A 61,031-nucleotide genomic window follows, 5' to 3' on the forward strand; every position below is an offset into this window, starting at 1 on the left:
AATAGAAGAAAACAGCAAAACCACTTTAGAGCTTAGAGTTCTTAGATCTCCTGTCTTTCTAAGGAATTATTTTAAGAATTTGGAGATAGAAGATGTCTTTTTCGAAAGATTCGTGCACATGTCCAGTTTTCCAGATGTTGAAATCCTGAAAATACCAGGCCGTGTTCCTCTGTTTTCTTAAAGTTCATCTTTTAATTGAGCGTATTTTCGATGGATACAAGCCGTGTTTCAGTTGTGACAAGTTTACAGGTTCGAATTACCAAGATATTCACAGGGCGGTCTTTCCTTTATTCAAAATTTGGGATACATCTATTAAAAGTGATACATAAAGCGTACAAAGAGTTCAAATATATACTCATAGTAATGCTATATGCATTTAGCAACATGCCAAATTATTCACGGGACAGTTTTCCGTTTTTTTTAAACAAGCGGGCTAATTCTACTTTTTAAAAAGCCATTACAATTACTGAGAACGCAACCATACATTCATAATATTATATGCACGAATTATATCTCAAATTATGGTGTGGAAAAAAAGAAACGGATCTTCGAGAGACATTAAGGAAATTATAAGTAACAGAAATATAGATAACCCGCTGCAAGTGTATATATTATACCTGCTAAGCTAAGTTAGTATAGAGGGGAATGTATATTTGTAATTTCCACAGTAGTTATTACGATAGCGGGGGATAAACTTGTTTGAACTGAGGCCGAATTGTCAAATACATGAAAGGAGATGAAATTAAGCATTCCCATATTCCAGACAAATTGTACTTTTTTCAAAGGAACACTACTAAAAAAAAAACAACTTTGATGTTACTGCTGGTCAATTTTTTTAAATTCTCATTCGATACGCGTTCCTACCAAAAAGTTTTAACAACAATGACTTCTCTGAAATCTATGGGTTTATCGGGAAATTGGCTAAAAATTGTAAAAAAAAAAGATTTCAAGTAATTATAGGCATCTGGAGTTTTCATAACTGGATCTATATAAAGACTGGATCATGACCAGTTTTGTATGGGTTGGTATTTTCATTTGAGGTTCTGAACGAGCACATGCACACATCTATATTATGAACAAACATAATACACACCCTAGATAAATTCGGTCGGCTTTGGTATAATTTTGGTTCTTCTATAATTCATTTTGAACAAGGACCTCAACCTGGTCTGCCAGATATGCATGAAAAAAGAATTTGGAATCGTTCTGGAATATTTTAGTGACCCAAAAAGCAAAGTTAAGATGAATTATGAACAATGAAACTCGGCCAGCAATTGTTGTTGTTTAGAAATACGAATCAATTTATATTGAAATTTTGCGCGTCCGAAAATCAAAGAACCCAAACACATTTTGACAAACGCTTATTTCGTCAACAGGCTTTAAGGGCTAATGGAATAAAAGTAGAAAGAGAATAGATCTAAAATAAAAAAAAAGTTAGCAAAAAACATGTTCGTTTATTTCTTAGAAAAGAATTCAGGCTGTTGCTGTGAAGTAAATGTGTAAGAGAATGTAGATAAGGTTCAATTACATTGTTCTAGACAGTTTAGTTTGGTAAGTTTTTATATCAGTTTTAAGTTGCGGGAACAACCAACTCGTTTTGGTTGCGATAAGGACAAAAGTCAATGTTTTTTCAAGTTTTACTTCTGACTTGATTGTTGCACGACATGCTCCAGGGGAAAGAGGAGGCCAACTAACACATCACAGACGTTTGACCAGATCGTCGAAGAGGGTGTAACCCAAGTTGCCTAGAAAACCGTTTCGAAAAAAGGTCAAGAAAAAATAGGCTAATCAGCCAAAACACGTGCGAGGGCGGAGACCGGACGAACGTACGTGCCGTAAGCCGTTTTCACCTTCACCACACGGTGTTGTCCATCTCGTCCAGGATAGACTTCAAGAACACGTCCAAGGGGCCAAATTCCACGTGGAGTCATATCTTTCAGAATCCAAACGATGTCGTTGACTCTGAGTGGTGTTTGGTCACTATCGCTCCATTTGGACCTCTTTAACAGTGTCGGAAGATACTCCTTGACGAGTCGTTTCCAGAAATGGTTGACCATTTGCTGCACATTCTTCCAAGACTTGAAACTGGCGGGTTCTTGGCTGTCGAACTTTCCTGGTGGGAGAGAGTTGAACGGTCTGTTGATCAGAAAATGGTTTGGCGTGAGAGGCATTTCATTTTCTGGAAGGTCAGCGACAATCGTTAGTGGTCTGGAGTTCAATATAGCTTCGGTCTCGACCAAAATTGTCCTGAACACATCAAGCGACAGCCTTCTGGAGCCTAGAATGATCAATAGAGTGCGTTTCGCGGTCTGGATCAAGCGCTCCCAAATACCGCCAAAATGAGGTCCATAGGGAGGATTGAACTTCCAGGTTGTGTTCGTTGCTGCCATTGCTTTGTAGATTTTGTCGTTGTCGAGACGTTTCACAGATCTTTTTAGTTCCTCAGATGCACCAATAAATGTCTTGCCATTGTCGCTGAGCATTGTTGTTGGCTGGCATCTGCGGCTTACAAAACGTCGATAGGCGTTTAAAAAAGTGTCAGTGTTGAGATCGGGACAAGCTTCTAGATGGACACACCTAGTAACCAGGCAAGTGAAGATGAGGCCGTAGTGTTTTTCAATCTGTCCTTTGGCATCCTCTATATAAAAGGGTCCAAAAAAGTCGACTCCACTGTTCGCGAAAGGATACTGGGTAGAGTCTGTCGGGAAACGGCAGGCAGGGAGGGGAGCCATGACGGGTTGAATGTTTTGAGCGGCAAATCGTCTGCAGAGAAAACATCTGTACTTTATACTCAAAAGTGTTTTTCTGAGTCCAATGATGTGGTATCTTTGCTGCACAAAAGCTTTCACTGGCTCTGTTCCTTGGTGAACGCAAATGTTATGTGCATGCTCTATATAGAGTCTCGCTATCTTGTCCTTTGCGTGCAGTATAATCGGAAATTTCTCAACTTCGAGGTTATCTGGCGCAAATTGCAGTCTTCCGCATGACCGAAGGATTCCATTGTTGTCCAACATTGGGTTGAGCGAACGGATTTTGCACTTTGAATCTATCCTGGAACCACGTTTCAGGGCTTGGATTGTTGAGAAGAAGAAATTTTGCTGCGAAATTTTGATCAGCTGATTTCTTGCAAGAATGACGTCTTCTGTTATATACTGGTGATCTTTAGGCCTTTGCTTTTTGATCCGAAAGAGCAAATTGAAGACTGTTGCTAAAGTCAGGAGCAACTTGTTCCAAGTTGAGAACCGTGTCGGGTCGATTATTTGCTCCGACAAATTGCGTGAAATTTCATGCGTTGCTAACACATGCTTTGAAGAGCTTTCAGCAGCGCTGAGCTGTCTTGTGGAAAGAAATGCTGGCGCTGTTAGCCACTTGGCTGTAATTTCGTCTGGGTTGAGACCACGGGTCCCGTGGTCAGCTGGATTTTCTTTGGTGGCAACGTGTTTCCATTGGTAAGCATCAGTTGATGCAAGGATTTCTTTGAGGCGATTCGCAACAAAAACAGGTTGCTTCTTGGTTGTCGATAACCAGTCAAGTACTACTTGACTATCTGTCCAGAGTGTAGAGCGAGTAATGTGAAATGATGACTCTTTCATGATGGTTGAAAGAAGGCGCACTCCGATGACTGCGGCTTCCAACTCTAATTTGGGTATGCTGATTTGTTTAATTGGGGCAACTTTGCATTTGCCTATTAGGTAACAAGTTTCAACATCAGTGGCTGAGTTAGGAACTGTTTTCAAGTATGCAACGGCTGCAACTGCTACAGCTGAGGCGTCGACAAATATATGGATTTCATTTTCACTTTCTGGTGAATGGCAACTCTTATTCAGAGTTCTGTTCAATGTCACTTCTGGGGAAGAAAAGTATAAATCCAAATTCTTTTGAAGTGGTTTAACTACTTGAGGGGCAATTTGATCGTCCCATTTTTTCCCAAGTTTCCACAGTTCTTGAAGAACTATTTTGAAACGGATCGTTGATGGCGACATTATTCCTATTGGGTCGAAGATCGAGGAGACAAGACTAAAGATCTTACGTTGAGTGTATGCTGAGGCATCTTTTGGGAAATCAGTGAGAGGTTTCATAAAAAAGCAGTCTTTCTCAAGATTCCATTTAACACCAAGAACTCTAACAATATCTGTCTTGTTCTCTTTGTCTTCTGGAGGGATTTGGTTTAGAATTAGAGAGCTGTTTGAAACAAATTTTGTGAGTCGAAACCCACCTGTTTGCAGACAATTTTTTGTTTGAAAAACTGCCTTACAAGCGTCTTGTTCTGTTGCATGTGATTGGATGTAGTCATCCATGTAAAAGTGCTTTCTGACGGCTTTGAGGGCTTCTGGGAATTGTTGACTGTTTTCTTTGGCACAATGGTTAAGAACGTATATTGCGCACGAAGGTGAGCAATTTGCTCCAAAGATGAGTCTGGTAAATTGGTACTGTTGTATCTGATTGTCTGCTAACCAAAGAAATCGAAGAGCAGATTGATCTATCTGATGGATGGCGATTTGCATAAACATGCCTTCGATGTCCGCAAGAACTGCAACGGGATGTTCTCGAAATCTCATCAGGACACCTAAAAGGTTATTAAGGAGATCTGGTCCTGTAAGAAGGTTTGAATTAAGCGATTGGCCGCGGAATTTTGAAGCGGCATTTGCAACTCGGCGGACTTTTCCGGGCTTATTGATATTTTCCACAGGATGGTGTGGCAGGTACCAAATTCTGTCTGGTTGAGGATCTTGCATTTCCACCGGTTTGACATAGTTTTTCTCGAGGTCTGTCAAGAGAGTCTCATTGTATTTGTCCTGCAACAAAGGTTTACGTTGAAGGCGTGTATTGAGGCTTTTGACTTGGTTCAGTGCAGAATAGAAGTTGTTTTCCAAATTTATTTCTGATTTCCAAGGCAGTTTGATTTCATATCTCTCACCATTGTGATTGATGGAGTTCTTCAAAATATCAAGAAACTGTTCTTCTTGCTTTGTGTAAACTTGTTCACGGTCCTTCTGAATGCCATCAGCTTCAATACTCCAGAACTGTTGAACAAGTTCGTCAAGTCCGGGTTCATCTGATCTGTTTCTTGACACATGGAAAATAAATTTCTTCTGCTGAGTTGCGGGCTGTTGAGTGGTGGCTGAGATACAATTCTCATATTCACCAGCGAGGGTCCAACCAAGTTTAGTTTTCACACCAAACGGTTGATTTTGATTGCCAGGTATAACATGTGTAGGGTAGGTGAATGCGAATGCGTTAACACCGAGGAGGGCGCCGATTTTGCCATCGGCAATATTTGGGAAATGTATGTGGCGCAAACTGTTGAAGGCATCACAAATTTGATTAAGTTCAAAAGTTTTTGCAGCTGCGACGTTCAGAGACGGGGTGCTGAACGTTCGAGAGAGTTCAAACGATATTTCAGTTGACTTATATGGAGTTATTGTGACTGGCTCAACAATTTTTGAGAGGGACATGCTGTTCTCTGTATTGAGAAATTGTAGTGGTACTGACTGTTGTGTTTCACGGGGAAGCTCAAGAAATTCAGCTATGGCGTCCAATACAAAACTGAATTGGCTACCGGGGTCTATGAGGGCGTAGGTATCGAAGGCTTTATTCCCCTTGAGGAATGAAACTGGAATAAGCTGCAATTGCTCATACCAATTCTTCGGTGTTTCTGAGCATTGGTTAATGCTGAACGATTGGTTAATTGCATTGCCGTTTAAGTTACGTCGTTGCACGTTTTGCTGGCTTTGGTTGTTGAAAGTTTGGCCATAACGGCTGTTGGGGGCTTTGTTTGTTTGACTTTTCTGTTGAGAAGATGTATTTGGAGTTTGACTTGAAGCTTTGCTACTAGACGAAGCTGTTGGATTGTTACCAGAAAAAACTTCAGTAGAAAAAGCTGCTGTAGGGCGTTTGATTTGCTTGGCGGGATCATGAAGGGTTGTGTGGTGGAATCCACTGCAAACCTGACATCGTTTTTGCGATGGGCACGATTGTTTGTGGTGTTTGTTGCTCAAGCAGTTTGTACACAAATTATTTTGGCTGACAAGGTTGTATCGATCACTTGGTGAGCACAATTGATACTCAGGGCATGTGGCAATGCTGTGTTCTTGTTTGCACTTCTCACAAGATCGTTTTGTGTTAAAGGTTTTGTTCGGAACGTTTTGTGAAATTGACGGTTGCTTTTGCTGAGGCCCAAAGTTCCATTGTTTTCTACTGTTTTCCGCTGATGCGTTGTTGACTGACACTGAGAGATTGCCATTGTATTGCTTGGTTTGCGGGTTGTTCGAGTTGACAAACTTTGAGGCTTGAGAACTGATGGTTCTTTGATTGCTTTCTCGACTCACTTTGTCGTAGATTTGAGCTTGGAGCCCCAACCACTGTTGAAAATCCACAAGAGTTGGGTCTGAGTTGAGCTCGGTGAGACAATGTTCTGTCCATTTCAGAACCAAATGATGTGGCGTTTTCTCTTTGGCTTTCTTAATGAGTGTTGTAGACTGGAGGTCTGCTGTAAAGCCAAGGTATTGGAAGGCTTGCACAAGTCTTTTCAAAAATGAGGAAAAGGCAATGAAGCTTTGCTTGTTTTGGAAGTTCATTTGCCAGTTTTCAAGCTGGTTAATGAACGCATTAACAACTATAGTACGATCACCGAAATGTCGGATTAGTTCATTCAGTGCTGTCTGATAATAGGATGGATCGCAGGAGTAAGCATGAATCAAGTCTTTTGCTTTCCCACTCACAGAATTCTGTAAGTAAGTTATACGATGAGTGTCTGTAATGGAAGGGTTGTTGTGAATCATTGTGTTGAAATTATTGATCCACTCGTGAAAGTGGATAGGATCACCATTGAAATTCTGAAGTTTCAAAGGTGGCAATTTGATTGAATGCTTGAAATCAACATTTCCTTTTTCCTGTGTTACATTAGGGTTCGAGTATGCTGAGCTTATGTGTTGATTGACAGTGGGCAGTAAACTCTGGTTAATTAAAGGCTGGCTCAACTGATTTTGTCCAGCAGGATTTGAGTGTTGATTAATGCACATTGGGGCATGGATCGTGGAAGTTAATGGAGCTTGACAGTTCGATGGAACTTGAGAGTCAGGAACAAACTGGTTGTTACACAACTGACTGGGTTGTGTCACATTTTGGTTAACTGGGAAAGTGCTGGTAAAACCGTGTTGACTGTTAACAGGTTGTGGAAATTGCAGAGGAGCCGCAATTCCGTTTGATTGTGGAGCTACCTGGTTTGGCAGAAAATTAGGAGCTGCAGGATTTAAGACGGTATTTTGATGCTGTTGTTCCATCAGTTGTACGGTAATTGGAGGAACACTTGCGGAATGTACCCCAGTTATAGGATTAATATATTGATTGGATTGTAGGCAATTGTTTTCTGCCACTATTTTATCAGTTGTACTTGGAAGATGTGAGGTTCTGTTTGCCACTGTGGGTAAGCAGGGGAGTTTTTGCAGATCACAGTTCAACACTTGACTATCGAGGTATCCATTTGTTCCTATTTGAACCTCAGAAGGTCCAACATTCTGTTGTAGATTGGGAAAATTATGATATTGAGGATTTCTGTTGGCATATGAATCCTGATTGTTTCTTCGCTTTGGCAACTTTAAATTAAGGGTTTTCTCCAATGCCGAGTTTTGGGCAAAAAGACCATCTGCTTGTAATTGAATAGTTGGATCTGCCAAAATGAAGGGGTTTGAAAGTGAGTGATTACCTGAAAGGTTCAAATTTTGGATTGGAGGCAAAAGGTTCTGCGACGTGTCAAAGTTGTCACTCAAGTTGATTTGAGCTGTTTCAATATCGCAGACATCTCTATTTACCAGGTTGGAGGCAATTTCAAGTTTCCCTGATCTTGTTGGAGATGTGAATTTTTGGCTGATATCTTTGTCAAAGCAGGGAAAAGGATTCGGAACGTTTAATTCGTTTCCAAGTTTAGTTTTGGATTTTAGAAGACTTTCATGAACTTCCTTTTTAGGATTTCTTTGATGGGCTTCAAGCACATGTTGAATTTGAAGTCCTGGTTCATTAGATGTTTGCAGAAACAGTGATGGTTGTCTTGGCCGTGGTGGTAATGGAGGCGGCTGATTGAAGATGTTACTGCTGGTCTGCTTTCCTTCTGTGTCGCGCTGATGCTGGATTCGTTCCTTGTCGTCACTGGGCGCAGGTGTTGATTGCCGAGACAGGTTTCTTCTGCTGGAGATCATGCTGACATCATCTCTAATGCGACTAGAAGACTGACTGAGCTGGCCATCGTCGTCCAACAGATCAACTTGCAGTTCCAGTTCATTGAGGCGAGTTATTAGTGTCGTTTGCCTATTCAATATTGATGATGCAGTGCTCTGATGTGGCTGCTGTCTCATCACTTCCTCTGAGAGTTTCTTGAGCTCTGTTTCCTGGCCTTTGATTTTGTTGATCATCAAAGACAATGACCGGAAACTCTTTTTCTGCTCCACAGTTTTCTCAAGGAGATCGAGCAGTTTCTTCATTGACATTTCTGTCGCTTTGAACATATTGATGGCAAACTGACATTCAGCGCTGTTCTGCTTTGACATATTGGTGGCTGCTGCTTTGTTGTAACTGATTGTTGATGATGTAGGTGAAGAAGCTCGTTACTGAAGGTGAAAAACGGCTTAGAACCGGAGCGACGCAAATTTTTGATGTAAAAAAAAAAAGTTGTCTAAGGTTTGAATGCTAATGATCCTAGTTTTTTCTTGTTCAAAAGACCGGCGACGCAAATTTTCTCAAAAAGTGATGTCCTAGAATGTGTTTTGTGTGCTAAATCTTGCCTTTTGCGCTAAAAAAAAACTTAAAAGCTTTTCCGAACGTTCGCGCGCTTTAATCGACTTTCGTTCAACAGACTTAAATAATTGCTTGTTTTTTGTTGAATTAACACAAGTTTTGGTTAAATAGCTGGCTTTAACTGTTTTAACTAGTGTGTCTGGCTACTGTAGTTGACAGGAAACTTGTGCTTTGCTACAATTATGCAGTTGAACCAATATTAGACCAGAACTCAAATAATTGTTACATTAAACTCCTTTTTCTTGAAAACTTCAAAACACTCGTCTGTTTCCCTCAAATAGGAATAGATTACCAACCAGAAAGCTTATGAAACTACCCAAGAAAATTTGTCTTAACTCCCTAACCCTAACCAAACACTATGATTAATAAATACCTCTCACAGTTTTTGCGAATTTATAACTTTGAAACCTGTTCTTTTTCTAGGAGTTTATTGTTGTTGTGACGGCTAAAGATAAGAAATTAGTAAAAATGCGATGCGTTTAGGCAACAAGGGCTACAGGAGGGCTACTGAATGCTAGAAATTTGCAGAGACGAATCATATTGTGGAAATCTTTAGAACTCTTTGGTGTATTGTCTTTTTCGGGTTTTGCAAAAGCTTTTTCGTTATCTTTAAAACTGTGTGACTTTGTCTGCTGTTTTTCACTCTGTTTTCGTTATTTATAGATTGCATTGACTCTAATAAACTCTCAAAACTTTCTCCCACAGATAACGTCTGAGATCTGCTTTTCAAAAATATTGAAAGTAGAAAAAAAAAGAGACATCAAATTTTCTGGTGACTACTGGAACCAATTTTCTTCGAAAACTCCTCTTCTGCTGATGGTAACGTCTGAAACCAATAGGGATAAAGGGACTTCGCAGACGGCAACGTCTGAGACCGAGGACTTCTGCAAAAAATCAAGTTTTGGAAGTTTTTTCCAAAAAAAAATTAAAAAGCTAGTTATTTTCGTCAAAATGAAAGTTTTGATATTTGCTGTGGCGCCTAATGACTTTCTATTTACTTCCATATACAGGTAAAACCATCAAACCGAATGACAATGACTTGTTGTAGGGGTTTGTTTAGTGGTTTATTCGGCAATTCAAATGAATATGTAGTCAGAAAATTAGCTTGTGTTTTTTGAGTTTTCTGATTTCAAAAAATTTTTTCTGACATTTCTCATTTATATGATACTGATTGGATAAATCGATGAAAATAGCTTTCTGTTTGATTACAAACTAATTCAGGAGAGTAGTTTAAGGGTTTATTCCGCAATTGAAACGGATATGTAGTCAGAAAGCTAAATTGTGCTTTTTGATTTTTCTGAATTCAAAAAATTTTTTCTGACATTTCCACTTTATATAATGCTGATATGATATATCAATAAAAGTGGCTTTTTGTTTGATCGAAAGCCAATTCCGAAGGGTGGTTTAATGGTTTTTTCCGCAATTCAAATGGATATGTAGTCAGAAAACTAAATTGTGTTTTTTGAATTTTCTGAATTCAAAAAATTTTTTCTGACATTTCTCATTTGTATAATACTGATTGGATATATCGATGCAAATAGCTTTCTGCTTGATTACAAACCAATTCAAAAGAGTGGTTTAATAGTTTTTTCCGCAATTCAAACGGATATGTAGTCAGAAAACTAAATTGTGTTTTTTGAATTTTCTGAATTCAAAAAATTTTTTCTGACATTTCTACTTTATATAATGCTGTTATGATATATCGATAAAAGTGGCTTTTTGTTTGATCGAAAGCCAATTCCGAAGGGTGGTTTAATAGTTTTTTCCGCAATTCAAATGGATATATAGTCAGGAAACTAACTTATGTTTTTCGATTTTTCTGATTTAAGGAACATTTCTCTAAATTTTGTGCGTTTTTTCGCATAATTTTCTTTCAAAGTTAGAAAATTGCCTTTACTCGCTTTGAAAATAATATTACTAGTCAAGGTTTATCAATCGAGGTGTTATAGTAACAAAAAGTTTTTTTTTTTTTGGGACAAAATCAATTTTTTGAAGGCTTTTTGTCGAAAAAAAAGTAGAGATTTTGGATGGCTCTAACCGGGGAACAGGACATCAGAGGTAACGTCTGAGACCTCGGGCGGACTTCTGCTGGTGACGTCTGAAACCAGTAAAAAAAAACAGATCCTCTCGTCGGGGTGACGTCTGAAACCCAATTTCCAAAAAAAAATCGTCTGCTGGGTAACGTCTGTAACCCAATCTTGGCTTCGTCGCTGAAAAAATTGCTTGTCTTTTCTTTTCTGTGACTTTTCTGTGTCTTTTCGGTGTCTTTTCTGTGTCTTTTCGGTGTCTTTACTGTGTCTCTTCTGTGTCCTAAGAGACTTTTGCCAGTAACAGGGGAGACTTTTGTCCTCAAAATTGTTTTGGGGAAAGAAGGTTTTGTTCTTTGAACGAGGGGTAAACCATAAAATGTAAGAGAATGTAGATAAGGTTCAATTACATTGTTCTAGACAGTTTGGTTTGGTAAGTTTTTATATCAGTTTTAAGTTGCGGGAACAACCAACTCGTTTTGGTTGCGATAAGGACAAAAGTCAATGTTTTTTCAAGTTTTACTTCTGACTTGATTGTTGCACGACATCTGTTTCTATAATACTGATCGTCAGTGAACATGTTCTTGACATATTTGACGTCTCATACACCTCAAAACAATTAAAAACATTTTGATTTGCTTTTGTTCAAATTTTCTCTATAATACTTTTTACTTTACTTATTTTCTCCTCCTGGCAAATTTTCCCCAATGTTGTTTCATCTTCACCATGGTGCCGCGGATCCTCTCCATCACCGGACATTTGTCAGCATGTATTCTTAGCATTGTGATGCAAACTGACGAGGTATCCTCTAATTAGAATAACTTGGTCATCATCGCCAACTAACGGCGAAGGCCTGTAGAGCTTGACACCGTAATGGTTTCCGTTTTGCAGTCGATGGCTCGATGATGTTTGGATGCTGTCTTCTCGGTGATAGGTGAATCCGGGGATATGTTGCTCGTCATGTCCACCAATCTATCCCAATTTGGGTCCCGGGTCCACTTTTTAGCTGACATTACCTATGCACATGCTACTCAAGGTGTTTTTCAGATGACCTGAACTTTAAACATTTCTCCTTCCATTTCACCAGACTTTCGTGCGTTCATGTCCAGACTTTCGTGCGTTCGACAGACTTTCGTGCGTTCATGTCCAGACTTTCGTGCGTTCATGTCCAGACTTTCGTGCGTTCATGTTCAGACTTTCGTGCGTTCATGTTCAGACTTTCGTGCGTTCATGTTCAGACTTTCGTGCGCTTTTGATGTTTCCAGACTATGTAATTTTGAACGCACGACGCCCCCCTCGTGCGTTCATCTTCGGTCTGGACATACTTGCTTCCGTCTGGGACCTCAACCTGGGTTTCCTTCTTTTTTACCTGCTGCGCTGGAGCCTTGTCAGAGATTTATAGTACCTCGGAGTAGGAGCCCATCATTTTTTTCGGAGCTAATATGGCAGTTTCAACGCGCACTGCTAGTATGTTCAAATTAGTAGTTTGTTGTCTCAACTCTCCTTATTTTCCAGCACTACTTAATCCAATAGCATTTATCGGAAGTCTTCAGCGCTCCTTTACATCATCGCCACAGAGCTGACTACAGAATGTGGTTCCACGGCCCTATAATTCCAAATCACCTGCTAGCTAGCTTCAACGTCTCTTCCATCCTCTCCGTCACCGAACATTTATCAGCATGTATTCTTAGCCCTACAATTCCTATAAATTTGGAAGGTTAAAATTTTCAATACATCCAAGCCCTAGTTTGCGAAACCTGCGCGACTGGCCCCAACAATGGAAAAATGACCTGCTGAATGGTTTGAACTTCCCGTGTCTTCCTGGCCCCCGGGTTGATTGAGGAGCTTGGCCCCACAATTGCATTCAAGGGACGGATTCAACTGCTTGTTTCGTTCTCTTCCAGGGTTCATTGAGGAGCTTGTACCCCAGGATCTAAAATTTTCAAAATTTTCACGATTGGCTGTTTCTGCGTCAGAACCGCTCCCTGGGGGTGGAAAAAATATCTTCAGTTTTATTGGCCCAATTGTCAGCATTTTTGTGTCTATTTATCTCCAAAAAACATGCGCCACCTGAGTTGAAAAAACTACTTGGCATGTGGACCTACCTATTCCACCAAGATCTCACACTAAAAAAAGTTCAGGTAAAGTTACCTTAACGCAGTTAAGGTAAACCTCTGTTAAGGTAAAATTAAGGTAAAAGTTACCTTAACTTTACCTTAACTTGAGTTAAGGTAAAAAATTACCTGAACTGTGTTAAGGTAAAATTACCTTAACTTACCTTAACTTTTTAAATAATTTTCTGCAGTACAAAATTGTTTATTTTTAGTAAAATTAGCAAACCAAATGTTGAAGTTTATTACAAGAGCTTTACAATGATCCTTATATGAAGCAATTTGAGCTAATATTTGTCGACCTACACTACAGCAAACCCCAAAATTACTTTCAGTGAGTGCTCAAAAAAATTCAAAAAGGCAGTAACGCACCAATTTTGCAAAATTTGGTATTTTTATTTTTCACGCGCCTCTGTTTATGAATTGGCTGCTCACAAATCGATTCTGAGTGGTACCGAAAGAACTGGTTTCAGAAAAACGGTTTAGAGAAAGTTTAAAAGTGGTTTTAAAGTCCAATCACTTTAAAGTCCAACTTGAATCCAATCACTCTTTCTTATATATTAAGTTAAAAACTATAATTCCTTGCATAAAGTAGATCTCTGGAAAAATGGATTACACATAAATTGAAACCGTAACGACATATGGCCCTCATTTAGCTTCCATTTGTTTAAAGTCTTTCAGAATCAGATTGTTACTCTTCTTAGTTCGAACTAATTGCATTTTCCATTATAAGCACTGCTTCACAACCTATCCGATGAAGTGAAGTTCCTCTTTGATGTTAGGTGCATGTTTACGCAACTGGACTCTCTTAAATCCAGGTTTTAACCTTTTATACACCCTCGAATATATTTACCTGAAATTCAGTTCAGGTGTATTTCAGGTGCTTTTACACCTGAACTTCACCTGAACTTCTAGTTACCTGAACTTGGTTCAGGTAAATTTACCTGAACTTTTTTTAGTGTGTACTTAACCATAGGCGGTCTCTGTGTATGATGTTGATACCATCTTTTGGGGTCAAAATTAGCATTGAGAATTTTATTGTATGAGGATTTACATACTTTGGACCTTTATAAATTCGAGTCTGGTTTAATGATACTTGAAGCGGGTTGCTTGACGCTGTTATGATTACAGTAGGTTTCTTATTTGTTGGCTTTATTGAAGAAAGTTGTCAATGCTACGTTATAAACTGCTTGTGCGTACAGTATTTTGTTAGTTTTTCGAGTCCTTGTCTTAATATACCTTATGCACTTCAAATCGCAGTTAAAATCTTTTGTCGCCTTTTGAAATGAAAAATTTCATTTTATTGGGGTTGAAATGCTGTTAGAGAAATTTTTTAGCGGTTATATTTGCAGACCTTTGTTGTCTTCTGATTCTATTTCCATTTTATCAACAGGGCAATATTAAACGTTGGTCAGTAGTTTGCTGTTTTAATATTTCGAGATCATGACATTATGAGTTTACGTTTCAACAGATCATCAGCTGTTGTTGATCGCAGAGAAAACTCAATGGTTTTTTTTGTGTAGGGATTGTTTCTATGCGAACTGGAGCAAAAAGTAGTCAATTAACAAATAACGCTAGTAGTGACGTCACACATTTCACTTCTTAAATATTGAAGAAAAATTCCCTCTCATTACACTTATATCGTCTCATCATTCATAAACAAATGCCTTCATAAACAACCCCCCCCCCTCCCCCCAAAGACAGCTGACTCTCAAAAACTAGAAATCACACCTCCAAGAAAATCAACCAAACTCGTTTAAAATAATTGCTACGTCTCGAGCAAAATCTTCTCGTTCAAGACCTATTGCTTTGTTGATGCCATTGAGCAAAATATGCTTGTTACACCGCCATCACTTCATTCGTTGGGCAAAATCCCTTTACACGAAACCCCAAAATACAAAATTGATGGGTGAGATCTAATCATAGATGAAATGCTATTCCGGGTGTTTGTCATGAAATTTATGGTGTGGGTGGCAAGTAAAAAGCAAGTTAGAGACTTCAAGAAAGTTAGAGACTGCATCCCTGCAAATGACGGAGCATGATTGAGGGAGTTAAATCCTTACATTTATTTTCACTGTTTGGACCTCAGTGTAAAAGGTTGCGTATATTTTTTGACCAGCTGATCTCACTGACCAACAAGTTGCAAGAGGTCTTCATCGAAGACATTGATAGCGCCCACCCTGGCATGTGAACCACGATATCTCTGTCTCAGTGTGCTTGGCCATACATGCACCGCAATTTATTAGTGCGGTCACTTGAATGCACGCAATTGGTGAGAATTTTGAATGAAGTATAACCGCATTGCAATTTAAGGCTTGGAAAAATATAATTTTCTGAATCAGGAACTCCAAATCAATTCCAGGGGAACTGTATTTGAAGACAAAGTACATGAATACATTTTTAAACTGTATTGATCGTTTCGCTAGATATCTTGTCGGAGAAATTTTTGAAAAACAGTCGGAGAACAGTTCTGGTGTCAAAAAGAATTCTGAACATTACTGTGGACACGATTTAAACTTCTGCAATATAATTGACATCTAAATAATTGAAGGTCCTGCTGAGGATTATAGAGCACTTTGCTCTTGAAAAGGTTTATTCGAGACGCCTTGTGTGTATACTGAACGGAAACTACATATGCATTTGATATAAAATAGCCTGGCTGCTATAATTAACCATTTACGATGACGCAAACAGCGTAGAGCAAAGATTTTTCCAATCGAAGCTTAATCTGAGAGAAAACAAATACTCCACTAAACAATATAAGTACCAGTCTAAATTCTTTGCAGATGTCATACGAAATTTATAAATGTTTTTAGTTAGACGAAGATTCGGTTTGTATTGATGAGTTTTTTCCAGACTCAGCCTAAAGTTGAGAGAGACACGCGATCCGGGGATTAATACCTCAATGTTCGAGGCAGCTTGAAACACACAGTAAAGGGATGCTAATTCCAGAGATGGTGAACCGCGTCTCTTTTCAGCCCCATAAACTGTACGTGCAATCCCGCAGGACTGAACAGTGAACAGACGGAGGAGATTCTTAAACGGCTGTACACTGTCTCTCTTGCGGTTTTAACAGTGACTGAAGTCTCACCTACAACGTCGATCACCCGCGAACTGGAAAACCCGATGTGCACTTTCGCAACTCACATCTCAAAATTGAGGGCTCAAAATTTTCCAATTTAAAAATCAGTAACGAACGCCCTCTCTGAATTCCCACAATTTGATTTCATGAGTGGGGTATAATCTGGTTATGCTGCACAGTGGGGGTAAAAAATGAAGAGGAAGGGAGATTAATCAAAAGGTTTTTTATGTATGGGAACACTGCAATGAACGGTGGCCGCCGTATTGGCCGACAGGGCGTTTAGCCGACAACCAAAAAATGAGAAATTTAACCGACAATTTAAGTAAAATGAGCAATAAAGCTTATTCTGAAGCTGTGATCAGCCAATTTAAAACACTATTTGGTAAGTGGACAAATATACCACAGTTTTTTCATCAATTAGTGTAACGAAGGTCTTTCAACTACCCAGGTCGAGGTGGCCAGAGCGAATTGAGCTCTGATCAGACCATCTTCGAGCGCACACATGTTCTCGGTGCGCTCGAATTACATGGTCTGGAAAAGGCTTCGAGCGCACTTTTGTCTGGACAATGGTCTTGAACTTGCCTGATCAGAGGCCACTTTGGTCTGGGACGGTCTGATCAGAGGTCACTCTGGTCTGGGATGGTCAGATCAGAGGCAGTTTTGAGCGCACACTATTCTGATGAGAGGCCTATTGGAGCGCACTACTAGTCTGACCAGAGACCAAGTCGAGCGAATTTTTTTTTCCAGTTTTTTTTTACTGACATTTGTTGTCTATGGTAAGAGTCAACAAGAAAGCAGCACTCTGATCAGAACTTGATCTGAAAATCTGATGGGTTTGATCAGAACCAAGGGGTCCAGCTGATAGCAAATGCCGGTCCCTCCAGAAAAGATTTTGAATCAAAGTAGATCAGGACGTTTTTATGCAAAGCTGTCTAAGTTCATTTATTCAGTTGAAAACATAAATAAAGGGCATGCTCAATAAATTTTTTTGAGAACTTTTTTTGGTTTTATTTTCATTAGCAATACTTTTAGAATTGGTTTTTCGTTAGTTGAATATAAGATTGTAAACATCGATTTTCATGAAATGAATATATTACAACGATATTGAGAGATTTGTTCATGTTCAAAATCTTTCTCTGATCAGACTATTTTGAACGCACTTTAGTCTAAACAGAGGAAACTTCGAGCGCACTTTTGTCTGATCAGAGGCAATTTCGAGCGCACATCAGTCTGATCAGAGGCAATTTCGAGCGCACATCAGTCTGATCAGAGGCTATATCGAGCGCACTTCAGTATGATCAGAGGCGGATTCGAGTGCACACTAGTCTGATAAGGGTATGACTTTCAAGCGCACAATAGTCTGATCAGAGGAGTTTTTCGAGCGCACTTTAAGCGCGCACGGAGCTTCGAGCGCACTATAGTCTAATCAGAGGACACTTCAGTCTGGGTCGGTCTGATCAGAGGTCGCTTTTGTCTGGGATGGTCTGATCAGAAGCCATTTTGGTCTGGACCTCAACTTGGGTAGTGTAACGAAGTTATTTAACCGCATCTGGCCGCAATGAACATGCCCTCCCTAACCCAAATATTAAGTTGTAGTGGACTGCAATGGGAGGACTTTTGAGTGTTTAACCCTCATCAAAATTGTAATAAAACGGAGAACTGAAGTGACAGGATTCTTGAAGAATTATCCCCCTTCCCCTCCACTAACTTCTTGATGCCAGAGAGGCTGAGAGTGCTCGTTTCAATGTACTCTTTCATATGTACTCTTACGCGAGTTTCAATGTACTCTTTCATCGCAAATTCGCAACTTCAACATTTAAAATGTTGATATAGCTCGTGAATACTTTTCAAATCTAACGTTGCAATCATTGCCATTATGCGCTCCTTGTGAAATGACACTTCAAGCCTAATCACCCGATTTTTGTTGTTAAGCAAATAAGTAGATACATAGAAAACAAAAAAAATTGAAAAAGAAATTTCAATTTAATCCAACCAAACCTATTTCAATGGTTTTTAACAATGACCCGTTTACGATCCCCCCCCCCATCCTTCCAACCCTATACTGTTATGCCCGCGTAGGATAATCCCGTTTAATCCCATGTTTATTCATCGTAAAAATACCCGCTTGAAATAACCCCATATATTCCCATGTTTAAGTATCGTAAAAAATACCCATTTAAAAACCCACTATATTCCCATGTTTAAGTATCGTAAAAGACCCAATTAATATCACCCCCTATATTCCCATGTTTAAGTATCACAGGATCACCCTCTCAACATGACCTCCACAAATCACATATTCAAGATCCTAGGAATGCCCACTCATGATCACTCCCTATATTCCCATGTTTAGTGTCGCATGAATACCCCCCCTCCCCGCTCTTAACGCTCTTACTATTTACTACACGTACCACTCTTTCATCGCAAATTCGCAATTTCAACATTTTATTTACAAATAGGATCAAACAGTGGTCTTTTACATATTTTTCACGCCTGCTTATTCCATTCGCATGTGGCCATGGAAGTCGTTGAAAACTGGTTTTGGTGGATGCAATGGGCTTTCGATTTCCATTTTTGTCGGAGGGTTGTAAATGATATCAAACATTTTCTAGAAGTCGTCGTATTGTAGAATGAATACTGAGTTGCTGCTCGAGTACTAGAACAAGAGTGCGCTAACCAAAAGTAAGGAGGTCCTTGTGTAATTTCAGGAAGAAAAATTAATGAGTTTAATGTGTTCCTGCTTGGTATCCTTATGTATTAAGTCCCAGTTTGTATTTGGAAAATTTATATTTCCACTGCGTATCGGAGGTAGATTTGCCGAACTTATCTTCTATTTACTGTAACACTGTTTCGAATTCACCCCTATTATGTCTGTACTGACTCCTTGCCGGTGGATTATAGAAAACCCAAACAACAAAAGAGCGAGCAAGGAAGACAATTTGTGCCAGAATTCTGCTGTAAGGTGTGTCGGGGACGTCCATTTGAGTATCAGTAGATATTTTTTGGGTACCACTCTACCATCTGAGCTGCAGATGCCTTTCCTCTCCTGATCCACAGGTAAGATAAGGTAATCTTTTTTCAAAAATTTACTATCGGAGATTGCTGTTAGCCAAGTGTCAGTAATTAATAGAACATGAGGACGTGTGTTGGCAACAGCATTTGTAAAGAGAATATCCTCTTACAAGCTAAGGCACTTAGTTCCTAGAGTTTTCTTGCTGAGGTTTTATGATACAAACGTTAAACCCATAATTCAGTATGGAATTTTAGGGTATGGATGTACATCGCTGAATGCATTAAAGCCTATTCATATTCTTCAAAAGAAAATATTGCGTACAATCTATTTCATGAAAAAAGACGAGCATGTTGGTAATCTTTTTGTCCAGAATAAAAGTCTTTCGGTCTATGAACTGTACATATATGAGCTTCTGAAATGTGTTCTTCGTTCTGCTGGAAAATTGCATTCGGAGGAATATATGAATAACCTGTTTCAATATAAAGAAAACCCCCGTTTAACGCGCAGTGCTCAAAAAAATCTTCTAAAATTGCCTTCCAAGTCAAACAGGTTTAAGAAATATTCGTTAGCCTATAGAGGAGCCAAATTGTTCAACTTGCTGATTTTTGTTGTTAAGCAAATAAGTAGATACATAGAAAACAAAAAAAATTGAAAAAGAAATTTCAATTTAATCCAACCAAACCTATTTCAATGGTTTTTAACAATGACCCGTTTACGATCCCCCCCCCCCATCCTTCCAACCCTATACTGTTATGCCCGCGTAGGATAATCCCGTTTAATCCCATGTTTATTCATCGTAAAAATACCCGCTTGAAATAACCCCATATATTCCCATGTTTAAGTATCGTAAAAAATACCCATTTAAAAACCCACTATATTCCCATGTTTAAGTATCGTAAAAGACCCAATTAATATCACCCCCTATATTCCCATGTTTAAGTATCACAGGATCACCCTCTCAACATGACCTCCACAAATCACATATTCAAGATCCTAGGAATGCCCACTCATGATCACTCCCTATATTCCCATGTTTAGTGTCGCATGAATACCCCCCCTCCCCGCTCTTAACGCTCTTACTATTTACTACACGTACCACTCTTTCATCGCAAATTCGCAATTTCAACATTTTATTTACAAATAGGATCAAACAGTGGTCTTTTACATATTTTTCACGCCTGCTTATTCCATTCGCATGTGGCCATGGAAGTCGTTGAAAACTGGTTTTGGTGGATGCAATGGGCTTTCGATTTCCATTTTTGTCGGAGGGTTGTAAATGATATCAAACATTTTCTAGAAGTCGTCGTATTGTAGAATGAATACTGAGTTGCTGCTCGAGTACTAGAACAAGAGTGCGCTAACCAAAAGTAAGGAGGTCCTTGTGTAATTTCAGGAAGAAAAAATAATGAGTTTAATGTGTTCCTGCTTGGTATCCTTATGTATTAAGTCCCAGTTTGTATTTGGAAAATTTATATTTCCACTGCGTATCGGGGGTAGATTTGCCGAACTTATCTTCTATTTACTGTAACACTGTTTCGAATTCACCCCTATTATGTCTGTACTGACTCCTTGCCGGTGGATTATAGAAAACCCAAACAACAAAAGAGCGAGCAAGGAAGACAATTTGCGCCAGAATTCTGCTGTAAGGTGTGTCGGGGACGTCCATTTGAGTATCAGTAGATATTTTTTGGGTACCACTCTACCATCTGAGCTGCAGATGCCTTTCCTCTCCTGATCCACAGGTAAGATAAGGTAATCTTTTTTCAAAAATTTACTATCGGAGATTGCTGTTAGCCAAGTGTCAGTAATTAATAGAACATGAGGACGTGTGTTGGCAACAGCATTTGTAAAGAGAATATCCTCTTACAAGCTAAGGCACTTAGTTCCTAGAGTTTTCTTGCTGAGGTTTTATGATACAAACGTTAAACCCATAATTCAGTATGGAATTTTAGTTTATGGATGTACATCGCTGAATGCATTAAAGCCTATTCATATTCTTCAAAAGAAAATATTGCGTACAATCTATTTCATGAAAAAAGACGAGCATGTTGGTGATCTTTTTGTCCAGAATAAAAGTCTTTCGGTCTATGAACTGTACATATATGAGCTTCTGAAATGTGTTCTTCGTTCTGCTGGAAAATTGCATTCGGAGGAATATATGAATAACCTGTTTCAATATAAAGAAAACCCCCGTTTAACGCGCAGTGCTCAAAAAAATCTTCTACAATTGCCTTCCAAGTCAAACAGGTTTAAAAAATATTCGTTAGCCTATAGAGGAGCCAAATTGTTCAACTTGCTGATTGAAAACGGTGTTCTTGAAACACCTCTTGAGATAGATAACGCATTTTTTTCCAAAATTGTTCATAATATAAGGGATCCATATATTGTAGGCAATATAGACTTAACTGACTTTGTGTTTGGATAATTAAAGCATAGTAAAGTGAATAGAGCAGTCAGACTTCCTCCTAACGAACTTCTAAGAATTCCTGGCCACAAAATTGGTGCGGGTTGTTCGTTGCAGGGGGAAGTCTGTCAACGTTACATAGATCTTGGGTTTTGGAATCTTGACACTTGGGTGTCAGAACCTAACCTTGATCAATGTAACGTACCCCTTTCCTCAAACAATCATGCATCACTTCAAAGCCTCTCAGTATGCTCTACATCAGTCAGGTAGCTAAAATGCAAAACAATTTCAATTTTTTTTAAGTTACTCTTTTTTTAATATTTCGTTTTTTTTACTTGCTTTGGTGAGATTGGGATACTTATATGGACTTAGTTGATAATTATTCATTTTCTGGAATACAATGTTATTGGATTAGGGCAGCTTCAAGTGAACTAATTGGTTCCGTCTGCTGTCCCCTCTGTGCTAAATACATATTAGACTTTGTGTTGCTAGTATTATTTTGTATCAGAGAAATAAATTCTTCTTCTTCTTCTTCTTCTTCTTCTTTGTAGAATTCCTTCATTAAGAGCTGCAAGAGTTGGATTTTTAGAAAAAAAGGGTCGATTCCTTGGTTTATGAGCTCAAATGTTTCCCGTAGATTGGCGTTTTTGTACGAGAAACTTCTAAGCTGAGAACTTTTTGCGAAAACTCTGTGAGCATCCCATGGAGGCTTGAATTTGATCACCGTTTTTTGAAGTCTAGGTTCTATTTACATTGATTTCACCAAGCTGGTGCACACCTGAGGGAGCAATTTTGACGGTGAAGGTAGAAAATAGTTTTTCAGTTTTTGCCCTGATCACATTACATAGTGTTTTTATGAATAAATTTGAATCAATATCTGCCAAAAATTTCAGATTTTGTTCCAATATAAAGGTTGTAGTGTCTTCAACGCCCATAGAACTGTTGTTACAACTCACCAACTAATGAGCAACAAATTTTCTACTTATGTCATCATGACTCTACAAACTTCTAAAAATGTCATCTGAGCAGTTCTTCGTTTGAGACTCAGCTCTTAGAAGAGTTTGGTTTTCAATGAATCAGTATTTTCTTTAAAAGACCCAAGTTTAATGATTTGCGGAAGGTGTCTGACTGTTTAAAGGAGCTCAATATTCGGTAACAATGTATTCTATTTACAAGGTCGATGTTTTTAATGAAATGGCTTTTGTCTAATTTGGTTGAACCACTGAGTTCATTTTCAAGTGACTTCGTTTTGGACTCAAAATACAGGGATTTGAAAGTTTTCAATTTTCGCACTGATAATTCTCTCTTATTAATGAGATGCATTGTGTGAGAAAAATAGAAGAATGGGACGCATTGACATTTACTACGTTGTAGCATGAAATTGAACGGGGCCATGGTCGCACAATCGTCTGGACAATGGTCTGATTATGGTCTGATCAGAGGTCCTTTCCGTCTGGGAAGGTCTGATCAGAGACAGTTTTGAGCGCACTTAGAGTGAACACGGTGTTTCGAGCGCACTTTAGTCTGATCAGAGGATACTTTGGTCTGGGAGGATCTGATCAGAGGTAACTTTCGTCTGGCACGGTCTGATCAGGGGTCATTTCTGGATGGTGACAATGTCGATGCCTCCTGGGGGGATCGTTTGGTGCTCGGTTGGGGGGCGTCGACTTGCCTTCTTTCGGATTTTTCTACTCTGTTCTTTGATGTTTCAAAACCTTAGTCCTCAAAATTACCTTAATTACATTGTTGTCACGTGCCCTTTTGGTTTCAAATTTCTTGTTTTATGAATCAATGTTTGTTAGTTTACGAGGATTATGACAATTTTGCGGTAAAATAATAAGCGCCAATCAATAAGAAGGTTAGCGATGTCGATAACATTCTCGGGGCCTGCCATAACTAACCTGGTTGGATTGGTTTCGGGAAAACATGTGCTAATCTCACAGCTGGGCGGGTTAGAAGACCTAGAGCGGTTTTTACTTCACAAGATCTAGCAGTTTGGTCGGGGCCGGTGAACGTCCTTGTCACGCGTCCTAGGGGCCAAATTCATCTGGGAGTCCACTCTTCCAGTACCCAAACAATATCGTTGACTTCAAGCTTTGATTCTGGGTTGGTCCACTTCCTTGGGGTGTTCAGGGTAGGCAGGTATTCTCGGACCAGCCTCTTCCATATTGCTTCCAATCGTTGTCTGATCTGCGTCCAACTTTTCATCTTCAGTGAAGGGTTCTCATTGAACACACAGGCTGGTATGTTAGGGAAAGCTCGACCAATAAGAAAATGATTTGGGGTTAGTGGATCTTCGTCTTCGTTGTCGCTTCTGACGTGGGTCAAGGGGCGTGCATTAATTAAGCATTCTGCTTCTGCGACAATGGTTGTGAAGACGTCCCAAGTCAATTTGGCAGAACCCAAGTTCAGAAGAAGAGCTCGTTTTACTATCTGTACGAGCCTCTCCCACACGCCTCAAAAGTGAGGAGCAGATGGAGGGTCGAGGCGCCATTCAACTGACTGGTTCAACAAGTTGTTCTTGATAAAGTCGTGGTCCAACTGCAAATTTTGTCTTCTGATTTGTTTTCTGGCTCCCAGGAAGTTGCTTCCGTTATCACTGAGTAAAAGCCGTGGTTGTCCCCGTCGAGCAATGAACCTGCGGATGGCTGTCATACAAGATGATGTTGTCAGATCTTCTGTCACTTCCAAGTGTACTGCTCGAGTCACTAAGCAGTTGAAAAGACAGATATAGGCCTTCTCCTCTTTGCCTCTTTGAATAACGGTGAAGGGCCCAATATAATCAAGTCCTACATTCGTGAAGGTTACGGGTGATTCGTTTTCTGGAAATCGGGCATCGGGCAGATCTGCCATAGGTGGCTGAAGACCTTGTCCTTTAAAACGTCTACATTCAAAGCACTTGTATGAAATGCTTCGTAAGGAGTCTCTTAGGCCAAAAACATAGTGACTTTGCTGTACAAAGTTTTTGACATACTCTGTTCCAAATGCATGCTGATTTCATGGCACTTCTCCAGGAAAAGTCGGGCGATTGATTCCTTTGCGTTAAAGACAATTGGATGCTTTGTGTTATATCCCAAAGTACTTCTCTTTGTTCTGCCACCAACTCTTAAAATATTATCCTTCAGAAAGGGTGAGAGCGGCAGAAGTTTGTCTTTGGATGGCAAATTCTTGTTTTTATTCAAGAGAGCGATTGAGGGACCGAATGAATTCTGCTGAGATACTTGAATAAGATGATTCCTGGCGTTTTCGACATCGTTGATGTTGAGTGCTGTTTTGGATTTAGTTCGCAAGATTTCGATGAACCGAAACACTTGGGCTGTTGCTTTTAGCAACTTCGTCCATTTTGAGAAATTTTTTGCTGCAACCACTGGTTGAATTCTTTGTCGCGCCATTGTGGTGTTTGTCTTCTCGGTGTTGAGAAAAGTGCTCCTGCTTTCTTTCGGTTTGAACAAAAATGCTGGTGGGCTTAGCCAATGCTCTTTAATGTCAGCAGGAAGAATACCTCGAGAAACGTGATCGGCTGGATTGCTTTTCCCACTGATATGTCTCCAGCTGCTGGTTGGCGATTGACTTTGAATTTCGCTTACTCGGTTGCCCACGAAAACTTTAAGTTTTTCTGAGTTTTTGATCCAAGCCAGGACAGCCATGCTGTCACACCAAAATGTGGTATCTTTGAACTCTATAGTATGGTGTTTCTTGATGAAGTGAGCTAAACGGGTTCCAAGGACGGCGGCTTGAAGTTCGAGTTTTGGGATACTTAGCTGCTTGATTGGAGCAACTTTGGCTTTGCTCATTAGGAAACTACAAGATACGCCGTTTTCAGAGATAATTCGGGCATAAGCAACGGCACCATAGGCTAGTTGAGAAGCATCCGTAAAAACGTGTAGTTCATAGGCTTTTCTGGTCGCTACGTCTAGTGTTAGGCAGCGAGGGATTTCAATTGGGGGAGAGCACATGTAATTGTCTATCCATGTTTGAATTGATTTAATCTTCTCCTTTGGCAGGCTGTCATCCCATGCTAGACCCTCTTTCCATATCTCTTGTAGTATAATTTTCAGAGTGATGATTACGGGCGCTATAATCCCTAGCGGGTCAAAAAGGCATGCGATTAGAGATATTAGTTTTCGAACAGTGTAATTCTCTGCGTTGGTTTCAAATTTTGATGGTTTCTGATGGAAAAATATGTCAGTTGATTTATTCCATTGAACACCAAGTACGCGGTGACAGTCCTCGCTTTTTTCTTCACCATCGCTGACATTGTCTATGGCTGTTTGTTCATTGGAGACAAACTTTGTCAAAGCTTTGTCAAGTTAAAGCCGGCTCTAATGAGGGTTTTCTTCAGCGACACTGCGGCTTCTTGTGCAATCTCCACCGTTTCGAAGGAATGTACAAAATCGTCCATGTAAAAACTATTTTTAACAAGATTTTGAATGGTTTGGTTCGGCGCAAAATCTGCTGCCGTTTTCTGGAGGACAAAAATAACTGTTGATTGTGAGCATCGAGCGCCAAAAATGAGACGGGTGTACTGGAATTGCTTCACACTGTGATTGGTGGGCCAAAGAAATCTCATTGAAGGCTGGTCTTTCTCAATTATACCTACTTGCATAAACATAGCCTCAATATCGGCGCTGACTGCAACTGGATTTTCTCTGAAACGAAGCAGGAGACCAACCAGATTGTTGATCAGAACTGGGCCTGTCAAAAGGTTACTGTTCAGAGAATTCCCTTTAAAAACAGATGCAGCATTTGAAACTCGCCTTACCTTTCCAGGCTTATTGGGGTTGGTGACTGGGTGATGTGGTAGGTACCATACGCGGCTAGGGGCGATGCTAGAGAAAATAACTGGCTTGACATATCCCTTCTCGATGTCTGTATCGAGTGTCTTCTGATACATCTCTTTCAGCAGCTGATCTTTGCTTAGTTTCCTTTCGAGGCTTTGAATTTGTGCCTTGGCTACAGGATAGTTGTTCTCCAAATTTACCTTTTATTTCCAGAGAAGACCGATCTCGTACCTCTCGCCTGTGTGACGCACTGTATCATTCAGTATTTTAAGTGCTCTGGTGTCATCTTTTGACAAAGGCGTTTCATTTTCATTTTCCGTTCCCGATGAATCTATCTTCCAGAAGCTGGTTATATAATCTGCCAGAGGATCTTCATTTGTTGTGAGCGTCAATTCTCTGTCGAATGCTTCATAGCTAAGAGAAAGGAAGTTGGTTCTTTGTTGTTCCTCATGGCCGAATTTGATTGGATCAGTTATAGTCCAGCCTAACAGATTTCTGATTGCAAATGGCGTGTTCTTGGGTCCCTGTAAAAACTCTCTTTCGAGGATGTACTGTGTTGCGTCAATTCCAAGTAATACTTGGATGCAATTATTTTCCAGTTGGGGAAAACTGATGTGTTGCAAATGGGGATGTTTGCTGCAAACATCATTCAGTTCTGAAACGGGGGCATCATCAAAATGCCAATTGTTAATTGAATAAACGTAATTCAAGCGAAACAGTGGTTTGTTGCTCTTAAATGGTCCAATATCAAGTTGTACAAGTTTGGCTTCCATTGAGGAATCACCAAAGGCTGTCGAAACGCTCAGAGTTGATTCTAGGCTCGTTCGTGCTGCTGAGTTTGGTTACCATGGGATCGAAAACATAGGATATCGTGCTGCACCTGTCAAGTAAAGCATAACATTCGCATGTTTCGTTGGGACCGTAAAGTTTAATGGGAACCATTGGAAGCTGATTTCTAATTTTTCGAGGGAAAACTGGCTTGTAGTTTGGTGATTTTGTTTCTTTGCTGATCTCGTCAAAGGACTCGCATAGTGGTAATTCGTGTTGAGTAGCGTTTGTTTTTTGCTGTGAGACGTAATTGTTGTCATGTAGCATTGAGTGGTGTTTCCGTGAACAATGTCTGCATGAAACTTTCGATGGACATGTTTTTGCGTTATGGGTTGAGCTAAGACAATTGTAGCAAAGAAAATTCTTCTTGACTTCAGCATTACGTTCAGACGGTGACATTTGCAGAAATTTTGGACACTTCCCTATGTAATGGTCTCCTTGATCGACCGGACAGTTTGAACTTCTGTTTTGTTGAGACTCGTGTTTCTTTGGATTGAATGGTTTGTGAACAAACCTACTGTTGTTGCTTTCAAATGTTTTTGCTCTGTTAGCGTTGTTGTGATGATGTTCGTTTGCGTTCTGGTTATTATTGTTCGGGTTTTGGTTGTGGTGGTTCTTGTTGTAGCCCGATTAGCTAAATTTTTGGTTTCGGTTTCTTTCTTTGTGCCTGAAATTAGATTTATGGTTAAATTTACCTCTATTGCGGTCGTTCTTGTCGTGATTTCCGTTGTTCGCTTCGTTGCTGGAAAAGCTGTTGTCCTGTAGATGTTCACAGGCTCTAGCCTGTTTATCCATCCATATCGAGAGGTCTTCCAATCCTGGAAATGGACTTCTATTGTCGACTAGGTGTTCACTTCATTTCATTTTCACTGACCATGGTAGCTTATCTCGGGCGATCTGGACTAAATAGGTAGAATTCAAGTCTGCGTAAAAACCATGTGCATTAAATGTCTGGACTAGTTTTCTCAGGAAAGAAGCGTAGCTTATCAATGTTGCGTGGTCGCTTGCTTGTGGTCTCTGCCACAGTTCGAGTTCTGTGGTGAGGGCGGCGACAACGTGTTGAGGATTTCCAAAGCGTCTTTCAAGTTCCGATAAGGCATCATGATAGAATCCGGGGTTACAGAGATATCCCGAAATGGCTTCCCTTGCTGGTCCAACCACCAATGTTTGCAGGTAGCTCATTCTTTCATTGTCAGTGATGTCACGGTTTTGATGAATAGCTGAGGAAAACATGCAGGACCATTCATTCCACTTCAGTGGGTCTCCTTCGAACTTTTATATTCGTATGTCTGGCAGCTTCACTGAGCGATAGTTGTTTCAAAAGAATGGATGATGATGATAGCTGTCGGAGTATTGTGGACGTGCAATATGCTGATTAGCATTATTTCCATTGTGGATTTGTTGTTGGTGACCATTTACATTTTCCGAAGAGGGTTGTTGACGGTTTGTACAGTTATTAGGTTGAATATAATGTTTACGTGTCGTTGGCAGTTGCTGATGGAGGCCTGGTGGATGTATCATCTGCTGAGTTGTAGGGGGTACGAAACCCTCTTGGCAGTAATTTTGGTTTGTTGAGGCCTTTTGGTGGTTTTGGCCAAGACTTTCAGGCCAATTATTTACGACGCCAAGTGAGTTGAGCGATTCCTTTTTCTCCCACTTTGTGAGATGCTGTGTGCTGTGGCTCGGTTGAAAATGTTTATGGCTTTGTGCAGGAAGGATGTTTTGCGCAACGCGATGATGAATTAAAGGACCATTTGCTTCGGGGTTCATAATTGAAAAACCCTGGTTGCTGCTGAGGCTGCCGATTGGTTGCGAATAGCTACAATGCTGGTTTATGTCAGGAGTTGATAATGGGATTGATGTAGAAAGTTGGGTTGAACCGATTTGTTGAGGATATGCATTGCTATTGGCGTGTGATATTGTTGAGATTTCTCTTAATTGGCATGCAACGTTTTGACTTTCTTGTAAACTTGCCACCACCTCTGTGATTCCACGGCCCTCTTTCGGTAGGAGACAAGGTTCTGGTGTCTTTTGACGGAACATGTTATAGGATTCTCGCTGTTGCTGACTATTCAGACAATTCTGCGTCTTAATTTGTAGCATTTTCTGCCTAGAAGGCAAGTATATTCCCTCAGGGTTTCGTGTGTAGTTGGCCTGCACGTCGTTGTTTCTTAGGTTATTAGGAACAATGGAAATGGGATTTTCGGTTTTCCAATTATGATCACCAGATCCGTCTAGATGATTTACATCGTTGTTATCAGATTCATCTTCTTGTGAATTGACGTTCTGACTTGGGAAAGCTGTTTGTGGGTCAAAATCTGCTTCTCCACCCGTGCATGCGCCCAATTTTGGTATGCTTCTGTTCCGCAAATTGTATTTGCCAATAGTTGTTGTTGTTGTTTCAGTTTCTTTGGTTTGGATTTTCGTTCCTCCTGAGGATTCAGCAGTGTCTTTCGAAGAAAGGAGTGTATTGTTTTGGTTGTCAACATGCCTGCTTCCAGTGGTTTTTTGCTGATTTTTCCTCGAAGTGTTTGAAACAGCTGACATTCGACTTCTAAGTGATGATCTGCTACTTGCTCTGGAGGTTTCTTTTCTCATCGAAATTTCGTGTTGCTTGACAATTTGCATTATTTCAATTTTCATTGTAGTTAGCTTCTCTGCCTCTTCAAGAGGTTCCAAGACTTGACTGCTTTCGGACTGGGCCATTACCTCCACGATTTTTTCTGTTTGTTCGACATTTCGGATGAATTCCTGAAACGTCTGAGAAACTATTTTTGAATCAAGATTGTCTGATATTTGCCTCCTTATTTCACTCTCAAGCAGTTGCGCGTTTTTAAAGAGTTGGTGGAAAAACTTGACAGTGCTATTTATGCTTTGCTTGCTATTTCCCAATTTTGATTTCTTTGTTAGTGTTGTCTTCATTTTTGTTGCTCTTTATATGTTTTGGTCTGTTTGAGGGGTAAGTTCGTCAATTTAGATTTCTTAATCCAATAATCTAGGATGTTATTGTGACCTTGGGGGCACTCTGGTTGACCTTTGGGGCACTTTGTGTGACCTTTGGGGGCACTTTGGGTGACCTTTGGGGCACTTTGTGTGACCTTGGGGGGTACTCCGGATGACCTTTGGGGCACTTTTGTTGACCTTGGAGGGGCCTTTGGGCGACGTTGGGAGGCCCTTTCGTGACCTTGGGGCAGTCTGGGTGACCTTTTGGGGCACTTTGTGTGACCTTGGGGGGCCCTTTGTGACCTTGGGGGGGGGGGGGGTAATCTTGTTGACCTTTTGGGCACTTTGTGTGACCTTTGTTGGCACTTTGGGTGACCTTTGGGGCACTTTGCGTGACCTTAGAGGGTACTCTGTTGATCTTTGGGGTACTTTTGGTGACCTTTGGGGGCACTCTGGGTGATCTTTGGGGCACAAATGACAATGTCGATGCCTCCTGGGGGGATCGTTTGGTGCTCGGTTGGGGGGCGTCGACTTGCCTTCTTTCGGATTTTTCTACTCTGTTCTTTGATGTTTCAAAACCTTAGTCCTTAAAATTACCTTAATTACATTGTTGTCACGTGCCCCTTTGGTTTCAAATTTCTTGTGTTATGAATCAATGTTTGTTAGTTTACAAGGATTATGACAATTTTGCGGTAAAATAATTAGCGCCAATTAATAAGAAGATTATCGATGTCGATAACAGATGGCACCTCAACCTGGGAATTCAGAGGAATTGTTCAATACGATTATCGTGACCCATTAGCCAGCTGCAATTAGAGGGCTGTTGAAGAGCTACCCGATGATTATTTGAAGAATTTGTCTTTGCCAATATTTCCATGAAATAGTAGGCTGCAATGGGAAAAATTATTGAGAAAATGCCCCCCCCCCCCCCCCGTGATAAAAAATTGTTTGTGAGCACGAGATGTAATGGGCCACAACGATAGCGCAGTTTTAAGGAATTACCCCTTTACTGAAACTTGTAAAATTAGGTTGCAATTATATAACTTCCAAGCGTCCGATGAGAATTTAACGTCTACCAGACGAAAGTTCCGATGGAGGAAAAGAAAGGAGGGGTCTAATTTGTCCAGAAGGGATAAAAAGATGCGAAAAAGCGGGGAAAATGGTGAGAACTTGCACGAATGTCCGTCTTTTAACATGTGAACAAAATGAGCTGCAGATTTATTTTTCAAGTATGTTAACAATTCTTCAGGCTAGTTCAAGTAAAATTATTGCTAGTGACAAATATATTTTTGTAATATAGATTTGACAATCCAAAGAAACTGGAATGTGTTGTTGCTCTGTTGGTGCTCTAGAGGAGTGTTGGTATTCCACACGATTTCTTAGCTGCAGCAAGCATTTATTATTCTCTGCATTTATTTACTTAGTATTCTCATTTTACCATTTGCTGAGTCTTGTGATTTGTGTTCCCGTTTCAGCGCTTAAGGCAGGGAGTTGAACGATAGGTTTCAAGGTGTTGAAAATAAGATATGTATCTCATGATAAAAGAATTTTGTTTGACCATCCAATCTATTGTCTTCACTTTGAGGGGCAACTTTTTCTCCGCCCTTCTACAGACAAGACGGACATGGCTGCTGGGTATAGAGTTTTCCCTGTACTTTTGGCGCTTCATCAGGTCGGATGTCTCATTTTTTCGCCTTGGGGGACTGGTTGTGAGTATAGTTCGTTTTGGTTCAAATTTATTGGCGAGAGTTTAATGTACTCGTGCCACTCTTTCATCGCAAATTCGCAATTTCAACATTTAATTCACAAATGGGATCAAACAGTGGTCTTTTACACATTTTTCACGCCTGCTTATTCCATTCGCATGTGGCTATGGAAGTCGTTGAAAACTTGTTTCGGTGGATGCAATGCGCTTTCGATTTCTATTTTTATCGGTGGATTGTAAATGATAACGAGTTTAATGTGTTCCTGCTTGGTATCCGTGTATTAAGTATCAGTTTGTATTAGGATCATTTATATTTCCACAGCGTATTGGGGGGTATAGATTTGCCGAACTTGTTGTCTATGTACTGTAAGACTGTTCCGAATTCACCCCTATTATGTCTGTACTGACTCCTTGCCGGTGGATTACAGAAAACGCAAACAACAAAGGGGCAAGCAAGGAAGATAATTTGCACCAGAATTCAGCTGTAAAGTATGTCGGGGACGTCCATTTGAGAATCAGTAGATGTTTTTTGGGGACGGCCAGTACCACTCTACCATCTGAGCTACAGGTACCTTTCCTCTCCTGATCCACAGGTACGATAACGTAACCTTTTCAAAAATTCACCATCGGAGATTGTTAGCCGCAAGTGTCAGTAATTAATAGAACATGAGGACGTGTGGTTGCAACAGCATTTGTGAAGAGAAATATCCTCTCAAAGTTTATCCAATTTCGTTTGTTCAGGGGAGGACAGGTTATTGCGCATAATCTTTTGTCGATAAATTGGTGGATACCTGTAGAATTCCTTCATTAAGAGCTGCAAGAGTTGGATTTTCAGAAATATAGGGTCGATTTCTTGGTCTATGAGCTCAAATGTTTTCCGTAAATTGGCGTTTCTTGTACGAGAAACTTCTAAGCTGAGAACTTTTTTACTTTTTGCAAAAACCTTTTGAGCAGCCCATGGAGACTTGAATTTGATCATAGTTTTTTGAGGTCTTGTTCTATTTACATTGATTTTACCAAGCTGGTGTACACCTGAGGGAGCAATTTTGACGGTAAAGGTAGAAAATAGGTTTTCAGGTTTTGCACTGATCGCAATACATAGTGTTTTTATGAATAAATTTGAATCAATATGTGACAAAAATTTCAGATTTTGTTTCAATATAAGGGTTGTAATGTATTCAACGCCCAGAGAACTGTTGTTACAACTCACCATCTAATGAACAACAAATTCTCTACTTATGTCATCATGACTCTACAAACTTCCAAAAAAGTCATCTCAGCAGTTCTTCGTTTGAAACTCAGCTCTTAGAAGAGTTTGGTTTTCGATGAATCAGTATTTGCTTTAAAAGACCCAAGTTTAATGATTTGCGGGAAGGTGTGTGACTGTTTAAAGGAGCTCAATATTCGGTAAAAATGTTTTCTATTTAAAAGGTCGATGTTTTTAATGAAATGACTTTTGTCTAATTTGGTTGAGTTACTGAGTTCACTTTCAAGTGACTTCGTTTTGGACTCAATATACAGGGATTTGGAAGTTTTCAGTTTTCGCACTGATATTTCTCTCTTATTAATGCGATGCATTGTGTGAGAAGAATAGAAGAATGGGACGCATTGACATTTACTACCTTTTTAGCAAGAAATTGATGTTTTCAATAAATGCAAACTACTTTCAAACTAAATAATAAAAAGCAAGCTTCAATTTGTTATAAAATTGTATACGGAAGACCATCTCTGATTACACATTACATAGTTAAATGAAGACATTGAATAACCCAAGCTATATTTGGCTAATTTGAAAGAATCCAAAAGTTGAAACGATGACTTCATGGTCTGAAAAACTATCGTATTTTTGAAAGAAATCTGTACCTGGTTCGAAAAAGTTAAATCAAATTTACTTCTCTTGTTGTGCGTCGGGCAATCAATAAACTGATTGAGTCAATAAAAATTGACTAAAATTGTGTTCAAGCTGTTGATAAAAAGATAGTGTTTTCTTTTCAATTGATACCAGGCATATTCGAAAAATAAAAATTGAAAAAGGTGAGATTGTAATCTTTAGTTATAGTTTCACAGATTTAAAAGTAGCTTTCAAAACTCTGCGTCAAAAAGTTGAAGCTGACACATGATGACCAGAACTGTTCCGTGGATTGCAGAAAAACGGGTAAAATGTAAGTTTACGGCTAGTAAAACTGCCGATGTACACAAAAGGGACATTCGATTAGAGATATGTGGAAGCAGTTTTAAGATTAAACTTTAGCGTTCAACATTAAAAGAACACTTTGCGCACCATGAAATCGGTCATTGAGTATGACAATGCCAAAACTATATACCATAAAAGATTCCGAGTTACTTTTTTTTTGCTTGAGAGCCATGTTTCTGTCAGCAAAATCAGCAAGTAGTCAAAGATGTAGTAATCATTGATAGCTTCTGTAGTTTCTCAACTCTTTAAGTAGAGTGACACTTTCAGGAGACTGACAGTCTTTACTCATCAAACTATTTCCATGAGTGCTACGGTTTGCTCTTGATGTACAAACTTTGATTTTTATTCAGTAATCTTTTTCATCCTAAACCATTTGGAGACGCTTTGCCAAAATTTTCTTCTTAATTTTTTGCTCTGCGTTAAAAAAGAATTTTCTATTGTACGATGGAGTGGTATACTGTTGCAGTAAATCAGTACTAACAAAACATCTAGACCTCAATTGTGAATTGCTGAACGTAATGGAAATAGCGCGACATTTACAGCGCTCCTGGCTTCAATCTTAGAAAATTTCCAGTGCGTCTGACGTTGATATTCAGACCCTCTGGATATTCAGACCTTTGCGCTTTAAAATTTCTCCATTTCAAAGAAATCTTCTGTCAAAAGTCTTAAACGAGGTACCATTCTCAGTAGCACCTTTCATAATGAATTTGAAAGAGTCGTTGATAAAACTGAGATAGTTTACACCATCAATGCCAATTTTACCATTGGCAGTAATTGGATTTCTATAGCTTTGAAAATTTATAGAAAAACTAACGGACCACTTTGGTTCAATACACTTTGGAATCGTAGCAGCGATTGTATAAGTAATAGTGGATTCAATTTTCTTAACCATACCGACAACAACTTCTCTTCGAATTTGAAAAAGCTGCTCTTGCCGAAGCATATATCAAAAGAAGCAAAGCAACGCAATTTTTGGAATCATCTAATTTAAAACCGGCGTGAGATTGTGATACGTACGCAACATGATGCCTAGCATTGCATATTTTACAACCAAGTGTGGATATGTTATAATGTTTGACCTGTTTTTTGCAGGTGGAACATTTTGAGATGTTTCTCTGTGTTCCACTCATCAATCAAAATTATATATTATAGAAGTTGCTGTTAGGTGGAATAGGAAGCCGCATTCTGAACAACAGGGAAACCGGCTTGTCCTGTACGCACTCGACACAAGAGTACCTCCTGTCGCATTTGTCTCTGTTGGCCCTTTGTCTCGTGCAGCATACAGAGAATGAAACTCTTTAAATTTTTTGTGGATTTTTTTTATGCAATTTCTCAATAACAGATTTTTCGTCCTTTAAAATTTTTGTTCTCAAAAAGAGGATAAACAGGTTAAGCCCCACCCAGGTATCATAAAATGAGTGAGCACCTTCCTTAGAACGTTACGACTTACTATGCGATTCAACTAAGTTGTTTTCAGGAGAAAATTTGATGAACTAAAGGGCGGTGCTTTTACCTTAAAAGTTTGACCATATAAACTATGACCTCCCTGGCAACACTCTCACTTGTTCACCCTCCTTCGCCCAGTGATTTGGACTCCCCTGTCATCCAACCGTACCGAAGCCGGCGGCCCGTCTGTTGTTGATCCCTGCCCCATTCCGCCCCGGGCTTATTTGAGCATTCCTAGGTCCTAGCTGGCTACTGACGAAACAAACCGCTTCTGAACAATGTTGTTGAGGGAGACAACTAAACACGTTTTCGAGCAATTTTCTCTTCAGTTGCGTTTAAGATAATAAATGATGTCCAAACAGCAGTATTATTAATATTGGGAGAGCAACAATTCAGTAAGAACTTCAGTAGAGCAGTATCTAAAATTGAAGTTTATTTTGTTTGTTTAAAAAATCGTTTCAAACTTTTTGCTGGAAAACACTTTCTTTTAATTCAAACTTTTATATACTTTTCTTTGAAGCACTCAATCTACTTATCCAAATTTTTCAATCTAATTTTTAACTGAGCAACACTCTCCACCAATGGGGTACATGAGTTGATACGAGAAAAAAATAGATTTTGGTTGTCCGTATATATGCAGATTTGGTGGAACAAGAGAATTGATGAAAACAATATATAAATACATAAGAGTACCTTAGGTTGATGGTTGAAAGGATTTTGGATGATGCTGCAGTTAATGTCTTTTTCAAAAAAATGATATGGTTGGCAGACGCATCTTATATCTAAGCGGAAAAAGTAAAATTCATACACCGTAAAAAAACCGTTCAATAGTCCCCCAAAAAACAATAACGGTTGTTGAGTTTTCACTAGGATCGTTTCATCGCAGCAGAATTTGTTTTTTTTCCAAGGGATATAACGTCGGCGTACGGTTCACTGTGCTTTTTGCTGATCTCAGCGTTGATTAATTTTGAACTTTTTGTTGCTGTAGGGCCTACAGTGATGGCGCAAGTAAGGATTAGTGGGTTCTACGTAGTGGGTAAGAACTGTGCTCTACGTCTATCAGACGCCATTTGTATTTCGCATTTTTGACTGAATCGTTTATAAAAGTATGCATCCGAAAAATTCCTCAGAGGCTTTGCGGGGGGGGGGGGGGGGGGGCAAGAACACCTTAACATCGGAGAGCGTTATGATAAAAAAAAGTTTCCGCAGGCCTATTGCTTTGATCGCCAATCTAGTGTCATCATCAGCAGCATTAGCGATGACCGGGAGGATTTGGACTTTGAGCGACCGTAAATGGGGCTTGATTAAAATCGTCCTGGAGGTTGGCAACAGTGTCTTTGATGAGGTTGATGCATTTGAGGATGCGTTTTTCGCACAGTGCAGAGCATGCCTGGCTGAGAAATTTTTTCATAATTGCACTTATCGGGAACATTTTAATGTTCCTTCCATGCCTTATTCGATGGTTCTCTCGGATTTCTTGTTTGAAAAAATCAAAATGTTATTATGCCAGTTGGAGACCAGAGCATGCAGCCAGTTGGTTGAGCACTCTCTGATGCTAGCGTTTTTGAGAAAGCAATTCCTCTGTTTTTTTTAGTTATTACAATTTCTCTGATTTGGGTCTCTCGATAAATAGCTCTTGTTTTGCATTTTACTACCATTATCATCGCTGTTCAAGGGGACCAGGGACCACACTGGTTTACATTTCAGGGGACCAGGGACTACCACGTAGATAGTCGCTGGGAAGAAAATAGCTTCAAAACTCGCATTGGCAGCAAAATAAAAATTTCTCTCATCCGGAGTCGGAATTTATTCATTAATTGATGGCAAAAGATTTTGTGATAAAGTCGATTCATTTTATTAGGTAATGTTGGATGTTTCAGGGCGAGATCGGTTTACAAAAGGTACTTTGATTTGAATAATTTTGGTAAAACAAGCGTAAGTGTTCTAAGGGGATGTTTTGAGAAATTTTGTAACATTGTGCATAGTTTTGATGCATTACTCACGCTAAAATATCAGTTCTATACTTTTTTTTGAATCATCAGGCCGAAAATATGTTTCTGCAAAAACTATTATGTCCGAGACCATTGCTGTCTAATAATTTGCTTTCTCAGATAAGTGTTTATACAATATTTTTTCCTTTTAAAAGTCGTAAAAAAACAGTTCAAATTGAGTATACTGTTCAAACTGGAAAACAGTTCAAACTGGAAACTGCTTGTCGCTGAAAGAATCAGAATTTATTTTTAGTTGATAAATTTAGTTCTTCTACATTCTTTGCTGGGCCAATTGGTTGAAAGCTATGCTTGTGAAACCGCTAACAGGATGAAACTTTGACAATTTTCAGTGTTTTCTCAGAAGGAATAAACTTTGCGTTTTTTACAGATAAGTTGGACATTATAGCTACAAGCTTGCTTCAACACAAATAATCTCCCATACTCAAGAAAAAAATCCTTAGGGAAAATTACATCAGTTCTGGCATTCTCGATCAACAAACTCAAAAAAAAACTGGTTAACAAACGCAGGAACTCTGCTTCAAAAGGGTTGCCTGAGCAAACGTTAAGACTTGGAGCTTTTGCATGATTTGATGAACAAAACAATCTCAAATTAGAAGTCGAATAACCCTGCATTGTTCCAGAGTTGATAACATTCATTAACAACAACGACCTCTTCGACGCTATTGTTTACTGTTAACGAACTAGCACAGTTGATAGTTTGAGGAGGAGCATAAGCCTAAGATGCTGGTGCTCAGAATAAGGAAGCATTCAATTTCAAGTAGGAAGAGAATTACGAAGAGCGGAATGTATTGTGAGCTGCAACAGGGAGCTAGATTGAAGATGAAAACCCTGGAGACAGTGCTAAGTGATCAACATAGGGCTGCTCTAGAAGGTGGTCAAAAGTAGAAACCTAGGCAAAAACCAGAAGAACGCTAGTATCAAGAAAAAAACGGTGCGGCAAACACACCCTGAGGAGAAGCTCTTGATCAATCAAAGTCTGATTGCTTTTTTTGTAGAGCTTTTTTAAAACACGTGCTTGCTGCTGCCTAAACTTCACTGCATTAAATTTTAACTTGACTATTTAAATAAGGTCATTAGCTGTACATATGAAATATAATTTTAAAATAATGAATGTACAACAACACGATTCCGGATTTTGTCAAGTTCCACGCTCTTAAATTAATTTTTGTTGAACAAAGGAATCAAACTTTTTAATTAAGGCTCCAACAACGAGTAAAAACATGAAACAGATGGTAGATATAGGGAAAAGGTGAGACCAGAACTGAAGCCATCTTTTATCGGCAGCATTAGGCAAGAAGAGAAGAAGCACTCCGCAATGATAAAAATTGGATTAAATGGGTAACTAGATAAACAGTCATAGCGTGACGCCAGACGACTGCTGAATCAACCCCATATTTAGGAAGTGCTATTGGATAAAGATTGTTTTCCAAACTTTCTTCTTGATGTTCAATCTTTGAAACCGAAAATCTTTGTGAGACACAAGTTCAATTGGTGCACTTCCTTGCTGAGGTTATCAAACTTTTAGTTGAGTTGCGCGAAAAAACAAAAAGGGAGGAGTAGTTTTCCGAAACTGAAGCGTCCACAAAATGCTAAGAAAAAAAATGTACGAGAAACTCTGATTAATAGAGGAGTGCAAAATGAATATGTTAAATGAATATCTGAAGGTCAAGTATTTTCTGGCGGTACTTTCTCAGAAAGGCGTCAGATTCTGCGCGATGAAGGAGTCAACGTACAGAAAAAACACTAGAAGGTGCGTAATTCTGATCAGTTCCAAAAAACAATTAAGCAAAAAATGAGATTGAGATAAACTATGAAAACAGATAAATAATGGGCAGCAACAATTAGTGCAGCTTAATTGCGGACACAATTTATCGGAGGCTCCGATAAGGTGGTACACAACACGGCAGTCTTTATAGTTTAGCAAAATACACAGAAAGATACTCTTCTGTAACTTGTTCTTCTATTATCTTAGAGCAGGTATAAAAATTGTAACAAACTGTGGTTACGTTTTCATGGAAATTATCATATGAAAACATCAAAACCAAACACACAAAACAAATAAAAGCTTAAGAGTCACCTTTTTTTATGATAACGTGTGAAAAACAGTTTAAACAGAACGCTGAACCGAATGTTGGAAACTGGAAACTGCTTGCTGTTGAGTCAGTTTTTTTCTGATTGAAAAAGAATTTTCTCCCAAACCCTTTACTTTGTCAATTGGTAGAAAACGAAGCTTATGAGATTCTAACTATATGAAAATTTTCCAGTGTCTTTATAGAGCCAGTGAACTTAAAATTTTCACCAAGAAGGAGGACATTATAGATACAAGCTTCCTGCAACATAAATAGTCTGCCATAATGAGTCAAAAAGTAGTTGATAGGGAAAAATTACACCAGTTCCCGGACTCCTAATCAACGAACTCGAAAAGCTCGCTAACAAACATAGGAACACTTCTTCATAAAGGTTGCCTGAGCAAAAGAAAAGAGTTGGTGCTCCGGCTTGATTTGATAAACAAAACAACCTAAAAATATCAGTCAAATAATTCTGCATCTTGCCAGAGTTGATAATATTTCTGAACATACATCGGACTAGAACATATAAAATTTTTTGGAGGTGCTGAAGTCTAAGATGCTGGTTTTCAGTGTAAGAAAGCATCCAATTTCAAGTAGGAAGATATATACGAAGCCGGGAAAGTACTGTGAGCAGCAACAGAAAACTAGATTGAAAATGAAGACCCTGGAGACAATGGTATGTCATCAACACAGGGCTGCTCTAGAAAGACCATGTTAAGAACCCGGGAAAAAGGCAAAGGAAAGCTAGAATCAAGGCAAAATGCGTTGCAGCGGACACAAATTGAGGAGAAGCTCTTGATAAATCGTGTCTGATTGCTCTTGTTCTAAAGTTTTTTAAAACACGTGCTTGCTGCTGCCTAAACTTTACTGCATTAAATTTTAACTTGACTATTTAGAAACCGTAAATAAGGTCATTTGCTCTAATTATGAACTAATTTTATACAAAGTAAAAAAAGTAAGAAGACATTATTCCGGATTTTTTTGAGGTTTCGCGCTCTTTAAACGATTTTTGTTAAACGAACGAAGCACATTTTTTAATAAAGACTACAAAACGAGAGATAAACCGTGCTGAAAAAACCGGCCGTAAAGTTTACGAGTAAGAACTTGTAACAGATAGAAATATATTTAGGGAAAATGTGATACCAGAATTGATGCCATTCATTGTCAGCAGCATTAGGCAAGAAAAGAGAGTCTCCCCGCAATGATTAAAAGTGGATTACATGGGTGACTTGATAGATAGTCATAGCGTGACGACAGACCGTTGCTGAATCAATCCCATATTTAGGAAGTGCTAGTAGATGGAGATTGTTTTCCAAACTTTTTTGTTGATGGGTGCAATTCTTTTTTGAGGTTGCCAAACGTTTACTTGAGTTGCGCTAGAAAAACAAAAAGGGAGGAGTAGCTTTCCGAAATTGAAGCGTCCACAGAATGCACAGAAAAAAGTGTGCAAGAAACGCTGATGAAAAGAGGACTGCAAAAATACAAGAAAATCTAAAGGCCAAGTATCTTTTGGCGGCGCCTTTTCACAAGGGCTAAAGATTTTGCTTGATGAAGGAGTAAACGTAAAGAAAAAAAATCAAAAAAGGTGCTATATTCTGATCAGTTCCAAAAAGTAATTGAGCAAAAAATGAGATTGAGATAAACTCTGAAAATAAATAAATAATAGGCTGCAACAAATTAATGCAGCTGAATTGTGGACAAATGTTATCGGAGGCTCCGATTAAGTGGTACACAAGAAGTGTAACAAACAACTTTATAGTTTAGCAGAAATAGACAAAAAGATACAACTCTGTAACTGGTTCTTCAATTATCTCAGAGCAGGTATTATATTTGTAACATATTTTAGCTAAATTTCAGGAAAGTCGTTATATGAAAACATCAACACCAAACACAAAAGATAGTATAAAAGCTTATGAGTCACTTTCTTTTTTATGATAACGAGCAAGTAGTATCTCTTGGGCGCAAATTTTTTTTTTCAAAATGCAATTGGAGAGGCTACAGAAATGGCTCTAAGAAAATTCTACTCAAAGACTGACTCCAGTGGTTCCAAATTCCACAATGAAAAAGTTATTAAGGCGTAATCAGATGGTGTATTTATGTGTGCTTCAGCTGGTGAAATACTAGTAAACTTGTTGAGGAGTTCAATTGAGGCAGCACTGAAAAATCCAGAGCTAATCAATATCTAAGTGTGATCACCTCTGAAATTGTCCATCACAGCTATATCGATAAACAAAAAGAAGCCAATTCAACATACGCGGTAAACATTGATAGCAACTTGGCGAAAATTGAAGGTTTAAATTAAAATTTTAAGGTACTTATATGGCGGGAAAATTTCTGCATGACTAAACATTTTGCAATATCTTAACAAGAATGATGCTCAGGGTTGGAGCCAATTCCTGAATTTTCCTCGAGATACAAAAGCATGACAAACATCGAGAAATGTGGAATAATGTATTTTAAAGAAATTGATGAAGTAAATATGAAATTGCAAATAGGCTAAATATTGTGTATAAGTAAAGAATTTTAGAATATTTAAATTTTTCCTGGATTTGTTTGAATTGTGGTCTCAGACAGTTGTAAATAGTTCTTCATTTTATCCTGGATAATTTTGTGAAACAATTTTAACCTGACGATGAGCGTATATTTTGAGAACGTTTGTTTTAGAATTCAGAGTTGATTTTAGTTTAACTAATCAAATTTTTCTACACATTTGGTCTCTGTGTTTACTTTCAGTCTTTTAGGTATTCGGCGAAGGATGCAGTTGATCCCACTATTGAACATAACACTCTAAATTGAACATATTGAACATAACACTTTAATTTTTCAGTTTCTGTTAATGTTCTAAGCCCTTCCTTGCGGCTCATTATCCCACACTGACAGTCTATTTGTGAATCTATCTGTGAAAATTTATTTGTGAAACTAGCAGTCTTTATAGCCTTTCTCAACTCTATTGTTACACTATCATGACGAAATGAACTTGTTTTTGCTGCAAACAATTTATCCACCACAATTCATTCAGTGTACAATGCAGATTGTGCCATAAATGGTTCCACCTTATAGCTGAGCAAAGACGACATCGATAGACCTGCAATTGCTGTTGTTTTAGGCCCGCAAGTCCCCGAAATAGCTTCGTTGTCTCCGTGAAGTTTCACAAAAACCTTGTGGCAGACGCTTCCACTCAGGGGTCCGAGAACCAGAATCAGACATAGCGGCGAACCTATGCCCTATTTTTTTTCAAACAACCAACAATCCGACCCAATACCACCCAGAAAACCACTAACAACGACAAATAAAACCTCAAATTCCTGAACAACTTCCCATCTTCCGCTTGTGACAAGCTCTCAATGTTTATCTCGAAAATATCCAATCGAAACCGAAGTTCATCAGACTCAATAAGTGCAAAAACAGCAACTCTATTGTCAAATCGCCTGATTCTGGGGCGATCGAAAAAGCCACTGACTCAGTCAACAAAACCGTTCTTCGAAGACTTCAGCTGTGGAATTAAAGCAAACCAGATGAACTGTTTACTGAAGCAAAAGCTCTCTAAGTTCCGAAGAGCAGTGGAGCAGAACGCCAGTCGCAATCTGTCAAGAGCTTTACCGAATTCATGACAGACGGCAAAATTGGCAACGGCATCAGAACACCCGAAAATGATGCAAAAGGCAAAGTTTTGTCACTAACAGACAAAATTGGGGACAAAACTGTTGCAGAAAATCTAGCCGAGTAAGCCCCGAAAGCCAGCGGCTAAATACTTCATGCTTTGTTTGCCGCAAGAAAGCTAACTCTTTGCCCTTTCACACCTCAGTCTGTGAAAAAGTTGATGATAACGCAATTGAAGGAGCAGCTCATCAAAAGACGAAAAGGTCGCATGGACGTTCTGGTTTGGACTCTTGTCAACGGAGAAGACACCTGAACTCATTCGACAATGCCTCAATCAAATTCCACAGGACAGTAGCAAAACTAGCCTACAGAATAGCGACTGAAGTTTGCCCAGTAATTGATTAGAAGCGTACAATAACAGCAGACTGATACCACTTGACAAATGTTCAGGCGACTGATCCCACTTGACAAATGTCCAGACTTGAGATAGGGGAAGTTCTGCGCCGAAATTTTGGACGATGGATCTCAAACTGTCCAGGCGCAGAGCTCCAAAGATTTGAGGTAACATGCAGCGTTGCCTTGGCCAGACCGCAGGATTCAAATGCGCAATCCATGCTCTGCATAGAGAAAATAAAAATATGAACTGTGAAGCTGTTCTGCTAATAGATGCTACTAATGGCTTCAATCTACTAAACAGAACAACTCCCCTCGGAAATTGCAGAATGTGACTTTCTTTCAACATGCCTCTTACAAATTCCTACCAGACACCAAGCAACATTTTCGTTGACAAAAAAGCAGTCTTGTTTTGCAAAGGTTGCACTCAAGGAGACCCACTAGCCACTAATGTACGGAGTTGCAATAAAACCTCTAATGCTGAAACTGCAGACGTCAAGGACCCTACAAATTTTGTACGCTGACGACGGCAATGCAGTCGTGTTACTCCAGCAATTTCACGAACTCTTCGACCATCTTTCCAATCAGGGTCCTAGTTTTGGCTATCACAAAAACGCGCCAAAGTTTTAGATAATTGTCAAACCATCGGCCGACAAAAAATCCAAAAATCTTTTTGCAAAGTCCAAAATATCAACGTTGAGAGAATTCTCGGATCAGTTACTGGCAGTGACGAGGATATGAAGAATCCCAAAATCAACGACTACACGAAGTAAATTCGAAAACCTTCAAACCTTAGCAAGTCATCAACTCACGCAGCCTATCAATGCTACGTCAAAGGACTTCAAAACAAAATGACGTTTCTGTCCAGAATTATACCCAAAACAACAGACTATCTTTATCATGCTGAAGCAATCATCAGCAAAAAGCTCATCCAATTCATGAAGAACCGAGATGGTCCAGGCGAGATAACGAGATGGGTATTCTCTCTCCCCGTCAGAAACCGTGGGCTGGCAATCAACCAACAATCAACCAGATGACTGTTTCAGAAAATATTCAGACTCCCAGAATTTTTCAGCACAACTCGACGACGCATCGTTTGACCTCATAATTCTTAAAAAAAGACAAAATTAGAAAAAAATATACGCATAGACCACCTGAAAACAGAAATGCAGAAGCAAAAGCAAAATATTGATGCAACCAATCCTGACCTCTCATAGGTCCTGAAACTTGCAAGGTAGAAAAGAGCCTCCTCCTGGCTAGACGTTTTGCCAATCAAAAAGCACGGACTCTGGCTCAGAAAATCGGAATTCCGCGACACACACTTTATCCAGTAAGGATGGGATTTCAAATTTTTCTGTGGTTCGCATTTCTTAGTGCCCTACACTGCCCGACAGTATTTTAGCCGCCCGTGCGCATTACTTTGTGTTTGGCTAATTGAGCGTGGTACTTGGTTAAAATGCAAAGTTAGAAGTTAAATTGTTACATAGAATATGGTTAAGAAAAGTTGGTTTAAACAAACTAAGTTTTAATAGAGTGGTTAGCTCTGATGGTAAGTTTGGTGTTCAATGAATGAATATAATCCTCGTTTTGATCGGTACCCAATATCGGTTCTATCATCGTGGTAAATTAACCAAATCAACAAAGACACATCAGTTTCGTTGAATTCGCACGAAGACCGAGCTTTGTCTAATCGCAGGTCTATTTTCGTTTGTGACACATAGCAACCTTGTGTCAGCCCTTAATCAGGTAATAAATCAAGTTGTAAACTAAATCTTTAACCTTGAAACCCAAGGTTTTCAGTACATATTTTTTCACCCGATTATCGGGCAAAATGAAAGACGTGATCGGCCGCAACAAAGTCGCACCACATATGCAGCCTCTCGTCAACGGAATTTTTACAAACTCTACCTAAACCGAAGATGAGGCAAGAGTATTCTGCGAAAGAAACTGGGGCAGCTGTTTTGTGTGCTCCCTCAATGACATAAAGATTTTCAAACCCTATGCTCCCACAAAAAGGCACTAAAAAGGCATAGTTAACACATGAAAATTTAAAACGCTTTGAAAATCAAGACAGAATTATGGACATTGAACATGGATCCTTTTCGCCGTTGACTTCTGCCACTAGACGTGGAGCAAGCCCGATCACACACAAACCCATCAGACGCTTTGCTTCTTCATAGCCCAAAAATCAAGCGAACGATACCCAGTAGTCGTTAATTTTATCCGTACCCGTGTCAGCCCGAGTCTTCTAAAGTGCTGGATTTGATAATTTTGTGGATGGTAGCGGTCAAATTTGTTAAAAGGACTAAGTAAAAAATAATTAATTAATGAAAACACGTTTTAGCTATAACTAGCATCGTCAGTTCAGGAAGTTTTAACATTTTATTGGTTAGGTTTTAACATTTTAATGGTGGATATACAAAATTTGACGTCTATAAATTAAACGAAATTTTTCTCAATTTTTCACAGTTTTGGATTTTTTTTTGTTTTTCATTCCTTTTACTATTATATTTCATTGCTTTGAATGCACTCTCTTTCATAAAATTTTCGCAATCAACTCGAATGTCATTGGTCATCGTAGAGGTCAAAGTCCAAAATGGCAGATGACATCAGTATAGAAATCTTCAACACAGAGTTCACATCCTAATTGTCTCAAATTTTAATTAATTGCAACCATATGTTCTCTAATGACGACAGTCTTCGCTTTCAATGCCAAAACGACGTCTAAATTATCTCATGTTGACCTTAGACTGCATAGATAACTTATTCTTTTCATAGCTGGTGCTGCTGCGCGCTCATTAGAATTGTGTCCATTTGCTTTCCTTCTTCGCTTCAACCGTGTCGCATTCATTGCCATTCAGTTTGCTCTTTTTGTTTCTTTCATGTTTGTTAATCATTAGCGGCATTTATAATTCAAGTCTTTGCGTAACATTACAGTGCCGCGAAATAGTTCAACCGCTTTCTCTTTTAGATGTGGGTTTTGTAATAAAATGATTTTTAGGGGCATTCACTGGGTATCCAAACATGGATTCGTGTTTTTTGAGACTATCAAAAATGTTACGCAATGACAAAAGAGATCCTTAGTATGCCAGCATGCCCTTTCTGCATGATATCTTAATGAGAGAGAGCATTGATATCAGGCAGAATGCTTATACCAAACATCGCCATTGCTAGTGGAGAACTTTGATATGATCAAAAAATATGCATGCCCTTGTTATAAGCTCTTCATACAACTGAGGTTTAATTGAATTTAGTTGTACGAACAGGGGATCAGCTCTGTTGGGTTTAGAGTGCTGTGCCATTTATTTTAGAAATAATGGCAGGTGAATTAGGCCAGTCGCCTTATCAAGAAATGGATGTAATCGAAATTGGACCTGCATCGACGCAATCAGTTGAACAGCAGATGCAAGCAAAATTGGCTGCTGCCAAACTGAATTGCCAAATTTGTGGCAAGTTTTCCACTTTTAGTTTTCGTACCTTTCAGTCCCATATTCGTCGGCATCAACAGGCAAACGAAATTGGTCCCGAGTCTATTCATAGAAAATTGGTACGCTCAGGTCGAGTACGAAGAAAGTACAGCGTTTCATCGCGGGCGAAAAGATTTAGATTGCATTTAACAAACATGAGTTTAAATGCGCAGCTCAATAACGTTCAAACTACGTCTACTCGTTCGATGGCGTTAGTGTGCCCGCACTGCAAATTCACTGCCGACAAGTTTTCGAACTTAAGCATTCATGTCAAACGAAAGCACACGAATCTCGTGCAAACGCAATTGTTCCTCTGCACAAAATGTCATTTCTCTGCGCCTTCGAGACGAGCTTTGCAATCGCATTTATTACAAATGAACCATTATGAGAGGCAATGCCAGATTTGCAATGAAGTGTTCGAAGGCAATTCGCAGTACCTGGACCACCTTAGCCTTCATTTTAGTGGAATATCGGTCTCGCCTGTGAAAGAGCAAAGTGAACAGTCGAGTGGTTTTAATTCAGCGGCGCATGTTAGCAGTCTTCACGATGCCTTAAAAGAGGCTGCACTGCTGGAAACAGAAGTTGCGTCTAATTCTCATTTTTCCTCGCGTGGAAAATCTCGAAGTTTGCCTCTGGTCGAAGACGTGCAACGACCAGTATTCAGTAAATCAGTGATAGCCAAACTCTGCGATACTAACGGAGGAGCTACTAGTAGTAAGAGCTTTTCTGACGGCAAACCATCTGATGATCGAGAGGTTACGATGGAAACGCAGGCTTGTGCCAGTGCAGCGGTTGAGATGGAAATGTGCATAGATTCAGTTGCCTGCAATGCAGAAACACAAACTGAAAATGAGAAACCTACAGGTAACTACTTTCAAAGGCAATGTTCCAGAGAATTTTCTTTAGCGTCATGTTTTTCATATTTTGTGTGAGTTACCCAGATTTTTAATGTCTGACTTTAAGTTTCGTTCTAGCTTGATTTTAGCCTATTTAAAAACTGCGTCAACTCGGTGTTTGAAACTGCGTCAACTCGGTGTTTGAAACTGCGCCTATTTAAAAACTGCGTCAACTCGGTGTTTTCAAACTGTCCAGTGTTTGAAAAATGGTTTATAAAATTTTTGTTTTCTGTTATTTCATCAACTTTTAATTGTCCACTGTTTTAATTGCTCGAAACGAAGCTCTCAAATCTCCCTTTCACTCCACCTGCCTAGCCCGACCCCAAACACCTGAACTAAAATCGAGTTATTAGTTTTTAAAAACACTTTCTATACTCTTAGGCATTTATTTTCCTTTTGCTATTTCTGATTTGGGTCAGGTAGAATTAGAGGTTTTTCGAGTTGGTTTCCGGTTTTCTGTTAGCCATGGTTTTTTTAGCTGAAGCAAATTTGTTCATGACTTGAACTTTGGACGTGCTACTCAGGGTCGGAAGGTCATTACAGACGCCTCACCACCCAACCCCCCCCCCCCCCCCCCCAACTCACCTCCCCGACAACCCTCCTGTACATGAGAAGATTAACAGACAGAAAATGGCTTTCTCGACTTCGATTATCTTTTGCTCGTTTTTCAGCTTCTAGATGGACTCGTGATATTTTTGGAATCCGATATGCTTCTTGGGCAACTCATAGCATAAGGATTAAACACTTTGACCTCAAATAATGTTCTGCTGAAACATAATTCGAAGAAACCATTAGCTTTGATATCTAGTCGAGCGTCGTAATCAGTAGTTGTGCTTCAATTTGCGAAGGTTTCACCTTGCAAATTGAAGACTGTGCTCTACTTCGGCATCATCACAGACCTCATTTAGCAGGTTGCCAAGAGTCGAGGACTTCATTGTGTCTGATGTGTCTATTGCCACCTTTTGGGCAATGAACAGCATGCGCTACATTAAAAATTTCTCCTCATGCGCATGTTGATGGCAATTTTACGGGATTTCTTCCATATCTAAGGGCAATCCCATCTCTAAACTCCCCCTTGGTTCAATCGAAATGATATATTTTCTAATGCAAGTGCGTTTAACGAGCATGAATTAGCATCTTTATTATTAATCAGATCTTTCAACGCTAACGTTATCTCTCGAGCCTGTTCCTGCTTTTCTTTTCTGCATTTCTGAATGATTTTCTGATGGAAGTCTGCATCTACAGTGTTTTGATTTGGTATCATTTTACATATCCGAATAGACAGTTCATATTCGTCTGCCCGGTCTGCACGTAGGAGAATGCTTAGGCAGCCGTCTTTAACCGGAAGAGGGAAAACATTCTGAGGGGACACCTTACTATATATGTCGAGTTTCTTAAGTTTCATGTTAGAGTAGTTCATTGACTTTTCTTTCGTAAAATTGTTGCAGCTTTTTATCAGAACCAATAACTGAACCCAGATCACGATGACCTTCAATAACATCATTATCTAATCCCTACAATTTTTTTTGATCTTCTGAACAAACGGTTTTGTAATGAGATGAGATTTGATTACATTATAACCAAATAAACCGCCTGGTTCATAGAGCTTATTGAGCTTTTTTATAGTGATTCAAGGCTACCGGCCACATTGGTGTCATCTGTGCACCATATATGGGTCAAGTTTTGATCTTCAAGCATGTCGACGAGAGCAAGTATAGCCACGCTTTTAATGAGGTACCATTAAAATGTCAGCTTTTAAAAATTCAGTTTTTAATGTGGTACCATTAGGTCAATTCTTACATATAATAATGAATTTTCTATGCGTGAAGCTCATTCTAGAATCCATAGAAAGAAATATCAACCATAGATAAAATAATTTTAGCTTCTATTTATCACTAATCAGGAAAGAACCTCGGTAATGAGCGTTTGCTCTCAATGACCCAGCTCATCCATGTTTCGTCTTAATTGTCTACCAAATGAGACAGACATAGAAATAAGATTGAAGAACTTATAAAGTTTAAAATTTCTCAGATTTTTAAACAACTATGTTCCGTCATTACTGATTACTTTATTTGAAGAGTTTTTACATAAAAAACCGCTATATAGAGTAATATTTGTTCCATTAGAAGGATGATGGGACGAGATATTGTTAATGATACTAAGCTACAGGTTGACAGAAATAAGGTTTAAAGGATTGCAAAGTTGAAAAGTTCACTAATATCTTAAAAGAATTGTTTTTAAAGACATAAGAGCCTTTAGGTATGAACTCAAAACGTTAGATAGGTTCCTCCTATTTAGGACGCCAACTGGCTGTAGAAACTGTATAGACCATGGGCGATTCCCTAAAACATAATATATGTTCTTTGGGGGACTCCTTTGGACCTGCCCTGCCATTAATTTAACCTTTATGGATAAACAATATTTTAGGTCAGCGAAAGCCAGCAAATTTGTTGTCCAAGCACATTTTTATAGAAAACGGAGGTAAAAGTGGCCCTAATATGAGTAAACGAAGGTTGTTTCAGCAGTTTTTTTTGTCTATTTTTCCGTTGAAATTGGACTAAGTGGGCGAAACACTATATTTGGTGTGTTTCGCAAAGAAATCGGGTTTTCAAAATTAGCCACAATGTTTGCTAGAGAAGTCAGCAACTCATTTCTCTCTCTCTCTCTCTCTCTCTCTCTAAAGGTAAAACCAATCTTACTATCTTTAACAATGGCTTTTTCAAAGCAAATTTGAGCAAAAATTACGGAAAACGTGAACAAAAGAAATCAAGCGAATGCCTACAAAACAATAAACCTGGATAACTCTTCGGAGGAAGCTAAGTTTATAAAATCTTTTAAATTAATGTTCTACGCTTGACAGGCTTTCTAATGATAGCACTCACAACTCAATACATCGAACTGTCAAAAGTGAACAAAAAATCAGTTGATCATACAGTTAATTCCCCCACTAAGGTGGGGTCGCAAAAATTAATCAAGCTAAACCAGCTTGAATGGTTTCATGAACAGAAAAAGAGCTCTCCTTCGTTTCAGTTTACTCAAAGCATTATTGTTGATTATGAAATCTTGAGTTACATATGCGATAAAGATGATACTCTTGTAACCAGACAATATTGAGAAAAATAAATTGCGTATTTGGAAAACGGGGCTGCGAGAGTTGGATAGCATTTTTTGGGACAAAGCTGAAAATGTTCTGCTGATATACCATCGGAACTTTTAATCAATTTGATCTTTAATTGTCAGTTAGTCATTACAAAGTGTCGATTGCAAAAGATTGCCAATATTTGGTTAAATGTACTGTATATTCTTCCATTTGTTTTTTCAGGAACAACCGTTATTCCCGACTTTTGATTGTTCTCGGTAGGTTTTCTGTTTGCTCGCTGTTTTTGACGCGAGAAAAACTATTGCGCTCAAGCTTTTTGCTCTTCCATTGTGCTCGCATCTGTGGTCAGATTTTCTTTCGGGTTGATTTTTGGATATGCAGTAATTGTACATTTGAAATCTTTAAAGTGTCTTTGAAGTATCTTTAAAAAAACGATCGCGTCTCAGTGTGCAATTGGGTAGCGTCCTGAGCTACGAAGAATATAAGAAATGGAAGTAGACCATAATTCATAGAAGTGTACAAATTGATGTATTCAATAATCTAATGAAATGTACCTATCAATACATTTAGAAAAAGAATCACGTTGCGCTGATGATAACGACGGAGGGATGAACATTGACGTCACAAACAGCGATAACAGTCCTTCTACAAGCGGTGGTCAATCGGAAGAAACAATTGAAAGTTCTTCAATTAAGAAAACTTCGTCAGCATCCAATGAAACTGAAACGTCAAATGTATCTAAACTAGAAGTCGGCAGCGAAAAGAAACAACCAGAGGCGGGTTCGGATGATCAGATTTCTTCGTCTGAGGGAACAACTAAGGAATCAGTTCAAGAGTATACGTGTGTGCATTGCGATATAACATTTAGAGACAAAGTACTCTTTACAGTGCACAGAGGGTCACACGGGTTCAAAAACCCTTTTAGTTGCAATCTTTGTGGCGCTGATCTGAAAGATAAATATGAATTTGCTGCTCATTTTCATTGCTCTTAATAATTTGTTCAATTCTTGTCATTTTAGTTATACCAGTTAGTCAGAACTGTGAATGTGACAACCGAAAATATTGTTATCAAATATATTTCTAACTTTTAAAGATACGATAAATCAAATTATCAGAATTCATGCTTTGTAATTTACCCTCAAATAAAGTTTGGTTTTCTTTATCAATGTTAATTATTATTAATTGCTCACGAACGACATTTGAAGCATTTATTGTAACTGCATTAGTGTTTTTTAATGCAAAATTTTTGCATGGCTGTTTTCTTCTAGAACATTTTTTGATGTCACTTAAGTGACTTTTTCACGCTTAACTTCTTGATCTTTTGCTTGACCTAAATTGCTTTCAATGAGAAATTAAGTATGCGTTGTAGAAATAAAATCGATTGGAAAGCCGAGTGGTAAGTGCTTCAGACTAGGATGCAGGAGGTCAGGGATTGGAATCTCTCCCGAGTCGGATTTTTTTCACTCATAAAGAAAGGTTTATCATTGCTATGGCCTCCTTGGAATGAAGTTGCCTCGCCTGTGTTTCGAGAGCAGTTTCTCTGACGTTATTTGGTTTAGGTTTTATTTATTGATTTCGCTCGAACGAAGTTTGAAGCTATTATTCTAGTAATTTGTGCTTTTTAATGCAAAATTTTTGCCATTTTCTTCTAAACTACTCTTTTACTCGCTTGTGTGATTTGACTTTTCGTCAAAAGAAATGTGATAAAAGGGGCAAAGCCCGAGGGTATTAAGTCTCCTAACAAGTTTTCTTTGAGCTTTCGTAGGATCGTTGTCGCCCACTTCACGGTCTTTCGTAGGATCGTGGTCGCCCACTTCACGATATGTTTGGTTTAGACAAATTGGCATGGTTGCCCTCTTTCTGAGCAACTATTATTAATAGCCGCCTTTGCTTCTCAGCCGGCTATTATAGCGCTCCTTTTTTCTACTTGTCGTACTAAAATTTCTTTGCTTTACCTTAGTTCACAGCTTGTTTAACATTTTGCGTGAATTCTTTTTGACTTCTCTAGGCTAGCTTCACTCTCTCATTCTGCTAAAAGTGTTTTTAGACAGCAGTTGCTCAGCAAAGCAATTGAAAATGAACAGAGTCAGTATCAAAAAACCATTCGAGAAATAAACGGGATATACCCATAAAGCCCAATTTTAGATGTCCGTTACTCGAACTTTGTTCTTAGTTACCATCTCTAATGCTTATTGGTATTGATACTAGCCCCTGTGTCATCTCACTGCGAAACAGGAGTATGTTCAGCTCAACAATGACATCAAAATAGTTCACACTTTAAAATTGTTTGTGTTCTAAAATCATTTTTTTAATTAAATTTTTCTCTTATTTCAATCTCAATCTTGGTTATGGGATTCAACGGCGGCTACTTTCCGGCAATCTGCCGGATATGTTTGATTTTGGGAAGTTTTGTCTATTGATACTTGAAACGAACGATTGATTAATTTCAAAGAGGTATGAGGCAAAAATTGTACTATCATTTTTAAATACATTTAAAAAACAATTAAATGAATTTTAAGCTAAAAATGCTGAATTGTTTCAACTAGGAGATTTTTGCTGATGTTTCACCAAAGTTGATCCCTAATTGAGTAAAAGAACAGACGCGAGTACTCGCTTATCAATTATTTTTTTTAAAAAAAAAATCAATGATTTGAGCAGTGTTGCATAATAACAACAGAAGAATAATAGAACAATATCAAAAACGACTACCTTATCGCGCAGTTTTGTAAAGGTTCTTATTTTGTATCCAATAGTTGTAAACGGAACGAGACTATCTTACAAACACTGCAACACGGTTGTTATTATCCTCTCGGGGATGTTCAACAACGGCTTCGTCTCGGAGTTCCATTATTTCTTGATAGCGATAAATAACCGCGTTGTAGGTTGTCACGTACTGTTATTAACTGTTTTAGCTGGTTGAGTTTTTATTCAACTGTAATTAATGGCGCAGTTTCTTAATTTTCTGAGGGCTCTAGTTGATTTCTATAGTTTCATGACAATTAACTTGAATCCAGAATACGTTGTGCGCTAAAAAAAAGCAAATCCAAAAATGCATATAGTTTATGAATACCCAATTTAATTTAACGATTGGTCACGAGTGTTTAGAGTGGGGTGGTGCGGCATCTTCTAGTGCTAGTTAGTTACTCCTAATTTTTACTGTGCTTCTCTGGGCTAACTTTTGTTCTAGTTATCACCACAATTTCAAAATTTTTTAGAACGGGGTTAGAGACAAAGGGTTTTGATTTCTGCAGTGTTTTGCTTTGCTATCGAGAGCTAACGAATTCCAGGCCGTTAATAGAAAGGAAAATTATGAAAGTTACTTCATTTATTTATCAGCCATATATATATAGAGAAAAAAGTTGAAGTGTATGCAGTAACTTTTTTGTTGTTACTATAACCGGCCGACAATTGATAGCATTGAAAGCATTGCGAAATCACTTCAACTTTATTTTCTAGAGATCATTTTTTTGCCTCAAACCCCGTTGTTGTAGCTTGGCAGAATTTTGAATGAAACTGTGACAAGTAGAACGTTAGTTAGCCCCGAGAGGCATTGCAAAAATTATCAGTAGCACTGGAAGATGCTACATCATCCGAATCTGAGCATTCGTGAAATATCATTAAACTAAGTTGGCAAAAGTTGGAAGGTTGTGGGTGGTTTGTTTTGGCAGTGGGTAACTTGTAACGTTGGGTAAATTTTGTAGTGGGGTGGGTGTTCAGGTATTGGGCACATTCTGATGTAAGCGATTTCTGTTTCACCTAAAATTTAACTTGAGTGATGCGAGAAATCTTTGATTGTGAGGTTTGACAATTTTGAAGCGGAGACAAAATACGAACAATTGCGATATCGTTCTTTAAAGTAATAGAGAGACTTCAAATGTTAGCGACTGCCCATTGTGCAAGGATTGTTTTGTAGAGATAACAAGTTTAACTGGTCTTTTTGAGATATTGAAACGTCTCTTTAGATAATGGTGGATCTATTGCTGCCTTTATTGCATATTCGCTTGATTTTCCGCCTTGATAGTTCAGTAAACGATTTGAAGGAGGTTTAAGCGAAGTTAGGATTTACACTCTCTCAGAAAATTAAAACGATACTTGTCAAGTTTTACCCCTTCATTTGAAGAATAAAGCTAACCTTTAGAGCAGATTCATTTACCAAAATAAAATGGCTTTTAAAAGTCAAAATTAATGCGTGGTTTTAAGGCGGCAATTATTAAAAGTCAAAGGATACTTTGATTCACATTTGAAAACGTCACCTAGTTAAATATTTCTGAATATAACTTGTTCAAATTTTAGTTATTATCATCAAGTTTATGCAAAACTAATCGCTAAAAATTGCGAATTGAAAGATGGCGGATGGTGTTTTAAAAGAGACGCTCAAAAATGCGACAGTTTCCAAAACAGCAAAATTGTGTCAGCTAGAATCGAACAAAACGACCATAATCAGTTTCTCCAGTTTTATCGATGCTGTCAAATTGCAGAACAGGGGAATTGTGGAAACATACTTAGTTGGACCGGATGGAAAGAGTCTGAATTTTGTTAGTCGGACTTGTCAAGAAGCGACAAAAGCGCAGACATTTTCAGTTGATGGATCTACATATGTAGTACATTCTGTAGCTGAGGTAGGTTGATATTATATCTAACAGATATCCTGTCGAAGGTGAAAAAATACTTTCGAGCACAATTTGCGGAAATGACCGGAAAACTCAAGACCGATTGGTTACGTTACTGTAATGAAGTCAGAGAAAATCTGCGATTAATCGACAACGGCTTAGCGGATCTAGAAATAAGCCAGAATTTCGAAGTGACTTTAACACGAGTCTTGTTTGAATCACACACTGAGCAGGTTTTAAAATGGCGGTTTTAAACCATGGCAATGTATATAGGAAAGTCTAGAAAAGCCCATCAAAGTCATTGGCTTTTAGCTAGGAACTACCTTTCTAAGCCAGGTTTTCAAAGTGCAAATGTCACTCGAAAAACGTCGAGATACGTATATTATTTACGGAAGGTAACATCGATCATTTAATTTTTCTGACTGACTGAACGTGATCGTAATGTAAGTGGGAGATATTTGCTACCTCCTCCGTGAACATTTCTCGCCATACAATTACCGGATCTAATGTGTTTTAGCCCCCAGCTGAGTCGGCATATAATTTTTAAGCCTCTTGTGAACATGCAATTTGTTTTAACGTAATTAACATGCTAGATAGCAACTCAGTTTGTGAGGACCATAAAAACACGGGGGCCGAAGCATCAAAGATCTTTATCAATTGCTCTCAAACAAAGTTTATAGCAATTATATTAGTCCTTCGGTATTTTTTGCTTGACCGAGTTCTTCTTTCCCTGCCATCACTCCTGTATTAAAACTAAAAGAAGCTTAAAACTACAAAACATTTAATTTGACAAATTCACTTTTTCGTCCCAAAATTATATTTCTTGACTCTAAATTCTTTGTTGAACAGAATTGTTTTTTTTCAAGCTCGAACACAAACACGCACAATTTGCTCGCCTCCTGACCTGGTGAAGATACTCACTATCCCTAAGCTTAAGTTAACTACTAAAGCCAACCCTTATTCAGTCATCTACACATTATCAAAGTGTTAAATGTCTCCTGTCCGTTAGTCCTAGATTGGATTGATCTGTTTACATCCTCACTAGTACATTGTGAGTTGTTGATATGTCACTGATTTTTGTTTGACAAAATCTGAAGACGGTTTCCCGTATAATTTTTCCATTTTATACAGTTGACACTTGAAATGTTTCATTTTTTAAAAAAAAGTTGTTAGCTGCAGGGAAGGGAGCTTGTAGCAACTATTTTTTGTCATGTTGGTCTTTTTCAATGCATTTTTTTTGACCATTTTTCTTCTAGCGGTTTTTTCTTCTGACCACTTTTTATTGACTTGTCCCGCTCGACTACTAGCAGCTTTACTTAATCGGTGGCACTTCAATGATCAAAGTCAAATAAAATTGCGCTGATATGGATTTTGTTTTTCAATTTAAGTCTTGTAGTGTTGTAAGATTAGCCCGCTTAAATTATTTGAAGACCAGAAGGTAATCCCCCCAATGGTGAAACAGATTTTAACTGATCCCCCGCCTGCCAGTCGCTTGAGAGCAATTCGTCCGACCGTAGACAGTTATGTTTTTTTTTGTTGCTCTCAAACATAGCTGTTGGTAATCTTATCAGTACTGTTTATCTCAGTTACACTTAGAAATTTTAGGTCAGAAGTACACAAAATGACCTTTCATTATTCAAAGTATTCAATTTGAGTTTGATCATCTACCCTGATAATTGAGGCTTGGAATTGGATAGCAGCAATTGGCATGACTTTATCCAATTATTTCGTTTTAATGTGCAATTTACTGTTTTAATTTGTGCGCAAGCGTGCTTTTATCTCAATTTAATCTGATGTTCTCGATTTGCTTTAAGGCCAATGGCGAAAAGACTGACTATCTCGAGCTTTGGAGTTCTCGCTGTGGTCTGGTCGATGTGTTCAACACTACACTGCTGAAGAAGCATGAACAGATTGTGAGTGGTGCTCAGTTCAGTGGGATGGGTGGACTCTCACTGGGTGGGAAAGACAATGCACAGATTCTCTACATTGCTGAGAGAAAGAGGGCCGAAAAGTACTTATATTTTGGAAAGGTAATTTCACTATAATAGCTAAATGCGTTTACATTATTATACTTTTGTACTGGGCTTCTTTTAGAGCACTGGGTGATTTAGTACGTACAGAAGAGGTAATATTTTGGAATTTACGAATCGAATGACTACGCTTTTCCAACAAAGTCTTTTGGTGGAAAATCGTAGTCTTTTGGTGGAAAATCTTTGGAGCAGAGAGACCTATAAATTTATTATTGCACCAAAAAATTTATTGAAAAACCTCGGCTGGAACTTTGAACGACTTCTTATTTAGCCGTGATTTTCAAAATCACTGAAAAAACTTAGGTTTCATCAATATCCAATGAAAAAATTGACCCATGCAGCTCCAAGTAGTACTATTTTCCTCTTCGTTCAATATCGGGTTGTTTGAATTTTGGTAGAGGCACGCCAAGTAAAGTGATGATGTTTAAAGCAATTTGTTTCCAGGGTGAAGCAGAAAGTGGTCGAAACGAGTTCGAGAAGAGAGACTCATGGGGCGAACAGTTTGATGACGTAACATCAACAGTACCTTGTGTGCTCAACACCCAAAATGGAGAAGTTACAGTCCTCGACTTTCTGGACCTTAACGTGTCTTATTTCAACCCTATCTGGCTATCAGATTGCAAAATTGCAGTGATTGGTTACAAACCGAAACCGTACAAATTGGGTCTGATCTACTGTAATAACAGAGAAAGTGAAGTTTTCATCGCGGACTTGGAAGCTAAAAATGTAATTTGTGCTTCCCAGAACCTTGGGAATAGATGCTTCAGTGCCATATTAGCCTCACCTGATTCAAGTGCTATAATTGCATTGGCCAGTGATCCGCTCGGAGCGCATGTTCAGTTCAAATCTTTCGTGAAAATTGATACAAAAACATTAGAAGTTCAAATTTCCGGAAAACATGCAGTCGAGTCGGTTCCACAACATCCGTGGATAGATGGATCAAGTTTTTGTTTCAATATGAACGACAAAGCAGACGTGAAACCAATGATCTTGAATATCAGAACCATGGAATCTAAACCATTTTGCATGGACATGTCGGCAACTTTGTCTGGAACTTTAAAAGTTCTGGACTATATGGATGGGAAAATACTATTAGCCAAATCTTCCTTTTCCGTGCCTGAAAGACTGGTGCTAATGAATTATGATGCCGATCAATTAATAGAATGCCCGCTTCCCGTCAAGTCTCTGTACGAATACTTTGTGAAAAAAGTAGAATCAGAGACAAAAGGGTACTACTTGATAGGACCAAAGGACCAGAGCAAGGCCAGACCCTGCATTTTGTTCTTACATGGTGGTCCTCACGTTTGTTTCGTAGATGCTTTTACGGCCTATGTGACCTTCTTCGTAGAGATGGGTTTTAATATGGTGCTGGCGAACTATGGTGGGTCTTTGGGTTACACATCCGAGTCATTGACAGCGTTACCAGGTAAGAGCTAGTCGTGTTAGGGGTGGGTTTGTGGATAGTTGTGTAGTGTTGGGGTGAAAATTTTGCGGTTTGAAAAGACATGATGTTAAAATAGGGGTTGTTAAATATAACTCCATCGTGCCTTGATCATGTTATCACTAATTTACCCAGATAACTTTTCAATTAAAAGATCCAAAAACCAGCTAAATGTCGCTGGAGCCTTAAAGTTTCTTGTGGCCTTCTAAAGAAACACAACAGTTTTATGATTCAATAAACAGAGAGGCTTTAATGTGATTGATATCGGTTTTAATTGCTCTCGAATGATGTTTGAAGCAGTTGTAAACTAATGTTGGTCTTTTTATGCAAAATTTTCGCTCGATTGTTGACTTTTCGATTGACTTTTATGCCCTTGACTTTCATTTTGCTTTATCTAAATTTCTCTCATTCATAAGTGTCAGCAGCTGTGAATTTAATTACCCCCCGCCCGACTGAAGCAGGCTGCAATAAATTTGAGCTCCCACTAGTCATTTGAGGGCAATTTTAGTCAAGAAGGGTCGGAACAATAAAGTATGCAACTTTTTTCCGCTCTCACGTGAAAATAATGGCAAAAATGTTTAATGTTTAGAAGTTATGACATTTTAGGCCTTGTAGTTTGTGTCGTTAGTGAGCAAATTTTGTGTTGCAAGTTATGAAACAGTCATGTGGACTTTAATTCATAACTAAATTAACGAGAGGATAAATCCCAAGATAATAATTCGTTTGACGGCAGGATTCAACAGCAAGTCTTGTTTTTCAGGACAAGCTGGATCGGCCGACGTACTCGACTGTTTCAATTTCTTACAAGCTGCATTAAACGACGGAGAATGGAAATGCGACAAAGAAAAGGTTGCCGTTACCGGCGGCTCACATGGTGGATTCCTTTCCCTGCATCTGATTGGACAGTATCCCAGTACGTTTAAAGTTTGTTCAGTTCGGAATCCGGTAACCAACATTGGGTCGATGCTAGGAGTGAGTGATATCCCAGATTGGTGCTTCTATGAAGCAACTGCCAAACTGTTTACCTTCAACGTCATAGATACTCCTGAGTTCTACAAGACAGCCTGGAGTAATTCCCCTATGAATTACGTTGACAAAGTAGTCACTCCTACCCAGTTTCATTTGGGTTTGAAGGATAAAAGAGTACCGGCATCGCAAGGATGGGAATATCACAAAGCTTTGATGGGATTTTCCAAGGCTGAGACTGCTTTGTATGAGTATCCTGATGACTGTCACCCATTGGCGTCCCCGAAGGCTCAAACTAATAATATCCTGGAAACGTATGAGTGGTTTTGCAAGCATTTGAAGCTGTAAATTGCCCTTCATTTGAAATCAAGTAAATTAGCTTAATGGCTTAAAATAGACGTTAATATTGTATATCTAGACGTTAATATTGTTATATTATTATTATTATTATTATTATTATTATTATTATTATTATTATTATTATTATTATTATTATTATTATTATATCTAAATTATGTTTTATTATTCATATGCCGTCTTGTAAAGGTTGCCTTCATTTTGTGCTGCCATTTTACTCAAATTGAATTTGGAACAGTATGTTTAATTGCTCGTGCTACCGAATTTTTGTCTGATAGTTTTTTTGTCTAACCGATAGAGATTTTGTCTTCAAGAGTGGTATAACAGGTGAAGACTGGAGGGCGTTAAGTTCCTAAGAGGCTGAGAAGACGTAAGTTTATGCTGTGACGGTCAGTTTTTTTGCGGTGTAGACCACTCACTCTGCTGACAATTGTTTCTCCGAAATTTTGTTTTGAGGTTTTTTTTCCCGTGGAATACAATGTTTTGCTTTACGGACTAACGTGGATTGTGTTTAGAGCCTTAGTTTTTTTAAGGTCCAAAAAGTTGGTGGAGCACCTTTAATCGAAAATTTTGAACTCTATTGGGGTCAGTTTGCTCAACACAAGTGAAAGGAGGAGGAAAAGGATTGATTTGCTTCGCGTCTTTGTGGGCGAGCGAGAAAAGTTAAGTAGTTTTTGATCAGCGAGTGGAATTTGTGTTCAATTGCGTCATTATAATTCTTTTAACCAAAATGGTTCTATAGGGGCTACAATCAAAATAAATGGTC

At 38.8% G+C, this 61,031-nt stretch overlaps 3 protein-coding genes across 3 annotated transcripts; 2 read left to right on the top strand and 1 right to left on the bottom strand.

Moving 5' to 3' along the window:
* Positions 1-23,470: 23,470 nt before the first annotated feature.
* LOC142352857 (uncharacterized) lies at positions 23,471-26,321 on the bottom strand. Its single transcript, XM_075405012.1, has 4 exons — positions 26,028-26,321; positions 24,402-25,596; positions 23,931-24,300; positions 23,471-23,741 (listed from the first exon to the last, which is right to left on the bottom strand). Exons 1-4 carry the CDS (start codon positions 26,319-26,321, stop codon positions 23,471-23,473), a joined length of 2,130 nt encoding a protein of 709 aa, XP_075261127.1.
* A 20,391-nt stretch (positions 26,322-46,712) lies between these two features.
* Positions 46,713-52,009, top strand: LOC142353496 (uncharacterized). The gene is made up of 2 exons (XM_075405749.1): positions 46,713-47,729; positions 51,432-52,009. Exons 1-2 carry the CDS (start codon positions 46,715-46,717, stop codon positions 51,851-51,853), a joined length of 1,437 nt encoding a protein of 478 aa, XP_075261864.1. The 5' UTR covers positions 46,713-46,714; the 3' UTR covers positions 51,854-52,009.
* LOC142353495 (acylamino-acid-releasing enzyme-like) lies at positions 51,987-60,512 on the top strand. The gene is made up of 5 exons (XM_075405748.1): positions 51,987-52,074; positions 55,155-55,480; positions 57,286-57,501; positions 57,946-58,927; positions 59,703-60,512. The coding sequence occupies exons 2-5, from the start codon at positions 55,208-55,210 to the stop codon at positions 60,254-60,256; spliced, it is 2,025 nt and encodes a 674-aa protein (XP_075261863.1). The 5' UTR covers positions 51,987-52,074; positions 55,155-55,207; the 3' UTR covers positions 60,257-60,512.
* The last annotated feature ends 519 nt before the right edge of the window (positions 60,513-61,031 follow it).

Source organism: Convolutriloba macropyga, chromosome 14 (assembly GCF_964194025.1).
Source record: "Convolutriloba macropyga chromosome 14, txConMacr16.3, whole genome shotgun sequence".
Lineage (NCBI taxonomy): Eukaryota > Metazoa > Xenacoelomorpha > Acoela > Convolutidae > Convolutriloba > Convolutriloba macropyga.

Bases quoted from the DNA above. Each gene is read 5' to 3' on its own strand.
- LOC142352857 (XM_075405012.1), bottom strand. From the start codon at position 26,321: ATGTATCAGAAGACACTCGATACAGACATCGAGAAGGGATATGTCAAG. The intron at 25,597-26,027 runs GTAGGTATAATT...TTTTTCCATCAG, and splicing joins TTGAGGCTATGTTTATGCAA to AAACCATCAAAATTTGAAAC. The intron at 23,742-23,930 runs GTCAGTTGAATG...GACCCACGTCAG, and splicing joins AAGAACAACTTGTTGAACCA to AAGCGACAACGAAGACGAAG.
- LOC142353496 (XM_075405749.1), top strand. From the start codon at position 46,715: ATGGCAGGTGAATTAGGCCAGTCGCCTTATCAAGAAATGGATGTAATC. The intron at 47,730-51,431 runs GTAACTACTTTC...CAATACATTTAG, and splicing joins TGAAAATGAGAAACCTACAG to AAAAAGAATCACGTTGCGCT.
- LOC142353495 (XM_075405748.1), top strand. From the start codon at position 55,208: ATGGCGGATGGTGTTTTAAAAGAGACGCTCAAAAATGCGACAGTTTCC. The intron at 55,481-57,285 runs GTAGGTTGATAT...ATTTGCTTTAAG, and splicing joins TAGTACATTCTGTAGCTGAG to GCCAATGGCGAAAAGACTGA. The intron at 57,502-57,945 runs GTAATTTCACTA...ATTTGTTTCCAG, and splicing joins AGTACTTATATTTTGGAAAG to GGTGAAGCAGAAAGTGGTCG.